General features: G+C 39.3%; 1 protein-coding gene across 3 annotated transcripts; it reads left to right on the plus strand.

The window, feature by feature from the left end:
* The first annotated feature begins 17,757 nt into the window (after positions 1 to 17,757).
* Positions 17,758 to 38,155, plus strand: rnpc3 (RNA-binding region (RNP1, RRM) containing 3). 3 transcript variants are annotated; one of them, XM_084747798.1, is made up of 16 exons: positions 17,758 to 17,888; positions 18,705 to 18,861; positions 18,955 to 19,002; positions 19,143 to 19,252; positions 19,608 to 19,697; positions 22,409 to 22,520; positions 23,213 to 23,281; positions 25,136 to 25,278; positions 25,491 to 25,616; positions 26,027 to 26,169; positions 30,219 to 30,404; positions 32,682 to 32,776; positions 32,967 to 33,025; positions 34,675 to 34,807; positions 37,561 to 37,638; positions 38,096 to 38,155. In XM_084747798.1, exons 1-15 carry the CDS (start codon positions 17,863 to 17,865, stop codon positions 37,627 to 37,629), a joined length of 1,566 nt encoding a protein of 521 aa, XP_084603924.1. In that variant the 5' UTR covers positions 17,758 to 17,862; the 3' UTR covers positions 37,630 to 37,638; positions 38,096 to 38,155. The 3 variants fall into 3 exon arrangements, with proteins under 3 accessions (XP_084603924.1, XP_084603923.1, XP_084603925.1); XM_084747797.1 differs by lacking the exon at positions 38,096 to 38,155 and adding an exon at positions 37,809 to 38,041; XM_084747799.1 differs by lacking the exons at positions 17,758 to 17,888; positions 19,143 to 19,252; positions 38,096 to 38,155 and having other exon boundaries at positions 18,721 to 18,861; positions 37,561 to 38,041.
* Positions 38,156 to 72,089: the final 33,934 nt, after the last annotated feature.

Genomic DNA, 72,089 nt, shown 5'->3' on the forward strand with positions numbered 1-72,089 from the left:
AGGTCAGAGGGCAAAAGGAGGTGGCCAGATGGTGGGCTGTTGACTGCTACAGGGGTGAAGAGAGCAGGGAATCACCCCCTTGAAAGGGAAGATAAAGAGACCACTGTGATGTGAGGGTGGGTGGCCTCAACTATCTCTACCTCTGTGTTTGTGTGTGTGCATATGTGTATTGGCGGTCTAGGACATTTGTCGAGCAACAAACCTCTTGATAGGTCAGTGACGAAGCCCATCTTTCATCATTCCTGCACAGGCAGGTTTATGATTCAACCAGAAACTGGGCTGCAGCTTTCAGCCAGCAGAAGAGAATAGCTGTTGAACTTCATGCACTCATATTTGCAGAAAAACAGCAGTAAACTCTGCAGCCACAAACTGTTAATTGTTTGATTCAGTAATGACTGCAACACAAACACAGAGACTTGGACTGGAAGCCCAGGCACACAGTGAAATCATTAAGCATTGAACTGCTCTGGCAATAAATCATTAATGGACTTATATTGTGTGAAGATTAAAATCATAGACATAATGTGCTGTAAATGTGACAATTAATTAGATAGTATCAGACAATTTCACAAACAAAATGTACCGTATGGCTATTATTTATAACAGTCTTGCAGTAAATCTACCCTTCATGAAGATTATAATGTTCAGTTTTTGTTTAAACTGTTGTAGAGACATGCTGATTCAACTGTATGGTCACCTCGTTTGTGGTGCAGTTGAACTGTATTGCACTAAACTAAAAGGTGTTTCTATTATTTTGTCCTCCACATTTATATAAACTTTATATCAATACAATACAGTTCAACTGCACCACGAACTACATTCTCCTTGGCCTCATTTAAAACCAAGTGGCAACTCTGGTCCTGAAAAATGAAGCTAATCCAGGACTGTTAAAAACTGCAGGTCCTCAAATGGACAACTTAAGTTGCCTCCAAAATTGAGTAAATCCTCAAAAAACCACCTACATTAAAATGCCCAGCCTCATTGCAGAAATAACATATTTACAGCCTGGTACTGTATGGGAGGATGATTTTTACATAACTTACCTGTTTGAATTACATTATGGCTTTAAAGATATGCATAATTAATGCTGTGACTGTTGTGAGTGACAGGTGGGTACCATCACAGATGGCTAGCTGCTTGGTAGTCATGTCATTTGGCCGTTCTAAGCTCCATCTCTGTCCTCATTTTTGGAATAGCCAGGACTTAGCTGAGTTGGGCACTGCGGACACGGCGTCCATCCATTATTCATTATACTGTCTATAGTTACCACTAAACAGTGTAACCTTCATGTAGGGAGGGTGTGTTGAAGGCGTGTCGTATTAGACTGTATTGGTTTGAGCTAAATGTACCTAATAAACTGGCAATTGAGTACATGTAATTATGCATATATCAAATACAAGTGTTTCTCTCACTTAATTAAATCCCCTAAACTTTAAAGGGACAGTTCACCCCAAAAGCAAAAGAACATTTTTTCCTCTTACCTGTGGTGCTATTCATCCATCTAGACTATCTTGGTGTGAGCTGCTGAGTTTGGGAGATATCTGTGGTAGAGATGTCGGCCTTCTCTACAGTATAATGGGACTAAGTGGCACTCAGTTTGTGGTGCTCAAAGTGCCAAAAATATATTTTAAAAAATCAACACAGTGTCTCTTTCTAGAAATCATGACCTGGTTACTCAAGATAATTCACACATCTTGTTGTGGGCAGGTGAGATGAAAATATGCATTTTTGATTTTGGGGTAAACTGTAACTTTAAATGTCAGGCAAGCTGAAAATCTGTACCATATAATGTGTAATATTTTGATACATTGAATCCTGTCATAATGAATTTGTAGGACATTCAAAGTGCCACAGCACACGTTACCAACATAGAGGAAGGGTTTGCTCCTTGTAGCCGGCACTGACTAAAATCTTCTTTCTCCGATTTCCTGGTTTGCTCTGTGGGTAGTGGAAGTCAAGCCTCATTCACAGAGCTCCTTTTCATATGTCTCTGTGTCTCCCTCCCAACCTGTAACTGAGTTGTTGAGAACTGCCCTCTTAACAGCATGCAGTGTGCACCCACAGGGGTGGCACTGAAATACTGTGGCCTCTAAATGGAAGCCTATGAGGCCGGGTTCACAGACTGGCTGACTGATGGATTGTAGGAGGAATACTGTGTGTCACTATTCATATTACAAAATGACAGGGTGTGTGTGCTACTGTAGGTATTTGATGTGGTGATATTTGGACTCATGTTTGATGCGAGTCTATCTGTGACTGTCATATAGCTTTTAATTGTACAGGAGCAAATGATGACTACCAAGCTATTTTTGTTATATCATTACGGTCCTTGTTGCTGTACCCTCAAATGACCCCTCCAGTCAAATTTGCTGTGTCAGCCTATATAATGGTCCCTACATCCATGGTAATGAGTTATTTTCATCACACGGGTCCTTATGGCTCTAAAGCTGCTCCAAATACTTTTTTTTAAAAGATTCCATCCAAACTAAATTGAGCGCAAAAGCACTAGTTTATATGACTGTATTTATACAGTGGCCAAATGTATAATATAATGCTGGCTTGGCTTGCATATAATACTGAGCTGCTTCCATTTTTAAATGTCTATACATGCAACACAGAGCATGCTTGCCCAGCATACACTTCTATGTCGCAAAATGCAAGACATATGATGTTACAAAAACTGAGGAGAATGTATTAAATTAAATGTATTTGATAGGTAGTGGCATTAACTTTAAACTCTGATGACCCTATCCTTTGTTTAGCACTAAGATGGGCTGCAAAATGTGGTCAAAGATACAACCTAAAATAAGTAAATTACTTACAACACTTACAGTGTAAAATGATTATGTGAATTTGGCAAACTCTTCGATTATAAATGTTTTTGTCTAGCAGCTGACTCTAGAATCTGTGATGTTGTAATTCCCAGAGGCACTTGAACACACCAAACATTTCCATGTGATAATGATAATCACGATATTAAACAGAGATGGATTACCTACTGCATGACAGGCAGGTTACATGCTGCTGCAAGTTAGTGTTCATACCATGAAGTCATGACTTGTAATCAGTGGCTGCCAAGAAAGTAGAAGAAAATGATCAAGAATGTTTGCTTTTTAGATTGAACCCTTAAACACACTTTGGAAAAAGAAGTGGTGTAAAGTACACTTAATTTGAAAAAAAGGGTTAGGGTTAGGGTTACAAAAACAGTAAGCTGCAGAACAGCTTTGACTAACAATCAATATCATTTACTGTATGACTGCTTGAATACATGCTTATTTCTCCTACTTTTACTTTTTAAACCTGAGAACCAAACCAGTTTACTCACCTAAACATTTCTTACTACTGAGACTTTACTTTAACACAGTGCTGCTTTGAACTAAATGCTAACATCATGTCACCATCACCATCTTAGTTTTGTGTGTTACGGTTATAACAAGCAAAACTGAGGCTGATAGGGATGTCATTGTCTTCCAGGTACTTGTAAAAAAAAAGCAAAAACAAATGAAAATGCTGATCTGCTGATGGCACCAGATGAGATGTCAAACGATCACCAAGTTATTACAATTCATGAGGGGGGCATGAATGTGTGTACCTAATTACATGATAATCCATACAATAGTTGCTGATATTTCTCTCAAAATCCCAAAATTTCAATCTCACGGTGGCACAGCAGGAAAGGTCAGGAGATGACCAGCATCATTAGGATTAATCCTCTGCTTACCATGAATATTTGCACCAAATTCCATGGCAATCCATTCAACGCAGCCATCAGTTAATAAAGGCTTACATTTTTATCTTCCTGTGTGCGGTTAATGTGGTTAAAAATGTAAGTACCAATTAAACTTCATTTGTCAATGACATATTTAGAAAAGAAAAGATTTGAATCCATTTTTCTTTGAACTTCATCAAGTATTTACTGACTGTGCACAATTACATAAAAACTCACAAGGTAAATGGTTCATTCTTGATTGTGTAATCAGTTGTGGTTTTGGCCAGAAACATCATTAATCCACTGTCAGGGGACTGATTGAAAAAGGATATCATGCTGCTGTTGTGTGCAGCTGCCCCGTTTGACCTTTGCCCACTAAGGGAGTTTTGCGAAGAGGTCGCAACACAGCTCAAGACGAGTCATGTAGCACTCACCTCCAGCCAGAGCTGCCTGTGCCGCTTGTGCCTTCTTTCCCCCTGTCAGGCTCTAGCAAGTTATCCAACACAGCCCCCCAAGGCGAGCTTCCAGTACAGACCCTTGGTGTTCAGGTATGCTGCGGAAAGGCCTGTCAGAAGAATGGAGAGGGAGGGGGTGTTCAGTGCAAACCTTTTGGTGATTAGACAAAATGTGTCAGCTGTGTTTTGACTTCACCCATTACTAACAGATGTTCTAATGAAGCAGATTATTACAAAATTATTAAAGGAATAGATCAGATTTGTATTTAATTTGGGGTTGTATGAGGTACTTGTCGATAGTCAGTGTATTAGCTACAGTAGATGCTGGTCAGCATGCCCCCAGTTTGGAGAAGCAGACAGGGGCACCAGCACAGAGGCTAAGACGTACTGCTATGGACAGGGTCAGCAGCAAAATGTATTTTAGCCACCTAAAAAGAAAAACAAACAAAATATCCTGCTACATTTACAATATTTTCAGCCTTTTCTGACAAGAATCCATCACTATAGAAGCCAGATATCACTCTCTCCAAACCAAACAAATGTCATGGGATGAAATCAGTCATTTAAATTTTTTAACCTCAATGAATCCTAACTATCCTTTTAGACACTGAAGTCACACAAAGACATGGACAAACTAATTGTTTGAGGCAGCAGTAGACTCCCGTGTCCCGTTTTCCCATTGGAAAATGCTGTCTGACAGCAACTTAAAGTTTTAAAAAAAATTCTAAATATAGTGCTAACTTAAACTGATGTTGATTGTTTTTAGGTGGACCTTTTTGAGGTTTTTAAGTGGCTAAAGTACCTTTTGTTGCCGACCCTGTCCACAGCAGCACATTGCTTAGTTTCCATTCCTCTCTGCTTCTCCAAATTGAAGAAGTGCAGACCCCTATTTACTGTAGGTAATGCAATGAATATAAATAAGTACCTCATACAAGCCCACTTCAATTAATCTAAATTATCCCTTTAATCAATGAACTGATAATATTTTACTGCCTCCTCATAAAAGCTCCATTAAAAAAAGAGTTGGTAGTACATGCCAGCCAAAACAGACTATGATAAAATACCAAGGAACTAAATACCATTTTAAAATATTAAATATTCTAACTGTAATAATGACTGCATGCTGTTTAGGCATGCCTGGTTGACGACTCTGGTATAGACAGTTTTCAGCGAGACATTTTAACTCCTCATTTTAATCATAGCTATATTCGTTCAGATATGCCAGTAACTTATGTCTGAGCCATCTTGTCCGGTACCAAAGCCTTGGCCCTGGAACACATACATGGAATACAGCCATCCTTAAAGTAACTGCTCACATCTGCATTTAACAAGTCGAAAACGTCCCGTTGGAAAAGACCTTCTGTGCAAGCTAGCCTGCTGGTAGAGCTAACCAGCTCACCTAAATGTAATGGAGCTATCGTTAATTTTATTAGTTACACCTGTGCTCCTCCTACTGTGACAAGTCAAACTGTCAGATAGAGTCCCACCACTGTGTCAAACACCTCCCTGAAACATGATGCTCATACTTGCAAAGCAGAACTAGAAAACGCCACCCAACCAGACGGTTGTTTTTAAATTTTAACAACTCTCAACTTCAAATTGTAGCCAGTGCAGGTATTTTTTTTTGTATGTACTGACATTTTTTTGTAACTAGAGCAACCTGGTGTCATGAATGTGTGAACAACATATAAGCAAGATTATCATTACAGCACATAAACAAACAATGGCTATGGTAATTAGCTCACTATGGTAGCTAGTAGTAGGCTAGTTTAGCCAAACAGAAAAAATTACATGGTATTAAGTTGCTGGAAAAGGATGAAGTGCAAATGGAGTTAGTTTAAAAAGGAACTTAGCCAGTATTTATCTTTTCTCTTGTACCGAGTTACACACACACACTGCTGCACTTCACTGATGCTTGATTAGGTCTTGACTCTGGCAGGTGATTGGTCCGCTGCTCCAACTGCTGCAGGGTGAAATACGAAATGAAAGTACCTAATAACCAGTCATGTTTGTTCACCTTTCTTACAGATTTTTTTGAGTACAAAGGCAGATCGGGTAGTAAATGTTAAGATGTAAAATCTTCATGGGATTGGTCATCTGTGACTGGATCATAAAGTAAATGAAATTCGTTTAAAAAATGACTTTGGCCCAGAATGTTTCCTATGAACTGTGACACCCAAAGCATTCTGTCAACAATAAAGGGGGTGCGTCTAGCTCTTGTGTAATACTGACCAGATTTGACCAGAAACATATGCCATTTGCTATGACCATGTGGTAATGAAATAAACCAAGGATAGCTGCTCTGTTATGAGGATGTTTGTTAAATTGACTGACTGTTAGATTCCACTCAGAGCAGCCGTTGTTAGTTGTTCAACTCTAACTATAAGACCTCTTTTTTAAGATTTCGTGGAGATGGTTCAAACCACTTTATATACTGATGGTTAGTTTAATCTATAACAATTCATTATCTTTTATTGCCTTCTGAAAGTCAAGTGGGCATAGAAAGAAGCAGACAACAAATATAGGGGAGACAGGGGATGGTTCTAACAAAGGGATGGTTGCAATGGCACCACTTTCACCAAGAAGTGAGTAGACCTACCTAAGAGTCAAATGATCAATTAAAAGCATGCTGACTTCCTTCCTGATTCCGCATGGGATATTTTATAGCTTTGTGAAGAAGTATTCAGATTTTACAGCTAACATATCAGTCATCAGATTAGGGAGTAGTTGGTTAGGTAAAATAAATATGAAACATTTAATCTATGCTGATTTCAAACCACCATGCCGCTAGTAAAACAAAAATTGACAGGGGTGGGGATTGTTGTAGCACCTAACAAAGTGTTAAAAAGTGTTACAGCTATCCACTTAATGTAAAAATGCTCTTCTAAATTTTAAGGATCAGCACTACTGTCAGGGCAAAGACAAACACAATGACACAGTTCTTTGTTTATCTGAGAGCATCTGTCCTAGAGAAAAGTTTTGTCAGAGTTTTAAAAGTGTCAGCAACAGCTCATTAATGCAGAATACTGTCATTCTTGAAGTGACTTAAAAGTCAGTGGTGGGTTCTTAATGTTCTTGGCAAACCGCAGGAAGATGTTTCCAATGTTGTCACATGTGCAAAAGTCCTGCAGATGTATTTTGTGGTTCGGTGTCAGTTTTTAATTTTTCACTCTTATTTTTACAACTTACCCTGGTAGTAGGGCAGGTTGAAACAGGTTCTCTTTGTACTATATCACATTTAATTCTGTGACATAGTTGAAGAAGATGGAGACATTATTACTTGTAGTTGACAAATAAGGGTACTTTATATCAACATTTACTTCTAACACAAAAATTCAGTTATAGGTGCTGAGACAAAAGGAGTTACAACCATCCCCAGTCTCCCTTACTTTGTTTTTTGTATGCCTTGTACTTAAGCACAGCAACTGAGTGGATGTACTTAGTTATATTCTACCACTGGCTATTTTACAGTATCATCAAGAACTAACAAACTTACAAATGTTGTTGAATTAATAACAAATATTAGTGGCTGGATGGTTTGCCTGCTCCGATTTTGAAGATACCATGCCTCCCCTTTGGAGTCAGGTCTTCTGTAATTAAGGAATTGCAGCCAGCCAATAGAGGTGGTGGAGACTAGCAGTCGAGACATGGGAAGTAGTGGGAATTGTAATGTCAGATTGTTAAATCCTACCCACATTAGAATGATAGGATGGAGCTTAAATGGCACTTTGATTTTAACCTTGGTGCACTGTGCACCTCTCGTTATTACTTTAACACTTTGTGGATTGTGGATGTCACCAAAGACCACAGATGACTGTAGTGAAAATATATATATAACAGGAGCAAATAAGGAGGTAAATCAGTTCTTGCTTTAGGGTTTTAGCCTCAACTAGTCTGAGAAAAGATGATCACTGAAGGACCACTGATAGTGGATCTGTGCATGCATGGTGTATATCTGCAGCGGTTTTGAGCAGGGCTGCGACTGGAATCACTTAGAGATGTGAATGGTCTCCATATGTGCAGTCTTTTGTTACCAATGCCATTGTGCTCTCGGCTGGCATATTATGTGTCTTGCTCAGATGATGTCAGAGCAATGTGGATTTTCTTTAACTTTATTACAGAGATCTTTCTTCTTTGATACACTATTAACATGAAATCAGTCTGTGTCCTCTGGACATTCAGTTGGAGAATTGATTTGAAGGGATGGGAATGTGAGGCTATAACTTTGGGTGGTTCTAGGTGTTTACAACTCTGAAGCATGTTTAGGGGAGGCATTTTATGGTTATGTCAAAATGCACTGGAGATTAAACAAAATTATACTTAATTGTTGTCTTACATGGAAAGTTCTCACCCAATAGTTTTGGCTTCATCACCAAAAACCAAAACTGTTACTTGCATACAACGACCGCTCTTAAAACATCTCTTAGTAAAACTAACTTCAAAGGATCTATGATTTCTCCAGAAAACATGATTTCTCCCAAAGAAAACGTGGGAGACGCCGGCTGTTGTCCAGCTGTGCGCCTCCATTCAGCATGTGGTCCAGTCAGGCTCAGGGAGGTGCCCGTGCATTAGAGAGATAATTAACCGTTTGGAGAGGGTAATCTGGCTGAACCGGTGGATTGGGGTGACGTGCAGAGACGAAACATCAAAAAGGATGGCAAAGCAGAACACAGGGTGCAAGACTCTTGAGTAAAATTGTGATGTGCTGAAATAGAACTGCTGTGTCCCAGCATACATTTTGGTTTCTGTGAAGAAAGTAGAGCCCTCTCTTGCTAACTTGATATGTTCAGGGCTGTCGCAGCTTCAAGGATGGGTATGTTTAGTAAAGAAAAAATATACACTGGATGTCAGCTGACAGTATATCCAGACAGCATTCAGTCATTTATGATGTGGGCCTACTTCTCACTTATACACTTTAAGCCTCTCTAGCAGCACAGCTCTTGGGATAACACTGTTGGTCAACCAGTGTGTTCACCACTTTCCTCCAGACTGAAATATCTCAACAACAGTTGGATCGATGGATAGCCTTGATATCTGGTACAAACTGGTCCTTAGGGCCTAATAATAATAATAAATCCTAATGACTCATGTGATTATCTGTCTTTTTATGAAGTTTCATCAGCAGATCAGTCAGTACTTATTCTGTAAAATATCAAAATTTGGACAATTTTGTACAGGCATTCATGGTTCCCATTTGAATCCTAATGGGCCACCCTGACAATGACATTTGTAATTTTGAGTTGTCTCTCATTAACTATTGGATGGACCACCATAAAAATAATTTGTATTTTTGGTGACCTGGCAATTTTAAATCCAATATTCACTCTTAGATCTGTTTTGATTTCGACCGGCCCCGAAGGAAATCTGACTCATTAGCTGCTATATTCCACTGTGTTTTCATTAACTCTGTCTGTCTGCCATGTGGTGCTGAGCAGATAGTGTTCAGCGGGATTTCACTGAAAACAGCTGCCTGCTGCAACTGAAAACAACGTAATAAGAGCAGCGAGAGTGACCCAAACAAAAGTTGCTGGCTGGAAAGCAAAATAATGAGCTGGAAATCTTCGTAAAGCTCTGTGAAGCCGAGGGCTGTTGCAGATTGGGGTGATAATTTTGTGTATGTTCATCACCACTGGTGACTCCTTCACTGTTTTCACATTTACATTTGACACTTTGTTTTTCAAAATATAAAAGTGCAAAACTAACGACAATCCCTTCAGCCTCAGCTATACTTTATGTTTGGTGCTAATTAATGAGGTTGGTAAACTACATTGTACTCCTGCTACATATGTGAGAGGGAAAAGGGGGAATTCATTGCTCATGTCATGATAGTTTCATTTACTATGAGAGACAGAGAGAGAGAGAGAGAGAGAGAGAGAGAGAGAGAGAGAGAGAGAGAGAGAGAGATTAGCCCGCTGTACAGGTGCACCAGCTGCTCTGCCCGACACGCTTTGCCAAGGCATTTCGAGGCGCCCATGCCTGTAGCGATGCGTCTCTGTCTGATTGGCCCCTCAGACATGTTAAAACAACGGACCCTACAAAATCTAAGTTTCATATCAAGGATGATATATGAGTTCCTTCTTGGTCTACTTTTTGTGTGAATGTATATCTATTTTTGTTTACAATTTGCTCTGTTTTGTCATGTGCATTTAAAAAGATATGAAAGTTAGAAAGTTATTATGATTATTTTAACTATACAATGACTTGTTCACTTTGGTTTTGTACAATTTGCATTTCTGTTTTTCTGGTCATGGACAAAATTCATTTTTTTTTGAATATTATAAAGCTATTGTGTGGTTGAAGAAAATGACAATAAAATCAAAAAAAGAAAAACTCTGTTCTCCAATGTGGCTGCATCACTTGATTTCTCTTCACATTAAATTGGTTATGAGAAACATGATATGGCACTGTATGAGTGAGTGAATCACAATGACAGTTATTAGTTAGCGCTGGTTTAAGACCACACACCATAACGTTCATGCCAGAGCCCAATGTGGTCTCTTCAAACCTCAGAACATACTGAAATCATGTCAAAGCAAGCTAGTATTAAGAGCATATTCTACTGCACATGTGATTTGACTTGCATGTACATGATGTGGAATAATAATTTGCTGAGGGGTAGTGTGTGTTGTCTCGGATAAAGAAAATCATCTCTCATGCTCAAGAGTTTGATTTTATTTCATTTGACTGCAAACGGATTAATTGCAGAGCGTCATCACTGCTTGCTGAGTGGCACTCCTTCAAACAGCTTCATGCATTTGGCGTAAATTTACTTTTGGAACAGGACTCTCACTAATATCACTCGTCCTGTAACTCTGACCCTGAGCCATTACTCTGCAAATCCTCAGATGGTATCTCTATGTGGTCACTGGTTTCCAGTGTTCAGGTCTGCAGGCAACATTCCTCGCATTCTGCCATAACCCTGGATCCCTGACCTCCCTTCACCCTCGACAGTCTCCTTCCAGAGCGGGTGACACCTCGTTTGATCCCCTTGACACTGTTTTACCTTTCCCCACTGAACCTTTTTCTTCTTGACCAGGAAGAGAGCAGGTAAGTAAACATGTGAACTGGTTTAAGCCTGTCCAATGAGAGCACAGGTTGCAGTAACAGAGAGCCCTCATTATCATTAATCATAGAGAGACGTTAAGGGCAGCTGGAGGCTTGTTTACATAGATCCAAAATGAAGGAATTTGGGGTTCAGTTCCACCTGCAAAAAACTGCTATATTCACACTCAATTTCAGACAGTGATTGAAAACAGAACACAAGCCTGATTTTAGTGCTGCAATTCAATATGACAGTGACCATGGTAGAACTTGGACTTGTTTCCTCAAGCTACAAAATGAAGCTGGAGGCGATGTCTGGTGTGAGTTTAGCTGCTGGAAATGTCTGATGTCAGGTTCAGACAATTCCAAAAGCTGTTTTAATATAAGTTTCAAATCCATCAAATGCTCACTGGGAAGTGATGATTAAACAGAGTCTATTATTTCTGTCTTTGCGTGGACTCAGGCAAAAACAGAAATAAAGACTGATCAGCTGTAAGCGACTCCTGAGAATTAGAGGTTCAGCACCTGAGATCCACTATGTGCCATCATTATCCAACTGTGCTATCCAGAGCGTAAGTATCCACACCCCACCTCCCTCTTGTAAGCACTGTTTTAGGTTTAAGGGCAAAACAAAAATTATTTTATCAAACAAAGAATGACAATGCAAATGTAAAATAGGACATGTTTTCCTTAGAAAAAGACAGTAAGAACTGTTGCATAAATTATAACAACAGTGAAATTATCTTAATGCCCATGACATGACGCATCTGTAGGCCACATGTCTTCTATACTCGAGTACATCTGTCAGCATGATGGCTTTGTCATCTATTCTGACATGAATCAAACACAATTCATTTATGTAAACAGCATGTCGCGTCTGTTTGTGGCTGGTTGAAATAAATACAGTCAGAATTGTGATTCAGAATGCATGTGGGACATTTTTGCCTTGTCTTTGAAGACAAATTTGCTTTGTTGTAATGAGACCTGAGCACTGTAATGAAGTAGAAGCACACGCTGGCACCAGTAGTGGGTCACATATTATTTGCTTTTTAATGGTACCATTAGCAGTGGGCATGTTTCTGTTCGACAGCTTGCTAATAGTTTGTCCATCTTAATGGTCCAGTGTGTTTTTGTTTTAGATTGATGGGCATTTATTGGCAGAGTATGACTAAAATGGAGTATTTTTCATTACCTTAGAATGAATACTCTTCCACGGGGTTGGCCATGTTGCACTGCCATGTTTCTTCTATTGCCCAGAATGGACAGACTGAACAGTGGTATGAGCTGTTTGCAATCTGCAAACTCACTGCTACAGGCTACTAAATCTTACATACTGGTCCTTTTGTGAAAATACCAGGACTATGACAAGACAAAATTAGCTGAAGAAATATCTCCCACTGCTTCTTCATATTACTAACTGTAACTTCGGCTTTAAAAAATGTAAACATAGGCTCCTCTGGTCTGCATGCCGCAAATCTAGAATCCGACGTGGAGGCAGGCTTTTATAATAACCATATAGAAAAAGCCAGTCTTCTCACTGGTGGTCTCATTTGCTAATGTAGGTCACATAGAGGCGTCAGTATTAAATTGAGATCGTTTCATAACCAGTTAAATCTCTAGTACGTTTAAGGTCCCAGATCAATTCTAATGACTCTAATGTTCCCCTGAGTTTCACCAGATCACAATTTCCATTCCAGTTCCCCATCAGTCTAAGCTGTTCTTTGTCTTTAGTGATAGTTGGCTAATGTTACTATGCTAACACAGTTAACAAAATTATGAACATAAAAAATATATCCAGCATATCAGCATTGTCACATGTTAGAATTTAACTCAAAGCACCGCTGTGCCTCAGTCCTGCCTTAGAGAGCTTGTTCATCCACGAGTACAACCAAATCTTTAATGTGCCTCCGGACACATGATGAGGCTCTGCTGAGTGTACTTTCTGGAATGTAGTTTTTCAATTTTGGATTGTGACCAGTAAAGGCAAAAATAAGAGTAATAGTAAGCTAGAAATTGGTAATAGTAACTAGAGACTTTGTGTGATACTGTGTTGTTCTAGAGTAAAAAGTCAAACTGCTGAGAATTTATTTAACATTAAAAATGAAATGAAATTATAAAGAAATACTACTCTTCAATTATATCATAGGAGAGTAAAAAAATAACTCAGCTTGGCTCAGCTTTCAGGAGAGTCTCTAAATTTGTGGCAGCCACTATTAACTTACCAACAGCTGACTTTGTACAAATTTAAATAACCTATTCAAACAATTAGTCTGGCCTGTACGCTTCTGTAATCAAGTGTGCCCAGACTGAAGGATCACTGGCTCTGAAAGTGCAGACTTGAAACCAGTCACTACATTCTGGCATTCCACACCAATCCGAGAGATGGACTTTGTCAAACACACACATATGCGCAGTGTTAAAGAGGCAGACAGGAAGAGGAAGGGATGTGGCTGCCTCTTCCTGATGCTATTGACAATATTAATATTAATGTTAAAGGAACAGTTTTTCTTGCCAAGAGCTTGATGAAAAGATTGATACCCCTCTTGAATCTGTCACATCTGTCAATATGAAGCTGGAGAAACAGCTGGTTAGCTTAGCTTAGCATAAAGACCGTACTAAAACCATGATGTAAAAAAGACATGGTTTATGAGAGGGTTTATGTGTGGGGCTATTTCTTGGTTGTGTTTAAGATGCAGCTGTTAAGAAAATAAAGGATATTTGAGATAATAAAAAAAAATGCTAAAACTAAAAGAGGTTAGCCCCACTAAGCGCAGACCTGTTTTCCACTGAAATAAACTGGGTCCTGTCTGTGATATATTTGTAGAGGCACAATGGAGGCATGATATGCTCAGGACCTACGTTTCTCAATGCAGTTTCCATGCAGGCTGCTGGAAATACACACTATCCCACCACAGAGGCCCCTGCGGCCCCCAGCCATGAAAGAGTCCATTTAAAGCCTCAGAGGCTGGACATGACCTGAGTTTACTGTCTAGGGTGAATTAGCCTTCCCTCTGTGCCCAGTCAGGGAATACACAGGCCATGAGGACTGTAGGACCCTGTTGAGGGTTCAGATCCTCACCAGATTCTTCAAAACGCTGAAAGACTACATATTTTGTTCCTTTAAGGGTCAGTATTATTCAGTGCATGTTATTTTGTTTCCAAAAAAAAGTATAAGGTCGAGAACAATAATGATCTTCATGAAGTACTGTATTTGAATTTATTCATTTTGTGTCAGCTCAAATGTTCCAAACCTAGGCAGGAATTTTTTTTTTAGGTAGTTTTTTTTATTAGTAAATCCCACAAACTCACAAACAGGACTGGATGTGTCTAGTGGCCAAATCTTTTCATCTGAGGCTAGAACCTAACTGGAAACTATTTCTGTGGAGAGCCTCAGAGAGGAGATCAAATACTGGAGAGACATGAGGAGAATTTGTTGTGTTGACCTTATTTCCAAGGCAGCCATTTTGAACAACCAGGTGGGAAACTGCCTGCCTCGACCTACCAGTTGGAGAGAAAAAAGCAGCCAGCAATGTGGAGCAATCCACACCCGCGAGGCTGCGAGGAATAAAGCCACAGTACTTTTATTAGGACTTCAGATTACTAATCGCTTAAAGTTGTGAGTTTTTTTTAAATGAACCTGATTTGTTTCAGCAGCACCACAAAAGCTCTACAAATTCATTACCTGCCCAGGATCAAATGGGATGTTAGCAACTAGATCACAGCAGAGCATTTAACAGCTAAAGACAGATATTTCTATCAGGAGTTGGTGGAGACCAAAAAGACGAGTGATTTGCCAGGAGGACAGAAGCATGACTAAAGATAAATGCTAATGTTGCTCATTGTCTGCTGTCTGTAAATAACCAACTGTATCAAATGTATAAGGTGATAATATGTCATTGTTGTGATTACAACTTACTGCACTGCACCCAAGTGGCCAGAAAATGTATTAAATCAGGTTTGAGCATTAAAGGACCTGTTTCCTGAAGTCAAACTGAGTTTGTTTGGGGTTCTCTTTGGACAAGGATACATGTGGATGAAGGCTTGATGCTGAAATGTGTCAGAGTACGTTTCATGGTTCACACTAGACCAAGCCATGGCAATAAAGGCATATGAATTGTTTTAAAAGAGAGTGGAGTTTTCTTGTATTTTTGCAATACTCTGACATTTTGGGAAATGCGTTGTCTCAGTGAGAGTTACATAAGAAAATCAATATTTTTTTTTATTCCAAGCAGAATCCCCGGACTGTGCCTTTGTGATGCAGTACTGCTGACTGCCAATAGATGCAGGCTCCAAAACCTTTCTGGCATCACTGAGCTGAATAGTAGTGATATGACAGCTTCTCTCTCAAAAGACAAAATCAGTAATATTTATTATAGACGCCTGCACTATTCACAGTGTTGGTTTGATTGACAAGACTCTCATATTATTACACCTTGTTTGTTGCTGTTTCTTTGTTCTTCCTCAGACCCATCCAGGCTAAACCCTTACCTGCCAAAATCTGGACTTTCTGGGTTTTGTAACTGCCATGATAATATTGAGTAAAAGTTCTAAAATCCCACAGGAGAAGGTGAGACAGAATTAAAAGAAACAGATCTCATTTTGTCATAGACTGCCACCTGAGTGGAGCATGTTGTTTTACATTGTGCTTTCTCCTCTTGTATCCAATGAACTTAAATGAGTTTGTTTTTCTAATTAAATTACAAGAGGCTGCTGAGCATGAGTAAAAACCCACTGACGGGAATAAGACACCAACTGTTGCCCCTCGATGATTCTCTGGATGAGAGCATCAACTAAATGATTATAATGCAAACATCAATATTAATCTTGGTGACTGCTTTGTACTGTGTAATGTCTTGCTGACAGTCTCAGAGACATTTTTTTTGACTCTACTATTACCTTAGCTTGCCTGCAGAGGCAGTAATAACCCTTCATTTGTCTTTTTACCACCTGAAAAATCTACACTTTTCAGTTTTCACTCTCCTCCTGTCCTCCATAGTCCAACCCCTTCTCCTTCAACTCTTTAATTAGACTGATATGTAGGCTGAAAACTGGCATTTTTTAGATCTAGTGCAGTCGTTGCCAGCTTCCTCTGATCTGGCAGACACCGTGTTTGTCATGAAGGTTGTCAAATTTGAGGCTTTTTTTTTTATATCCCCAACATGTTGCTGTCAGTCCGATCAACAGAAACTGAGTCACTCCTCCATCAGACTCAGCTCATTCTCCCCTCTCCTCCTCCAACCGCCACATTCCCGATTAGCATCTCTCCCTCTCTTTCTCTCCCTCGGTCTGATGCGTTACGTCGGCGGGAGGAAGGAGGATCGAGTGTCTACCGTTCCTCCCATCACCTGTGAAATTTCAGAGCCAAGCCACGGTGAAAGGGGGTATTGTGTCCCCCTGATGAGGAATGCCCTTGCGTCGCTTGTCAAAGAAAAGGCTTCATTTGGCCAGGAATTTGGAGGCATCTCGAGAAGTGTAGGGGAGATTTTCTCGGGGGTGGGGATGGGAAGCAGAAGGCCTTCATAAGTCAGGTCAAGAGAGGCATAGGCCTTTTCCAAACTGATACTCAATCTCTGATGGATTAGCATTTAACCAACAGAAAATCACCTCAGGGCTAGAAGGGGGTACATTTTTCATTTTGTGATAACTTTCAGTCTCGACCTATGACTAATAAACTTTTCATTTCTAAGAAAGTTCAATTACAGGGAGCATTTTTAAATTATTCTTATAACATAACACTGTTACCCACTGTGGGTAGTTTTGGTTATTTTATGACTAATTTTGAAATACTATATTGTTGTAGAAGAGGGAAGGTACAGGAATATTTTTAACCTACACACAATAGTTTTGAAATGTCACATCCTTTACTGCTGCAGCAGCTGTTGTTTCATGTGGCGAGGCTGACACCTGCTGGTGAAAACAAGAACTTCATGTGCAGGGCTGCTTACTGGAGTTAAATGTTGCAGAGATTTGCATTGCTTGTTATAACATGACATTAATCTTTGGTTGAAAGTAACTAAGTACATTTACTCAAGTACTGTTTTTAATGCACTTGTAATGTTATAATAACTGGAGAATATAGCATATGATATGAAAAAAAAATGACAAGGGCCATTCTACCTCATAACAGTACTTCTGATACTTTAAGTATTTTAAGTAGAATTTCAGATGAAGTGCTTTTACTTTTACAGTACCTTTTACAGTATGATATTACTATTTTTACTTTAGTAAAACATCTGAATCTTCATCACTGCTATTAATATATTGACACCTGCAAAGAACATGATGTATATTGCATTAATATATAAGTATCAATGTCTCCATGTCTGCCACTAAATTAAAAGTTAATATGCTGTAATCTCTGAATTGTACAGTATAATATAGTGTGTCCTTTATTTCATCAAGGCTGACAGCATTAAGTGTCTTTATATACAGTGTGAAGATTCAGTCAACATGAAATGTCATCATTATAAGCACCTAAACTGTGTGTAGTGCTTTGGAGAAGCTTCGTCAGTTTCCCACACCCATCTCTAGTGGTGAATCAACCATTGTTAGTGGACAGAAGACCGACTATTACTCCGGTCCAGCATGTGGCGGTAATGTGCAATACTATTTTCATCTACCCGAAAACGTAGAAGAAGAAGAAGCGGGCGGAAGTGGATGTGTTTACCGGCTGCTGCTGGAAGGTCTGTTATCAAAGATTGCATTTGAATTTAATTGAATTGTTTTCACAAACTTTTACTTATTTGTATCAGTAGTTTAATTTTATATCTCGGGTTCATAAGACAATTTAGAGTAGGCCACAGGAAAATTATAACTTAAAGACAACTTGGGAGTTTCGTGCACGTTAGCTGTAGCACTGAGGTTGGAGCTAGCCCAGCTATACGGTTCGTTATGTGAAACAATGGCAATTTAACTCTGATTTTGTGATTGAAAAACATGCACACCTGATAGAGAATGACTCTGAATATTTAAGAAACCTGTAGTATTGGGTCTTTCATTCGGCACTATTTGATTTACAAATGACGCGCGTTTTACAATAAATTAACGTAGACGGTATGTTTCACACAGCCCTTTCACACACTTGCATTGAAATGTTTTCTGTTTTTTATTTTTCTGTTTTTCTGGTCACTCTTTAGTATTATGCCAGTAGTAAATAAAACTGATGAGAAGGAAAAAAACAAGGTTGTCTGCAGTAGGGCTGAACTGTTAATTAAAATATTAGTATGATTGCAAATGGCCAAGAGCAATATACAAATTGCTAGAGCTGCAAGTTTTTGATGAAGGTAAACTGTGCTTATTTGATAGAGATCCAAGCAAAAATTAAATGTAAAAATTAGCATTCCCACTAAAATCATAGCTCATATTGCAATCACAATATCTGTCAAATTAATCGCAATATGACTTTCTTCTTTTTTTTTTTTACTTTTTTTTGGCATATCATTAAGCTGTACTCTCCGGTCTTTGCTTATGTGTTGTGTAACTATGCTCTCTCTCTGCAGGGAAATGGACAAGAATGAGGACCCGGTCCAAACAAACAGCTGTAAAACACTGCTTGTCCGCCACCTACCAGCTGAGCTCAGCCAGGATGAGAAAGAGGACCTCTTAAAGTATTTTGGAGCTGAGTCAGTCAGGGTCTTCTCGAACAGGGGTCGTTTGGTAGGTCGCGCCTCACTGACACTTAATGAGTCTGTACCTTTTAAAATTAATTAGAGCACTTTCCATTCTGACTTAGCTTTTTCATCTCCACAGAAACATGCGGCGTTTGCAACTTTTAGAAGCGAGAAGTCAGCAGCAAAAGTGAGTTTTTTTATGTAGTTAATTCATTTAGTGAAATTTTAGAAAGCCTTATGTGTGTAAATTTAGCTAATGTAGACTGAATCTAATTTTATTTTAATGTGTCCCATATGACAATTCAATCTTCACGACATCTGTTTTAGGCTCTCAGCAGACTCCATCAGTTAGAAATCCTTGATCATACACTTGTTGTGGAGTTTGCAAGAGATCAAGACAATGTGACAGTATTAAAGGATCCACCAGTGTCACACAGGTATGTTGAATGAATTAATAAACACTGCTGATCTGCAGAGTCCATAGTTATCAGAAAAGTTTCTCACTGTGAGATAGAGCCACATGCTGGTGCCTGTTGTGTGGTCTAAAGATTATGTTGTAAGCCCACAGATGAGAAATGATTCTCCACACACACACACACACACACACACACACACACACACACCAGACTCACAACTGAGAAAACAGAATTTTCAACATGCTGTGAATTGAGATCTACACGTAGTGCTAGAATGAGAATGACTCAGTTAAACTGAATGACTAGCATGAAAACATCAATCCAAGATCAAGTGTAAAAGCTGCATTTCAGTCCTTTTTGCTTCCTCTGTCTGCAGTGGGAAACATGTTGGGGAAGAGCCGGTGAAACAGGAGATCAAACAGTCAAATATCCCCCTCATAGAGACCAGCGTTGCACCAAGCCTTGGGTGAGTGTTATGTGTTTCAGCAGCCTTTGGTAGCCTTTGTGTGATATGGGAACATTTTGTTATAATGTATGTTGATTTCTGAATTTCTGACAAATGGGACGAGGCATGCTGTTTTTAGAATTTGTTTCTTGCCAGATGAATCTGTAAGGTCACTTGCTAAAGTGACTGGAGAGTTTCTGAAGTTATGACATTTAAATGCCTCACTTATACACAGCAGATGGGTTAGTATGTCATTCTCTTGTGCATTTTACTGAAGACATCATGTTGAATTCTAGCATTTGTTCTTTCCTGGCCTTGTGAATTAATAGAAAAAAGGTAATTGGCCTTATCTCCCATTTATTTGAGTTTGTAAGTCTACACCCAAATGATATCGTATGTATGTATACACACGCTCTCCAGACCTGGTCAAAGTGTGTCAATTTAGGTGTGTCGAAGCTGCCTGAAGGCTCGCTGACAGCAAACCTGGATGAGAATCTGAGAGCAGTAGTCAGGAGCTGTCAGCAGCCTTGTGTCCAATTAGATGGTTTAGGATGGTCAGGCTGCCATTGAGCGCCTGACAGGCCGTCTGTCCTGCCAGTTGGTGGGACCAGGTGGTTTTGATACCTCTTGCTCCAGTACTGACACTCTATCTGCTCTGTGCTAAAATCTGGATCAGCCTTGAGTATTCATCACCTCCTGATATGATGCAGTTTGCTTTATTATGTATTTGTAGTGCAAATCAATGCACTGATTGTTAATCGGAAGCGCTGCTAAGATTCATTCTGTCAAGAATATATCCTGGGTTAAAACAAAGAGGCAAAGCTGGTGTCAGAAAGTAATATTGTCGTTAATGGACTCCAAAAATTCTATTTTATGTAGTGATGTAGTGATTCAGTGCAGTGATGCATTTATGCATTAGTTATAAATCATGCAGGCTTAACTTTATTGATCTGCTAAAAGAAATCAAATCAATCTGAAATGCTTTGGATCCAACTCATGGCGATGTTCAGAGGGGGGTTTGTCTTTCTAGGGGTCACCCTAGATTTCAGATTCATCAATTTTCTGCACTCTCCAGCCTTAGAATCTAAAGTATGGTGCATTTTAGGTTTCCAAAAGATATGAGTCTTCTTAATAAAAGTCTGGTTATTGTGTAAACTTTATAAAACTACACTGAAGGAATGTAGGAATACTGCTGATGTACCAGCCACCTGTAGAGGCAACCCAGCATTTCTAGCAGTAAGCAGACAACAACAATGGATAATGCTACTATTTGGGGGTGGGTCATATATAAAGTCTAGGGAATTTTATATTACAAAATTGATCTTGCACATACATAATGTTTGTGGAAAAATAATGGAGTATTTGTTAATAAGTACAATAGCCAGACAGGACTGTAAATACACTGACTCAAAATACCTGACAATTCAAAGTACATCATCCAATATTATCACAAAAAAACACATTTTAGCTCACAACTAATCACGGATGACATACATTATGTGCATGAATGTGATTATGAAGCTGGCTGATATTAAAACAAGTATAGACAAAACTTATTTTAAATTAAACTTCAACAATCTCAAAAGTATTTTCATTTGATGTTTTGTAGTGTTTAAAATATATATTTTAAAATTAATTAATTTCATTTGCAATATTTTAGGAGATTCCTCAGTGTACCACTAGAGGAAGCTTGAATACTGCGAGTGGTACCATAGTTTGAGAACGCCGGGCCTAATACCAGTACTGTCACTCAGTATCAAGCTGTTTCTAAAAAATCTACATTTTTTGCCACTAGATCGTCAATGACAAGCTAATTCTCAAAATTTATGAAGACACTGAAAATTAGGTAAGTGAAATGGATGAGCTGCTGAGCAACCCTTGACCATACAAAATTTAACTAACTTTTACTACTGCTGAGACTGAAAAGTAAGGCTAAAATTAAGTTACAGTCAGAATGGCTGTTTTTCACTTAATAGAAATATAAGCATATTCTTCCAGGTATTATGAAATGGTTATTAAAATGTAAAATTTAATTGTAAATTAGAATGTATTACGTTTAAAGGGACTGTTTGCTTCAAAATCAAAATTACATATTTTTCCTCTAACCTGTAGAGCTACTTATCCGTCTAGTTGTTATGGTGTTATGTGTCAGCAGTTTCATGTAGATACTACTTTCCTCCTGCAGTAGAATCTGACAGAACTTCTTCATTTCTACTAGAAAGAAAATAGTTCCTTTGTATATTATATGTATTGTTGATGTTTGGATGAACTGTCCCTTTAACTAACTGACCTCTGAATAATAGTTGTGAATATTCTTCTCTGCCCCAGCAGGACTGACGACTATTAAATTTCTTTGTCATCTAGCCAAGTGGCAGATTAAATGATATATTCTGTACTGCATCCTGTTTAAGTCTTTGTTTATCAGACCTGAGTAGATTTGGATTTGTCTTGGCTTAAAAAAAGTTGTTATTACACAAGGACAAGCCTTGGTGCTGACGTGCACGCTGGTCCCAACGTCCCTTAATGGCTGAATTTCACATTTTGTTGGTTGAATGCTTCTCATGTAAAGAATAAGCTACCCAGCTAAAGCTCACTGGCTGCGTGTCTCCATTATTTTGACATATGTCGTGAGTTGTTGTGTGAGGGGGGGTTATTGTATTTAAGTCTGCGAGTTGCAGCTACAGTTTCCTTGTAAATAATTTTGTCTTTTCCTGTCACTCTGTCTCCTACAGGTTGAAATTTCAATCGAATCCCACTTTGAAATATTTATATCCACCACCCTCCAACAGCATCCTGACAAATATAACACATGCCCTCATCAGTGTGCCAAAGTTTTATGTTCAGGTGAGCAAATACTGCTTCTCTTTTATCATTTATTTTCCATCCAGTGCCTACATGTCTTTGATGTCATCTGTTTGGGTGTATTTATATTTTCGTATCTCTTTCAGACTGTCCCTGTGTTCATATGTTCCTTTTTTTGGAAAGTGTGAATTTGTACAAAAAAATGCAAATGTGACAGCGTTTCTAGCCTTCAGATTTATATTGTAAAATGGAAATACGGTTCTGGAATAAGTGTCCCAGAGGTTTTTGAACTGCATCCAACCTCTTAAAGATCAAACAGCAAACATTTGCCTTTTAAATTTCAATTTGGGGAGCTAGTATTAATAATAAACCATAAGTGGGAGGCATGAGTTATGGGTTTAACATTTCCCTGGGAGCCGCGCTGCCTGGATTTTCTTTTCACTGCTGTTACTTCCGGCGGCGGCGTCTTGGTGGTGCTAGTGTGTTGCGGAGGAGCTGCCTTCATGCTCAGCTTCACCGCCGGTATCTCACTTCAGCCTCAATCTCACCTTGATCCCTGTTTTTTAAATGAAAATGCAAAAGCCTTGCAATCTGTTTTACATATGGAGCTGGAGTTACAGGCTGCCTGTTTGAGAGCAGCAGTATATTTATATTACCAGCTCCCACCCAGCTCGTGGTTTGAATCTTTAGATACAACTATCACTGCTCTAATACTCGTCTCTCCAATTATACAGGTGCTACATCTGATGAACAAGATGAATTTACCATGTCCCTTTGGCCCCGTCACTGCCAGACCCCCTATGGTAAGACTGTATACGTTATTGCTGGATGGAGAATAGTTTGTAGATAGAAGTTATTTGGTGTTAAACCAAAAGCAGTGTCATTATAAGGACACCAGTTTCCAAATGTGTCTGAGAAAATATGTTATGTACAAGGAAAGAACTAAGTTTTAAAGATTGTTTTTGGCTTACTGGTTTAGTAACTGATTCCAGCAGCAGTTCATTACCTCAAAAATCACTTCTGTGCTACTGAGAAACCATAGCTGCTACCTTTTTCTTTCAAATCCTTTACTTTAATCATTTAAAGTGAAGATATTTTGCTAAAGGTTAAGATTAAGACTGTGTGAAAGTACGTAGGAAACCTTGAGTAATGAAGGCAGACAGTGGACAAGCTTGTTTTCTTGCATAATGTATAAATGTGAAATTGTGAGCAGATAGACACAGCTCAGTTTGAAGGGAGGTTGAATATGCCACTTAAAGTAAAACACGTTATAAAGTGTTAGAAATGGTTTTGTTAGCGATTAATTATTTAAAGTTTACATGCAAAAAGGCCAAATATTAGTTAGATTCAGCTCTTTACAAATGAATATTTTACCAGAAATTTAGTAGTCTGTAACAATATCAGTGAAATTTAGTCATTCTTGATGCCTAATTTGATACCACAGCAATTATTTTTATTTCACCTGAAATAAAAACGCTTCTGAGCTTCTAGAACAAAAGACTGAGGGTGATATTTAATAAGTCTGACGCAAATCACTGTCAGGGGAGCAAGCTGCCCATGTCTGGAAAGAAACTGATTTCTACTGCTGAACTTTAAATATGAGGTGATTTCAGAGTGGACGTTGTAGTTTAACATGGAGACTGACCATTGGTCTAGAAATCTACATTTATTATGCAAACCTTTTATTCTGATGACTGATGACACACACTGAATGGTAAGGAGTCAGCCTGCTACCTAGCCTGCATAGCTATGGTTACATTACTTTAGCCCTAAACACGGTGTCCTTCAGCATTTAGCCACTTACTGTTTTGTTTTTTTTTTGTTTTGTTTTTTTTCAATGAGTCGAGGCTGCACTTGTTGCCATCTTCAATCTTCAGTGTGTTGTTGTACTGTAGTAAAATTAGCACGTCATGTTTCCAGAATTTTGGCATTGACATGTGACCAAGATGTTGGTTCTTGTGACATCCTTACATGAGAGTAACATGCCAGTCTTTAGCCCTTTCACTGCTTTTCTGACTAAATAAGCGACGTCAGCTTGGACTCTTGTGGGGGACATTTATTACTACCTTCCCGTATTTTGTTAACCAAATGCTTCATTAAGAAAATAAACACCAGACTAATGGGTAATGAAAAGAATTGTCAGTTCCAGCCCTATTAACTAGGACACTTAGCACACATAAGTAATATCTGAACACTTTGCATAAATCTCAAAATGTTGTGATTTAATTTAAACTTATTGTAAATCAGTCCTACTGTGATAGTAAACAAGTAGCCGGCCATGCTTTAATGCTTGATGGTTACATCTTATTTACAGCTGCATAATTGATTAATTGTTTATATGTCATTTTTTAAATGTGAGGATTTGCTGCTTTTTTTGTCATTTATGAAAGTAAATGAAGACTCTTTGAGTTTTTGACTGTTGATTGAACAAAAAGAACAATGTGACAATGTCATTTTGGGCTCTGGAAAATTCTGATGAGCATTTTTTGCAAATTCTTGACATTTTATAGACTGAATGATTAATTGATGAATTATGGAAATAATTGGCAGATTAACTGATAATGAAAATGCGTACCTCAGCAAGGTCACCAAACATGAAATCTCAGTTGAATCTGGAGACATTTGTGAGCGAAGCCATGTTGTTTTGTTTCCTGCAGTTTGAGTACCTGCCTCCCGCGCCACCCATCCCCATGCCTCCCCCCTTCCCTCCCGACTACCCTCCTTTACCGGAGGAGGAGATGGAGCTGTCCAGTGAAGAAGAATCAGAGTATGAGAGCGGGGACGAGGAAGACAAGGAGAGGTGAGGAGCAGATAGCCACTCATCTCTGCATAAACAACTCTCATTTTGTTTTTCATCATCTTGCTGCTGCCAGTTGAGCCGTTGTGTTAATGTATCATTCAGAAGTAATAATGGTTCCAGAAACACAAGTGGCTGGAAGGGAAATGTCTTTAAATTCCAACGGGTAGACATTCCCCCCCCCCCCCTTATTCCCTGTGCTTGCTTTATTTCAGGATTGTTCGTCTGATGGGCCTGGTCAGCCAAGCATGCAAGAGACCCCTGAGACCAAAAACAGCTTCAAAGAGAAAGAAGCCCAAGATCAAGGATCTACTCTATGCTCCCAAACCAGACTCTCAGAGGTACACCAAAGGCACTCATGCATGTCACAGTCCTTACGCACAGCTCATCTCGAGACAGTATTCATAGGCAGCTAAAAAGGAGGACAAAAACCTCCAGACAATAAGTCTTCCTCATAAAGACAGCCTTGCGTGGCTCAGAGACTTATTGTTTCAGCCCCCCACACACACACACACACACACACACTCACACTCCCTTAATGACAGACCACAAACTCTGTTTCTAAACTATAAATACACACACACACACACCTCAGTGTCTCCTGACTGCCTGTTTGCGGACTGGGAAATATCCGTGGTTGACCACAACAAAATATCCCACCCCCCTAAGCCGCTCAGGAGCCAGGTTTATTGTGGCTACTTTTTAGAGGCTGCTGTTGAGGGCAGTCCTGATTGTCTCTCGCTGTCCTCAGTGCTCCAGCGCTGCAGCCTTCCGATGTGTTCGAGCAGCCCCTCCCCGCCGGGCAGAAGAAAATTGAATTCCACATTTCGGTTCCAGACGTGGCCGCCATGGTGGAGGGAAGTGGGACAGGTCAGCCTGATGATGAAGGCAGAGGTAAGCAGGGCGCTGCTCTGTGTTCACTTCCCGCAACCTGTGATTATTTTCATTACTAAAGTGGTCCGTTGATCTTTTTTTTTTGTTTTTCATTATTTTGTGACAGAGAAAAATGTCTGTCACAATTTTCCGGAGCTGAGGGTCATGTCTTTGAACTTCTTTGTCGGACCAACAGCTACAAACCACCAAGTACTCAGTTTACAGTAATATAAAACAGAGAAAAAGTAAAGCAACTCCTCATATTTGTCTTAGTGACTAGTTGGGATTTGTGCTTGAAATGAGAAAAATGATCAATCAGTTATCATCATTATCATTATTTTTTTTCTGGTTATAGACAATTGATTGACTGAACAGTTATCACAAGTAACTCATTTTACACATGAGTAAAATTAAATTCCTCAAGCTTGTGTGACCTGACTTTCCTTAAACCATAGGTAGTCTTTGTAATGATTTTATAAGATTAAGAAGAATTAAGGACTTTAACAAACCATTATTTTCAATACAGGATTCAACTTACTTTGGGGTTATTATCACAATTTATCACTGAATCTTTTAGTCTATTAAGAAGGTCCAAGGTAACACCTTCAAATGTCTTACTTTGTCTAACCAGACCTCCATAATCCAAAAATACTAATTGATAAATTAATTGATATAAAACACTAAAAAGCAATAAATCCACTAAGGTTTCCCCCGACTAAAGGCACAGAGCGAGCAGCCTTGCTAACGGCAAAAAGGGTGGTGACTCTGAATGTGTCAGAACAACCTGCTGATCATTTTGTTGATTTATTTCAACAGTGTAACCTCACACAACTCTCGTTGTTTAAAACATGGGAATAAAAACTTCCAGCTTCACAAAAACAAATGCGCACAGACTTAGCAACCCCGAGGCATCGTGTGCACTTATAGATTAAGTGGCTACGGTGCCATTTCACGCCTCCCATCCCGATGTGAACCCACTGTGTCTTTGTCGTCCACAGACCTGAGTTCTGTACATCACAGTGCTATGTTCCCGGTCGCCAAACTGACCTTTGTCGGTCACAGAAGCCTTGTCCCAGTCTAAGACACCTGCTAAATGAGCTTACTAGCTAGTACAAACTACAGCGCAGTTAGCAGCAGTGCACTGCTGGCTACAGTGTTATGAGGGTTAGAGTTAGACAAAAACTCTGTTGGAACAATCCCCCAGGCCAAATGATGAAGTGCAAGTCCTGACTGGAGTTTAAGGGATTTTTTTTTACGACTAACGAATAAAAGAAAATGTGCTCAACTAAGATTCTTCTCACTGTCTAATAGGGGGCAGCTGTAAAATTCACACATTAATGAAAAAATTGTTAAAAATTATTAAATAATAAAACAAAGCACATTTATTTGTGTTTATTTATTTTTTTTAACTTGAAGTACTTCTGCTTTCCTTCTTTAATAAAATAAAAGTAGCCAGCCATAACCTATGCATGTGCCAAAAATGGGCAACTTTGGCAGTGAATGTTTGAATTATCCAAGACAAAAAATCAGTGGTGTTGAGACGTTTTTTACTGCAATATTGCGACGTTTGAGATGGTGTTGCATCTCTGTTCGATTATCAAAATAGCTGCTTAATTTTCTTAATCCACTAATCATTTCAACTTTAATTTAGATGAATATCCACAGCTTCTGTACACTTATGTTATTGAATTTATGCATCCTGGGAAGGAACTTAGTGCAATGCAAATTTGGCTCAGGCAAACTAAGCAAATTTGTATAAAGTAACACAAAAATGCCGCTTTTACGATTGTCTAGTAGAAACAGATAAAACTAATACTATAGTCGGCACGTACATATGGAGGAATTGTATAAAATGTGCATCGCCTGCTCTGTTTTGAGTAAGAAAGGCATTGTAAGGATTTGATTATGTCTATACATCATGTTTATTATCACATTGTAGCAGGAGGTGGTTTGATACTCCTATTGACATAAGTTAAAGCCCCAACCATGGGTGAAGTCATAGCCGAGTGTTACACAGCAGTATATCACAGCAGAAACTCGCACCAAAAAGGTTTTACCATTATCTGTATGAGGAAATGTCATTGGGGGCACAGTCTGTGTTACTTGTCAGCTGTGCAGTTCCCTGTTTGCCTTATCTCCCTTCTCTCTAGCTACAACTTCACTCCCTGGCAAGCCCCTGAGAAGTAAAATAGATCTCAAAGTCAAACACAAAAGATTTCCTAAAGGCAGGGGAAAGATAAACTATGACAGGTGGCTTTTTGGATTAGTCTTGTTTTGGGGAAGGTGTTGGGGGGTGGGGGGTTGTAGGATCCGATAAACAAGCTATTTAAATGAAAAGGGGAGGTGGGGGACAGATAAGGAGGAGGATAATTTTGAAAGCAGTGATCTAGTTCTCTGCTGAGTGTATCAGAAAAGCTCCCCTACACTTCTTGCTCCGGTGCACACACACATACACCTTATGTGGATGACAAGCTTTTTTTTTTTCTCCCCCTCCTCGGATTTGTACAGGCTCACTGCTCTTAGTAATTCCATCTACAGCGTGTGTGCGCATGCATGCGCTCCTCAAAAGTCTGCCAGAGTTATCCTGCGCACCGCCTTTCAAACTCATGTTTGTAAAACAGGAATGGATTTGATTTGATTACACTTCTTTATTCGACGCAGACTGTATGTGCTTCCACTCTTGAGACCGTCGTCTGTCAATTATCAGTTCAAGCAGTTTGCACTTACACGTTATCTGTGCTGAAGGGTAGCATTTATCATATTAAACCTAGAAGAAGAAATCTAAAATTCTAAACATCAGTATGTTAAACTAATTGTGACCAAGAGGATTTGCCTCCGCTCTCCATCTTGAGCTTGTTAAGTTTGTTGAAAAGGACAAACATCATGGAAGTGATTATTTCGCCATCTGCTGTTGTTCGACACTTTGAAAACTTCTTCCATCTGTATTTGTGCTTGAGGGGGGGTGTCCTCTTCCTGTTTTTGTTCCCTTGGTGGCACATAATGTGAAATGCAGTTTAGCTGCTGCCAGTGATATCACCCAGATTAACACTATAACAACTTGAAAAGTCAATTTTAACGCCCTAAAATGCTTTAAATGCACATTTACTAATAAAAGGCCCTAAAAAGTATTAAATAGTAGTAGTAGCTTAGTTTGTAGAGTGTTTGTCCCATGTACTGAGACTGTGAGCATTCCCATCATTGTCTCTATGCTGCATGTCAGTCCTTCACTCTCTCTTCCCTTTTCCCAGTTATATCTTCAGCTGTCCTATCAATTAAAGTATACATATACAGATCTGGTCTAAAATTGGTCTAAAATTTGTCTAAAATTCACAAATGCAAAATGCCTTGATCTTTGGTGATCTTTATTGTTTTTCCACATGGTACAAAGAAATTTCTTTACATTGCACACATGCACACACACACCAATCAGAGAAATACTACTACTACTACTAATAATAATAATAAATATATAAAAGAAGTAATAAAAACCTTAAGCGTATAATATAGGTGCAGGTGGTATAAAAATAGGTGCAGCGTTGAGGCTATTATTAACTATTTTTAATCTTTTCTCTTGCGCCACAGTTTAACCTTTAATCTCTAGTATTGTGCAGTACCTCGCACATTCCCTGTAAACCAGAATATAAATACAAAGTATGATATTGGTTAAATAATAATGTAAATTATTTTCCAAATACAACAATATTTGGGTAAAAGACAAACTGTAAAAAGCGAAACAATCAGCAGTCCAGTCTTCATGAGGAAGTTGACTAGATTCATTATGACAACAGACTGTCTTTAAGTTAAATGACCTGTTTATTTCAAATCCATGTATAAACTATAGGACTGGGACATCACCAGTTACTAAAATACTGATAAATGTTTTCAGACTCAACCAGTTATGGTTAGTTTGCTCATTTATATTTTGGCCAAATAATATATGTATTGACTCAGAACATATTTGATGTTTACATTTATTGCAAAACCGGCCGTAAACTTTGTTTAAATGATGGCAGTCTTCCATTTATCTTGCTGATACATGCAGACACCCTGATATATTTTCCTTCTCTCAGACGTGGATGAGAAGGAGCTCCCCCCCAGCAGCGGTCAGGAGGTGGCGGAGGCTGAGGGTTTTGGGAAGCTTTACCCCAGCGCCCCGTCATCTCAACAGCAAGAGGAGCACAGTGATGATGAGCACGATCTCACGTCAGACATCATCTCCAGGAAGGAGCTGGAGAAAGGACGGCTGTCAAGAGATGGTAAGCGGGAGCTTTTTAAGCAGCACAGTGGTTCAGTTGTAAGCACCATCCCCTCACAGCTAGGAAGATCCAACCAACCAGTTCTATTTATGTGTGTAGTTTGCATGTTTTTCTCATTTTTGTGTGGGTTTACTCTGCTTCATTTACTCTCTCCCTAAAGACATGAATGTTGGTATCAGGAAAATGATGAGGAGAAATAAAAAAAACTTAGACTTTAGTTTTCAAAACTGAGAAAAACATTGAAAAGGCAGGAATGAGTAAAACTTTCAGGTTAGGCAACTGCTTTCAATAATCACCCAAACATTTCTTGTAAACAGATGCTTTGTATTACAGGTTGAAAGTGTACAACAGTGACCATATAAAGTTCAAAAAACCTTTTGTATTTTCCATTTGAAACAGCTACAACAGCCTCCTTCCCTCTCACAAATCCTACTTTGTGTCGCAAGAAAAATGGAAGCAGCAAGAGTGGTTTGTTTGAAATGCATATTAGAAAAATTTGGCAGCTAGTGTGAGCAGTGAGCGCCATCGTGGCTGAACAAAAAAGAGAAGTGCCAACTGCAGAAAATCAAACTTGACAAAAGAAACTGATAGATCCCTCAGAGGAAGAGGAGGCTGTGCCAAAAAGTTTAGCACCAAGCATTACCTTTCTAAGATTGAAATCTCTACAGGATTATCAGGGCTGATGAGAGATGCAGAATAGTTGTTTTTCTTCTGGATTAGTAAATTCTTGTGTTGGTAATTAGATGCAGCCTGTCGAAGTATGTTAGGAGTTGAGTGCAGAACATCAATGCTGTGACCAAACTCACACAATTGTGGATTGTTATTTCAGGCCATTTCCTTCTTATTTTTCTCTTTTGGTTGACACTTGAATTCAGTCGACCACAACTGGATAAAACCACACGGTGCTTTCAATCATGAGTTTAAGCTGCTTTAATCAACATCCTCAATGAATCAAATGACTGTGTTTGATATGTAAGAGCTCACTTGTAGTGACAACCATGAGAAATATTGCCTGATCCTGAAGTTCCCCTCAGCCTTAATGGGTATTTTAGCATCTTTCAGCTCATTGTTTTGGTTTTACTGGCCCGTTTTTGCTTAGCAGAGCCATTATCAGACAGAGACAGCTGTCAGCAAAAAGCCTTGAATACTGCACTTAACCCGCCCAGCAACAATTCACATACAAAGTGAGCAACCAGCTGGTGAACACAGTGTAGCATGTAACTGCTAAATAGCAAGATTAATGATGATTTCTTAATGATGACCAAAGTAAGGCTGAAAATGAGATTCTACATGAATGTGATATTGTACCATATCTGTTAGATGTCTGAGTAGTCAACTGTTGAAAGCTACATAAGAAACATTATGATGACAATAAGGATATACTATGTTAGAAAAGTATAAATGGGTAATTGCAGTTACAGTTGCCCTTTCCTGAATCCCATCGCTTCTGGAACACTGATCAACTAAATTTAGATATGCTATGTTTAAGGCTCATCCGTGTTGAAACGAAAAACAAATTTTCACAGACATACAGTGTAAATAGTCACATTTTAACTTAGCTAATGTTGGCAAAACACTAATTAATCAACATTGATTGTTAGTTAGCTTGTGTTTTTCTCTCTGGAAAACTCTAGCTAACCTTTTATTATTTGTTGCTAGCGAGTTAGCAATTTTATAACATTTAGTTCTATTTTCAATACAGACGAGCTGAGATCGTAGCATATTCAAGTACAGAAAACAGGAAATGAGAAAGTTGACACAGGTTCCTCCAGGTACCAAGCTTGCTCAACTGTTATTGGAGCAAAGAGCAAAAAAGGTGGTGGGGCTTGACCTACCTGAACCCACGTTTGAGGAAGCTGTATGTCTGATTTATGTCTTAAATACAAATCTAAAAACAAAGTAGATAAAGAGAAGCTTGGAGATAAAGGTGTATATTTAGAAAAACAATGTTGTTTTTGTTCAGACATGTTTTCCATTCAAAAGTAGTCCACACCAGCTAAGGTATAATAAATCATAGCTAAAATGAACTGGCTGCTGGGTGCTGGGATCAAACATATAATCATGGCTTTAATGTCTCAGCACATCTTTTCGTCTCGTTCTTCAGTCCACTCTGCCTTAAATTAAACATGGAGTGGGTGGTATTGAGTTGCGATGACTTTGAATTTACCTTTATGTAGGTATAGGTAGCTCTCTGATGCTTTGTACCTGTTTTTGAAATCTGAAATGCACCTTGCATCAAGTTTTTTTCCCCCTCTCTGCTTCTCTCTTTTAAAACAGAGATAAAAAGGATGTCTGTGTTTAAAAATTATGAACCAGGCGAGCCGACCTGCAGACTGTACGTGAAGAATATCGCAAAGCAAGTGGAGGAGAAAGTAGGTGCATTTATAGCACTTGACCCACTTAAGGGTGTTTATTTGGGTGTGATGCTTATTCAGGAGTTCTCATTTATTGCTCAAGACTGTTACATGTCATCAGAATTTTGTGTTATTAAATGAGACGTGAATTCCCAAATCCAAAATCTTTGTTGACAATATTTCCGGATGTTCCTCATTTGTCCTCTAGGACCTGAAGTACATCTATGGAAGATACATAAACCCTACGTCAGAAGCCGAGAGAAACATGTAAGTCGACCGAAATCCTAACAATCTTGATTTCATTTCTTATCGACATGCACTCGCGTGTCACTTCACCCCCCATCCTATCTCCAGGAGCTATTTTTGACTCTGGCAATTTGTCGCTTTCCCTTGAGAGTTTTTAGTAATTCATGCTGACTGTGTGTTGTGTTATTAATAAGTATCTAACCTGACATAGAGATCATGAGGGACATTTTATGTTTGTGCATCAGCAGTACTTCAAATGAATGTTCCACCTGAGTCATCAAACCGAGCTTATGTTGAGTGGAGGGCCAGACTCTGAACACAGATGTAGGTGATAAACAGGAAGATGCGACTCTGCCAGAGAAACAGTTTGTCCTCTGATAACCAGTTTCTAATGTGTGTATTCTCTCCCTGTTTGATGGAGAAATCTCACATTTATTTACTGTACTAAATCATAAAATGACCATGATATGTCATCAGAGATTAAGGAAACATGTGGAGTTGAAGTACCAGCTTTTCTGACGATGCCACAGCTATGTTCTCCTTTTAAATCTCCATTCAAAGGAGAACATGAACCCTTTTTGTTTGCCTGTTTCAGGTTCATTGGAGTTCAAATAAATGCTGAATTTTCGCAGAATGAGTAAATGTCTGTTTATAAAAAGCAGTAGATGTTTACCGTATTTTTCGGACTATAAGGTGCACCGGATTATAAAGCGCACTGTCGATTTTTGAGAAAATTAAAGGATTTTAAGTGCGCCTTATAGTCCGAAAAATACTGTATAATGTTTAAATTGAGCGTCTGGCGGGTAGTTAGGCAGGCAGTCACAGAAATCCAGCTCCAGGATGTGTATTTTCAGAGCAATGGGCTTTTATTTTCAGGATAATAGGCTTAGCCTTACATCGACAGACAATTTCCAATAATAAACAGCTGGTCGATGGGTGGCTTGTTATTATACAGTACAATGCTGTGCTCATCTTTCACTATAAAATCCTGGCAGCTGATGGGGCTTGATGTTAGTAGCATATATACACAATATATTGTTTTTATTTCTGATGCCTCAAGGAAAAAAAACAGCATATTGTATGTATTATTGTTCTAATCCGCTGTCTGCCTGCAATTAGATCATTTTTACCTGTTTCCACACACATGAATTTATTTAAATGTATAAATTAATATATGCACATCACAGAGATTTGAAGCAGAGCACACAGAGGACATCAGAGAGAAAATCAGAAAACATTTTCTCCATAAAATATGACCCAGTTTCAACAAAAATCAGTGACATAATTGACGGTGTGTGACTTACTACCATAAAGAATTACGTTACGATCGTTCTTAGCAAACCAAGTTATATAGTGGGAATCACTGACGCAACATTCTCTTTATTACAAGTCAGTGAAGCATCAAAATGATTTTGAAGCTGTTTAAGGTAAAATAGTTGCATAATGTTACTTTAAGTCGCAAATCAGTAAAATTGGTTGGAATAAAAATCAGATTCTCAGGGCTCAGTGACACATGATTGACAGCCACTGTTTTATTAGTTAAAGATGCACATAACATTTCTCTTGTAACTCTTAATAGCCTCAGTCTAACGTTGATTTGGCTCAGCTCAGTCACAGGACTCGAGCGATAATGATGTGTCCCTGCTTTGCTTTTTTTTTCCCCCCCTCAGGTTTGACATTGTGTTAATGAAGGAGGGGCGGATGAAAGGGCAGGCCTTCGTAGGACTCCCCAGTGAGCAGAGTGCAGAGAAAGCCCTGCGGGAAACCAACGGCTACGTTCTCTATGACAAACCCCTCGTCGTTGTATCCTTTGATCCCCGTTGGCAAGATGAAACAAGGGCAAGGATTTTAAAAGGAGTGGAAATCCAGGTTATAGGTTTATTTGGTTATTCGGTGTTTAGAGTTGGGCACATAACTGTGTGTAGATATCATTTATGTTCACTGGTACAATATCTTTTAATCACAAGTCACTCAGTAAAAGCTATTTAAATGAGAGACATTCATTTGCAAACTTAAGCAGGTAGTGGGGACACTCCTTTGGGAATAAAGTTGTTGGTTCTACCTGAAGTGAACAGTTGGCCTAAAACACAAAACAAACAAGATAAAATTAGATAACCCTTTATTGAGCCTCTAGAGGGTACGTACAGGTGTTGTAACAGCACAAGAACAGAAATAAGTGCAGATAAATAGAAAACTTTAAAATAAATTTAGGTTTACAAACACTTCGCCCACCGAATTTGGGGTAAAATATGAAAGTGTATGGAAAATTTATCCCACAACAGGCCAATTAAGAAAAGAAACATCCGTGTATGTCACTGGACATACATAAAGGGGCAGTTGAGAAGTGGGGTGATTATTAAGGTGACACCTCTCATCACAGATGTGTTGTTGGCTTTGGTCCTCAGTGCCTTCAGGAGGATGAGGACTAATTTCTGGCAGCCTTGAACCACCACCTGCTCTTCCTCAGCTCAACGCTGATAATTGCACATCCACTTTTGAACTTATCTAATGGAAGAAGGCTATTGATTTTAATGGTGTTTTAATGTGCACCCCATAACCAATTAGCCTGCGGACAGCAAATTAGTCTTTGAGTTCAAAGAATCAACAGTGAAGTCTGCAATGTAATTTACTTGAAGATGCTTTCCTTCATGTAGGAGCACAGCATGTAGCTGTGTTCCAGGTGAGGTGGCTAAGACCGCAGCTCCTGTGTATCATCAGAGTTGTCGTTAAGTCACTGCTCAGCCCTTTAAGATGGTCTGGAAGCTTGAAATTTGACTTTTTTTTTTTTTTTTTTGCTAAACTAGAGTTGGGAGGTTTTCAGATTTTCAGGCTTTGAATGCTGAGCCTTGTATTTAGACAATCTTATTCAAGTGCATGAATGGTGGACTCCACCACTACCAATAAAATCAGCTACATAGAGGCAACCGTACGTAGTATCAAAACTGGGGTTGGATTTCATCAATATTGTAAAGGGATAGTCCAGAATTTTTGAAGAGTGGTTGTATGAGGTTCTTATCCATAGTCAGTTTGTAGCAGTAAACCAGCAACTCCCACGTTCTGTGGGGTAAAATGACTAAGGTTGTCAAAAATATCAGTACTTTTTCAGTACCACATATTTAAAAACAATAAAGTACTAGCATTCAATAGTATCCAAAGTATCAAAGTTAAAAAAAAAAAAAAGGCTGTACCTTTTTTTAAAGAAGAAAAAAAAGAAAACCTATTTTGTGTGCCGAGGACTACTTGTCTCTTATAATGGCATCACCCCATCATAAAAGGTTGTCTGACAGTAAAGCGGTGAAAATATTCAACATATTTAGGGCTACAACTATTTACACTGTTGATTAATCTGTTGATTATTTTCTCAAATATACGATTAGTTAAGTGTAAAGGACTTTTAGACACCAGAAAATTTTCACATTAAGAAGCTGAAATCAGAGAATTTTGACTTTTTCTTCCTAGAAAATGACTCAAACATTTAATATATATGTATATACTTAAAATGATCCAAATGATCACTTTAAGGATTATGATTTATGACTTTTTTTTATTTTATCAGTGTATATGTGATTATTCTCATTTATATATTTTTGCTGGTTTTGTACAGTTAGAAAAACAGCTTTGACAACTTTAAGAGTGTTAAGTTTTTTTTTTACAGTAATATTCACCTGGCATAGTTACCTGAAAATATACCCCTGCAAGTGTTCTGAAAATGCTGCAGATTCACTCAACATGTGTTATAAGTTGGACTCAGATTGGCTTCTAGGGTTTTATTCTATTTGGAGCTTTAAAAAGTCGAGTAAGGTTCATTCTGGTACAGATGTCTTTTTAAGCAGTCATAGGCAGAGGACAGCCGGTCCCAGTTTAGATTCCCTATAATGATTTTTTCAGTGCTAGCCTGAGACTGCAGTATGTCACTTGCCAGGGAATCCTCAAACAGCCTGATACTAAAATTAGTGACCTGGAAGAAAAACCTGCACGAAATGCCAGCAGTTAAAAGTGTAGGGTTTATTAACAGACAGCACTACAGCGACAGCCTCACACGCATGTGGCTCCTCCTCGTTTATTTAACCCGTCGCGTCAACGAATCATTCATCAATCTGTGTGAATGACACTGAGTAACTGAGCCAACTTTAGGAAAGCGAGCCTCCCCAGCTTTTATAAGGCCCATTTTTGGTTTGTAGTCATCTGGCATTTATGAGCAAACAGCTGCGACCTTTTCTTAAATTAAATTCATATGAGGCGGCAAGTGTCACGAGGAAGAGGGCCCCTGTGGCTTAAGCCTGCTGCATACAATTTTGGTAGTAAAACATGACAATATATGAGTGTGATATAACTATTAATATATTATACTAGTTTTTAGTTTAGATTTAGTTTCATTATAACAACACTGATTTGTAGAAAGAAAGGTATAAATTTATTGATGAAGCTTTGCATCATCTTCATTTACCTAAAAGTAGCTAAAAGCTCTTTGCTCGATACTTTATCGAGTTAGAGTCAACCTTTACCTGTTAAATGACACTGTTGTTTGCCCATAGACCTTAACTATAAATTCACAGCAATTTGCCAGATCTGCAAGACCAAAACAAGATAACACAGATACCAAGAGAGGATCGAAACAACGGTGAACTGAACAGGTGAGTGACACACTACAGCATGTGGTGATCTGCAGAAGGAGAATATTAAAATGAATACTCGTGTCTCATTATTTCATATCTGTGCTGCACATGTATGTATGGAACGAGCCTTATTTTCTTTGTAATGGTGTTTTCTTTTTACGTTTGTGTTTACACTTTATTTATTCAAGATGCCAAGGCTTGATATTGTGGCCCAGCAGAACCATTTGTATCCTTATTCTGGCATATCCTTTGGGGAATAAAAGAAAATGGGGGCAGTTTATCTGTAGTTATTGTGGCACAATTGGACCTTAAAACTGTTCATTCAAGTCAATTCAGAAAGACTTAGTAGCATGATTTTTTTTCTGCAGCTTATTCTTTTTTTATATTCTCTGAAATACTTTGTTTAGTATAGACACTGTAAACCTGTACTGTTTTGGACTCTCTTAAACTTCTACCTTGTTTGACTGAATTTCAGGTGATGGTCGTTGGATGTCATCTTCTTTTAATACTAAATAAAAATATTTTATTAAAATAACTTTTGTCATGTTTTCCTCCAATCGCAGCCTCAAACATATGTCACAATTTGTGGGTACACTTCAGTCAAACTATCGTAACTGATCATCTTTAGTCCCAAACTTAAAGTCCTGACAGCAGAGTAAATACAGACTGGGGAAGGTATATGAGATCTAGATTGGCTCGGCAGCAGATGGTAGGCTGTCAACACAGCGGAAAAACCACAGTCCTGAAGAGACAGCAAACAAACCAAACAGACTGCAGTCTGTGGGAAATTGCTGGGACTGGGTTAGCTTACCTTTACAATCCCTGGCTGGCCCCATCTGTGTGATTATAGAGAGTAAACCTTGGAGAGTGAACTTCTCCCCTCAGCAGCCATCATAACTGAAGATTTGGAAATCAAATTGGTTTTTGTCCTCTTTTGGCGTAAGCAATACTGAGAAGGGGGACTGAGTGCATGTCAATCACAGCTAAGTTAAAGTTTATGATGTCTGATCCCTAAGACATCCAAAGAGGGAACACAAACTGCTGTGGTGAACGGCTGGCTAAGTGTGGTCTGGTTTGATTCAGTTTTACACCATGTGGTGGTTGGATGACAGCAACCTACATTGTATCTTATGATGAAAAGTCCTGTTCTTCTCAGGCCCCAGATTGTCCACAAAAAGTAACATAAATGTGAACCTCAGACAAATGATATGCTGGTATGAGGTTTAATAAAGCAATGAAGCTCACTAGTACACCCAGAGTAGATACTTATAGAGATGTTTATGTTCCTCTGTGCTGCAACACAAACATGAGAGTTACGCACACTGCAGCAAGTGCAAGAACATCCTTAATCTTGAGGACGTGCTCAAATTTTTAAATAAGAGTCATCAGGCTAAAAATGATATAAAAGTACAGCATTGATATATATCACTCCCCTGTTGCAAAGGGGAAAGGACCCGCCTACTTTAATGACTTAGTGTCCAGCTGTTACATAAAACATCTGTAATTGGTAGGCTGATTCAGTCATCTATTAAAATGTGCAAAAAAAACTACAATTGAATTGGTGTTAGAATATACAGGTACTGAAACTGATTTTTTAAAATTAATTTTCATGCAGTAAAATCTATATATCCTCACATACATTATAACGTGACAGCGCTAAATGGAATATTGTTGCATTTAAAGTGCAAGCATCCTGGGCTACATCAGTATAATGGTTGTCCTCAAAGACTTTGTTAAAGCTGTGTAGATGTTTCTCTTTATTATCATATCACATAATTGCCTCTGCATTCAGTTATTATTGATTTAAGTAATAGCTTCATAATCAATAATCCTTTGAAAGCAGAAGTCTAGAAAAAAATGACAAGCAGACATTCAAGGGTACAATTTCTTATACAAAGTACTACTAAATGTACAAAGTAGTGTGGTAAGGTCTAAATAGCAATCTAATATTTTAGCCTACAAGTACTGTTTCGAATCTAAAATGTATATTTGTATAAAAATGAAATGATGTTATTTTGCGTGGCTGCTACTATTAACATCAGCAGCTATGACCACTTGGCCACAGCTAGAAACAGCTACATGATATATGAGATGAGATGTGATCTGGTATATCCTGGCATCTGGCAGCTAACCTGCATGGGTAACAAAAATCGAGATTCATTCTGGGACATGTAGTTTATGCACACTGTACCTCTGCAACACATATCGCACAAATTACAATCTTTGCGAGCTCTTGCGGAACACAAAATGTGAGCTTTGAGTTTGACACATACGGCTTAGAGTCTTTGTGGTACTGTAAGATTTCAATCTTCGATTTCAATACATCAGTGTGGAAGAAAGTTTCTTCTCCTGATCAAACAGTTGTCAGCTTCTTTGAATCACACTCTGAATTTTTTTTTTTCATATATATAAATTTGACCAAATTCCTTTCACATTTCAGTCATGTTTCAAAATGGAGCTGCTCCATTTTGGATCCCTCTCAGAATATATGAATGATCCTAGTGCCCTGATGATAAAATTATTCAGAAAGCGTACTGCAGTCCATTTAATGAACTGATGAGCCAGAAGGCACACAATGCTCTGTGGCTAACTAGAAATAGTGTTTGTTCCACATCACATGTTCATGTTTAGATTTGACAGCGAGTTTCATTTTAAGGAAGCCATATTGTACTGTAAAAACCTTTTCTTAATTAATTTAATGTAACCACCAGCTGTGTCTTTACTGTAGATTGTCCTGAATGTTGCCCCTCTGTAATGCAGATCATGCAGTGCACAGCTAACAGTTGATTTAACAGGACTATAATCGGCAGATGCAACAATGCCGGGTTAATGTGGTGTGATTGTGATATCCTCCAGAGGGAAAATCACCATAATTACACAATTATCTGTGCCTCCTTTGATTGCTAAAGAATATCATTTGTCTCTTACAATATAATACAAAACAAACTTTTTTTTAAAGCTAACTTTAATCCTTTGATTTGCTGTAATAGTTGTGATTTAGGTTTAAAAGAAAATTAAGATTGTGGTGAAATGGCAAACACACTCTCGTTTTCACTTTTGTGCAACTTTCCTGTCAAATCTGTTGTAGTTCATTAAGTCCCAGCTCCGCTCATGAGTTCAGCCTCTCCCTGGTTAAGATCCAGGCACGCAGGGTTATCAATCACACGTGCTCATCTGGTTCGACCTGCAGCTCATACGTCAACGCCAGCGTGAGGGAGGAGTTCCCATCTGTGCCCTACTCTGCCCGCCATCTCAACGATGACAAATGTGCCACCCGCAGTGGAAATATTGAGAGTTACTAGGACATTTATCAGGTAACATTTGAGCAATATGAAAGATAACCTTTTGTAAGTGGACGCAGATAAAGATGTATGTTGTTCCTTTCCCCCTGCACAGGCTCCATCTGCGGTTAATACTGCAGCTACCCAGAAGTATTATCATCATAATATGTTTCTTATTCTGGGTTCAACCAGGTGTGCAGTCTGTTTGCTGGATGGAGTCTGTGGATTCCTGGGAAATATACAGTGTTGGATATTATTCAGGACACAGGTCGGATGCCCATTTTTTGGTCAGTCTATGCTGCATTTTACTTGCACAAATTGAGTGCAATGTTTACTCCTAATCTTGTTTTAAACTGCTGAAGAAAAGCCAAGAACACTCAAGGCAACATCAACTTGCCCCAGGCTGTAAGGTATCTCCAGACACCTGCTTCTGTGCGGTACTGTCAAGGTTTTGTTGGGCCTGGTGCAATGCGAGCTCCTGTTTTTACTGAAACTGAATTTTAATGTTCCCACAAGTTCATATAAATCACTCTTGTCAGTCAGTCAGTCCATTCCCCATGCCACTGCAGACACAGTGACTATGAGCCCGTCTGCTGTGTTGTTTTTTGGTTTAGATGCGTTGGCGAAGCGCCGGTTTGTCACGACAGGGACCCAAGGTTCAATCAGAGACTCTTCACATCAGGGAATTGATTTATAATACAGTTAGATTTGGTGGAAAAGGTTCTGCTCTGAGGGAGCTCTCAAAGAATCTGAGCAGCAGCAAGGATTCTACTGGGAGAATTAATCCTCCCCCCTTAACAAACACAAGAACTCTCACCAGTACAAAAGATTAAAGGGATTGTTCAGGTTTTATTTAAGTGAGGTTGTGAGGTTGATCAGAAACAGGCATCAGCAGGATTTTGAGCCCACTATGTCAAAATGGTATCATTTGGAAGTGGAAATAATTAAAAATAGTATATATTATTATGTAATATATATGTAATAGAATATACAGCTATAGAACTGTTAAATTTTTCCCACATTAAGTAAGTTAAAGGATTGAGGAATTTTTAAAACGGGAATGAAGAATTGGCAAAAATATTTATAGAACAAGGGGCTCCTCCCACTGTGCAACTCAATAGTGAGGTACTAATGGCTGAGCTGTGCACCTGCATGAATATAATTGGAGGTTACTTGTCAACTGATTGAATGGGAACGAGACAGTGATTGTAAAGCATGAATGAAACAGCTGGTGCCGATCACATGATGCTCAACTCCAGTGCTCCGCTTGAACTTTCACGAAGCTTCAATTTAATGACCTGAGAGTCTCAATTTAGTGTTGAAATTTAACAAAAAAAAAAAAGTCTGGTGGAGGAATTATTGGCCAATCATTCTGTTTTTTAGCAGAATATTTCATGTAATGTAGCAGGCTGGCAGGCTGTAGCAGGCAAGCTGTTGAATTAATCTGTTTCTTGCCATGATATTACAATCCTGCTCGCTGAAATTAGTGTGATTTTTTATATGTATATTTATATTTTACTGCATTTATGAACATTTATGAAGATGTGAAAAATAACTGACCAGGACTCCCCAGAAGAAGTATCTAGTATCTCAATGGGACCTTCCTGGCTAAATAAAGGATAAGTAAATTCATAAATCAGCATTTTTGCTTGTATTCATTTTCAGTGGATGATATGTGAACCCAGTGTTTTTAAAGACTTTTTAATTATTGATACTGTTTATCAAATATGCTTTCTGTAAAAAATGATAGTAATTTGGCTCATAAATTTGGCTCAGTCAGAGGATTTTAAGCAGGAGTGATTTCTGTTACTTGATGTTTCTGCCAACAACACACATAAGCAACTAATGGATGTGATTTTTTTAATCCCTGCTTTGACATGCAGCTTAATGGGTTTCATTTGTCAGATATGAATCAGTCTGAATTTGAAAAAGGACATTAAAACTGGCTTCACAGGCTTTCGATTGTAGAAAGGTTGGGTACTTTCATTCTTCATCATTTCATTGTAGCACAAAGCAGATAATGATCACCGTATCACGGTATTTTTTCGCCACTGAGTTCAACTCTGAGAGATTACATGTTACGATCAAGCTAAGTGAGATAGCCACCAGTGGGACTGAGGCAATATGAATGAAAAATCTGTTCTCTTTTCCCACCTAGTACACTACCTGCAGTCGATACGTAAAGGAGGTACAGTATACCCCTGTTTTGGCCTAAAATAACAAATGAAAAAGAGAACGTTCAATCAGTCTCAGTAATAAGCAGTAAAAAAAAGGCAAAACCAAAGGCTCCTTACTTCTGATCCTGAATTAAAGACGGAAAACTGCAACACCAGAGTTGCATAATCTGTGCTGACACTTTAATGGAAATATCTTTGAAAGCATTTGGTGCAAAAAAAAAAAATACACACATTCTTTCTGAATGTCAGCATATACCGTTAGTGGAAACCTGGCTGCTGGATGACATTGAGCCTGACACTGAACCTACGTAAGCAGGGGTTGCCTGCCCTGAGTGAATTAACGTTAGTGATTAATGCAGCGAGTCGAGTTCACTTGCAGGCTGGTGCTGTTGGGGAGCACAGGCCTCTTGTGGGTCACAGCTTTATTTGCATACATATCTATGCAAATGCGGGAGATTGGGGGGCATTGCTCGGTTTTGTTTTAGAGCAAACAGTTGTTTTCTATGAAGCAGATGTTGAGCAGTGCAGGTTAATGGAAATGTAGTATATCCACAGAATGTATAAAAGTAGTGGACTCAGCCTCTGGGTCATAAAAGTAAAGCCGCTGTGGAAGTGCTGTTCTTAAAGATATATTATTTCTAATGAACAGCAGGTTGCAATAATATGTCAGACTGTATAGAAGTCTATGGGAAAATGACCCCACTTCTCACTTGATTTATTACCTCAGTAAACAGTTTTCTAATGAGTTTATGGTCTTCTTCAATACAGCATGATGTTCATTTTGTGATTTATGATCCTATTTAGAGGAAAACAGATGACGAAGCAGGGTATGATTTTGTAACATTCGGGTTTTCATCATGTCATTTCCTGTTTTATTTTGTAACTCTACCTCTTGTGTCTTTTCAGTTTCCTGTGTTTTCCCTCCTCTCATCAACCACACCTGAGGCCACTTACTCACCTGCCCCTGATTACCCTCCTTGCCTTCCCTGTGTATTTATACCCCCACCAGCTCCACATGTCTTTGCCAGATTGTCTTTGTTGTCAGTGGTGCCGCTTCTTGTTTTGCTGTGTTAGGCTCCATGACTTTGTTTGGACTTTGCCTTTTTATGGGATTCTAGTTTTGTGCCTTTTTTCCTGTCTGTTTTTGTTTGCCTTTTGAACTCTAGTAAAGACAGTGATTTTTATTTGAACCTCACTTTGCCTCCTGAGTCTCAACCTTCCAGAGTTGTTACAGATTTAGGACATGTCTACCATGTGATTGACAAGTCGCTACCACTCCAACCTATCATCAGGATAGAGGTACGGCAATGCACCTCTATACATATCTGTAAATTACTTTTTATGTGTTGTCTGTGTTTTTGTCTTAGACCTTTGACACTTTCACAGTGTTTATTTCAGTCCAGAAAGTTAATGGTAAAATTACTATCCTCGGTCATACTAAAAGACACTCGAAGGAGTTGGGGATTCATATTATAGCCTTAGCATGAATTACAGGGGCACCTTGCTGACCGAGCTAGCTAGTGCTAGTTGATAACTTAGCTCGTAACCTTTTGCTCTCCCTCAGCCCCACCCTCTCATCCAAATATGGTCATGTCTCCAAAACACACAGATGGCAATGGCCAAAAATTCAAGGCTTCAGAACAGAAGCCTACATACCAAAGGGTGATGATGGCCACAGTCTACGCATATATCTTGTTCAAATTTAGCACCGTTTTCCTTGACACAGTTCACCCCAAGTAGTGTTTTCTCTGTCTCGGTAACACTTCTTTCTCTTCCTCACATCTGCTCCCAAATCCATGTTCATCTGACCTTGAATCTTATTCAGCTCGCACTTTTTAAAGCCACTTTTCATTTTAGGATAATTCTAGGCCTTCTTTCAATAACAAATGTATACTAAAAAAGTGACTTTACAAAGAGTTTCCACCTTACACTATATTTAGGTAGGGCAGATTTTAGAACAAGGTATCTCCCGGCTACCTTGTTCTAAAATCTGCAACAATAAAAAAAAAAAAACAAGGTAAAAGAACAGCAGGGATTCACATGATGAGCAGTTGTTTAAAGCATTTCTTGGAGCTGGTGGCAAGGCAGAGAGAAAACTAACACCTACAGCATGTAGTTACAAATTCAAGTTTCCTATAGCTTTGAGCTTTCCATCTCGTCTCCCTGTTTGGTGGCGCATATGTCGTCTTTTCTTTGCATCTTCCTTTTTTAAGCACAGGATGTAATAACCCTCAATTTGCCATCTGCTTCTCCCCCCGCAGCCATCGCTGCTCCCTTCATGTACCCCCACTGGTGTGTACAGTAAATAAAAGAACACTACCAACCTGCAGCAAGGATCCACAGTTTGGTGTTTAAGTATTTCAGGCCATTTTTATTTAGATGTTTGCTTCTTTGCTTCCTTTAGTCACTTATCTTTCTCTTCTGATGCTGCCCATTTGGACAGTGACCCTCTAAAACACCGTTTGGTATTTTTTAATCTTATCTTTAAATGTAACTGCATGACTAAAACCTGAATTATGTTCAGTATTTTTTATAATATATAGTAAAATTTGCATTGGTATGCAGCGTAATATGTAAGTCTCAATACATATTGATGGAGGTCATTGTTAATGTATAGTCTACTCTTATGAAAATCTGTAGTTACAGTGCTTATGAATCCTGCATTTCAGAATCATAGAATTTTAAAGAAATTGTTAAACATTGATCAAAATACTTTTTTTTTTTTTTTTTTTTTTTTTTTGCTTTACTACGACCAGCATTGCTTAGCTTGGCACAAAGACAGGAAAGGGAACAATATTCTCCTCTAAAGCTCACTAATTAACATGATATATCTCATACAAAAATGTTTGGTCGATGCCTGACAGTATTTACTGTGTGTTTTTCAATTAATGTTTTTACATATCGGTGTATGAGACACATTCTTATTTTGTTCTATATTTTTGTTACTACTTTTATGTTATTTTCTTATATATTGTACTATAATACACACACCACACACACATATATTTTTAATATATATAATCTTATTGGGTCACCTGTAACGTGACCCAATTTCCCCCCAAAGATCAATGAAGTGTTTCTGATTCTGATTCTGAAAGTGAACGCACATATTTCCTGAAATAGCAAACTATTCCTTTAAAATTGTTTTTGTTTTGTTTTTTTCCATCCTAATAAGTTCAAGACTAACTCATGGATGATTTGATCTGAAATTGTTACTGAAAATCCAACTTGATCACTGAGTTTTCACCAGTTTAATGACTGGACTACAGTCCGCACAGTCAAATGACACTGAAACACAAATTCAGGCCCGGGCTGATCGATTATGTCACATTCTGAACACTGTAGGCTGAGAAGTAATCAAAGAGTATTTTCTTGAAATGCTTTAAATCCCTTTGACCCTGTGGGCCTTCCAGCCATAAGCAGACACCAGTGAACAGAGCCACTGTAAATGTTCACCTGTAAATGACCCTGAAAGAGGTGATTTCCTATAGATTGATTATGGCCACTGAGGTCATTCACAGGGTATGATTGTGTTCAATAAATGCCATCAGCGTGTCAGTCACCAGAATTGAGCTCAAATATACATTTGTGACTGAAAAGAGACTCACTAATACAGTTCATGTGAGGTGACTGACACAGAATCAATAATGGACCTCAACAACTCCCAAGAAATGCTTTCATATGCCTCAATTGTAATATTAGAGCATAAATCCACCATGGTGCTTTGCAGCTTTGCGTTGGTGGCCCTACTGAGACATTTATTGGTGTTTTCTTTATGTGGTTATTTATGCAATTCATCATGTTTTCATCTCAAAGAGACTAAATTAAATCAAGGCAGTATAAACAATTGATGTCTCTCATTGAATTTCCTTCCGGCCAGGACCGACTTAGCTGTGAGCTTTCGCTGACTTTGAAGGAGCAAATAGTGGGAAGACACGCAGTGCTTAGTCAACTCCAGAGCGGTCGTCAGTCTAACAAGTCTTTTCTGAGAGCAAATGTGTCAATTCTAAGGTATGCTTATTCATTATGAAGAGAGTGATGGCTTGCCCATGCATATTTTATGCTTTTAAAGCTTGCAAGTTTCATGAAGTTGTCCGAATGAGTAGCATTTAAAACTGAAGTGAAGTAATGTGCTTGAATAATTAATCTATAATGTCTTTGATAAGAATTACCACCAAGGTCATCAGTTTTATTGAAGCCAGGAGGTTTATTTATTCATCTTAATTGCATATTTAGCTTGTTTGTGTGGGGAATGTTATGGATGGGGTGCATTTGGTACATATAGAGTGACAGAAAAACTAATCTAGTCGTCCCACTTGAGCACTTAATGGTTCGGCTTTTTCAGAGGATGAGACAACTCTCGTCACAAGTTATGCAGTGGAAACAGTGAAAGCACAAGATCGTTGTTGGTTACTGCATAAGCTTGTAAAGCCTGTATTGGTATGTAAAAGTGCACCCTGCTTTGCTATAAAGTGCTCATCCCCGACGCGAGCTGCTTCCTCCCTTTTCTGACATTACACCTCCTTTCTCATTGCCCTGCCCTGTGCTGTCCGAGTTGCCAACTAAATCTCAGCCTCATCTTGTCTGCCGTAACCTTGTTTATTCCCAACAGTGGCATTAGCAAAGCTGTAAAAGTATTTATGGGGGTACAAATGCGGGACAGCCAATCTAAGGTAAATCTATAAATCCTGGCTGTTGATTTCTCAGGGCCAGGAGGTGCAGGCCGGTGATCAGTAGAGGTAGAAAGTATTCCCCGGGTGACTCTATGTGACTAACGCACAGAGGCCGAGCAGCATGCCAAACAGTGCTATGGCGACACTGTTGTGCTTGTAATATGGCCAAGCTGGCCTTCGCCTCTGAAGTGAGACACCGCCTGGCTATCCATCTCCCATGAGCTGGTATCATTAGCTAACACCCAACAGGGACCTGACTCAGCAACTGGGCGTGTGTGGGTGTGTATTGCATTTTGCATCCTGTCCTTGGCTTGTTTTGGAGATTATAGTTACAGTACAAACTAGGGCTTACAATTATGAGAAAGTGTAAAGAGCACAAACATATCCTATATGCAGAAGTGCTTTTACTTACTCTATAGTAAGTGGGACCTTCTGCTCCAGCGTGAATCAACTTTCAGCCACTAGGGGGCGGGAAAACATCAAAACAAGCTGACATACACAGCTACCATCAGCAGCTTGTTGAGTTTTTATTACTGATGTAATAACACTTGCATGAGCAGGCACTGCAGCATTAGCATCCATTTGGTGGTGTGTTTCTGGTCACTAGAAAAAGAATAGTCCAGTATTCAATTTTAAGCTCTTCTTCTGTTCTTCAGAAAAATATTTGGCTCTTTTGGATGTTTCACTATGGAACTGGGCGAAAATCATACGGTATATATTTTGCAGGAGACAGATGCTTTTGGGCGTTGAGTTGAGTAGCTCAAACTCGATAATTAATATGAGCCTTACAAACAAACAAACAAAAGTAGGCCTACATTACATCCTTATTTTAGCCACTTAAACTCCTCTTTACATTTACACTTAAATTTCTGCTGCCATTTTGCTTTTCATGTTCTGCCTTTTGTGTTTCTGTTTTTCCAGTAAGTATATGTTCACAGTTTGAGAAGGCTTAGTACATACTTTAGTAGTACTGTTCGCTTTTTTCATAGGATGCTGAACTAAAAGATGCAAAGGAAATTAGATGTTTATTGGAACTCTAAAACTCGGTGGCCACAGAGTAGATTTTTGTGGCCATGGGCCATCAGGGCATTGTTATAGTCAAACCCTGATGCCTCACAGCAAGAAGGTCCATTTGTGGCTGGAACTTTTTGAGCTTTTCTCTGAGTTGTTTCACATTACAAAGCAGGTCATTCTAAATTTCCAGTAGCTTTGTCAGTATCTGTCTGTGTACGAGCTCTGTGATACACTGGGAGTTTGTCCATTTTGTTTACCCACCCTCCACCAGGTGCATCCTGATAGGCTCCTGCGCCCCTGTGACCCAGAGTGGATGAAAATATGAATATTATGCTGTAAACATAAGTAGCCTAGCAATGGGGTACAGGGGAAGGAAAGCTGGAAAGAAGTAAACAGAGAACTGCCAAGGTAACAAACAGCACTCTGGAATACAAACCACTGAAATCAGCATCATGCAGTCTGTAACCAGTGTTGTCTGAAAGTAATACTTTACAGTTAAAATAACATTTTCATTATCTTCTTTACTGCTGTAGTCAGATAGTTGAAATTCTCTGTTTAATCACCTGACAAAGATCATCATACTTGATTACTGTCAGCATGTACAGGCGTTAGTCCCTCTTATATCAGTGAAGTTAAAGACCTCACCTTTTCAACCTCGGTCAAACTTGTCTCTTCTTTTAACCTTGTGCTCTTCTCAGTATCGTGCAGGGAAAGAGCTCCCATCAGCTTCCATCTCTAATAAGATTTACAGAGAGTATAGCAGAGAGAGTGGGGTCGTATGTCTTGGGAGCTCTCCCCTCAATATTGGCAAGGAAATCAATGCGGTGAGTAAACCTACCAGCACAGTTTGCAATCAGCTGCTAGGCCAAAAGTAATCACCGAATTGAAATAATCCTGAAAGGTTTCCCCACTGTAGCAAAGTTAATAACAAAAGAGTCATCCGGCCCTACGCCTTGAATTAGATATTAATCCTTGTATCAAGAATAATTACCAGAAAGGTTCAGGAGCAGTGACCTTGCAGGAGCGAGCCTCTGCGGTTGTCTGGACTCATTTCAACATTCAACAGGCGCCTTGGCTCCTGGATGTGTACTCAGTGACACAATTTGCAGTGGGACAATGTAGTTTCTCACTGTTTAATTCTTTGCACTGCACTGTCAGGGAATAGTCCCTGAGCAGCCAGGAACCTCATCATCAACAATTTCTCACTTGTTTACATTAATCCTATCTAGATATCCACTCATTCCCATGGCAGCTCTTTGTAATTCTGCTCTATTGTCACGGTTTTGATAGACAGTCAGCCAACACTCACTAATTAGCAGTGAATATTAGCTGTGTGCGGCTCTGGAAATTCTCTTCTAATGCTCCTTAATGGGTGTCAGGTCATTTGTTAATACTAGCGGGGCAGATTGAAAGGCCTTACGTGTATGCACTCCCATTGAGCTTTCACATAAATCCTGCTTCTGTGCTGTTTTATTAATTAGGAGCTATAGCCGGCATAGCAACTCCCTCTGCAGGGAGGACCGGTTGCACATTCAGGGATACAGTGCCGTTGTTCTTGAGCTTGTCTCGGTTTGGAGTGATGAGACATGCTCTCCAGCAAAGTCTGTCTGCCAGTTAACTGTCAGACAGCTAGGTCAGGTCTTTGTCAAAGCTCCAATCATTTTACTTCATGAGAGGCCAAGTGGAGTCGGCTGAATTGCGAGCCCTCTTTGTCTGCCTCTCTAAGTGTAATTGCGATTTATTTTGCAATGCTGAAAAGCAATCTTGGCCATTTCTCAGAGGCACCATTTCATGAAAACTTCAAGCTCCTGCGTGTTTAAGTTTCTGTGTCTGATATCGTTTACCACACAGGCGCAGTTTGAACTTTAAGGCTGAGGGTTCACAAACCAAAAAAAAATAGAGGTAAACATGATAGCGGCAGAAGCATTTTCATATTGAGGTAATACAGGATATCAGCAGGTACATTTTCATATTCCAACTATTATGCCAGATGATTGATAGAATATTGTGTGAATTACCAGACACACAAATCACAAAACTTGACAGTAAACCAGATAAAGAACCCTGCTATTAGCGGTTCTCCATAGATGAGCCTGCAGGCTCATTGATAGCAGCCAAACAAGTAACCCTCCATTTCTCTCTCTCACTCACTCACATGCACACACAAATGATTCTTCCCTCACATCTTACCAATGAGTTTTGGGAGTCCACAGTTCCAAGACTTAACCTGTTTAGATGTGCTCTATAAGCACTGAGTAGCTGAGCTGAGAGTGCAGTGGATGCACTGTTTCCTCTGTGCACCACTGCAGCAGCAGCATGTGTGTTTTATGGGAAGGAGAGAAGGTGGGAGACAGACTGTTGCATGCAATGTTATGTTTTTAATGTTTCATTGAGTTATTAATAACTTACTCAGACCGTTCACTTGATCTTCCCGTGCCAACCCATAGTATTTTCTAGTAAGACCCACAACCTGCAGGTCTGTCAATCTGTGCATCACTACATACCACAAAGTAAGACTAGAATCAATGTTTCACTTAGGGGGTCCAGTGATTTCCATGAACCAATGCAAACTGATTAATAGCTAATAATATTAGACCTTATGATCAGACATCATTTGATGAGGTACTATTACCTCAGAAGAACTTGATTTATTTATCTGATGTATTTTAGAAAATACTTCTAACTACATTTTTTAAACATTTTTTCTTGAACTTCAATCTCTGTTGTCACAATTAATTAAGGGATAATCCATAACAAGGTTGTACACCATTTAGGCTGTTATTGTATTAATACTGCACTCCTCATACATGATAATAAACTAACCAGAAGGGTCTGGAAAGACAAGCAAGGAAATGGTCTGATCAGGTCAGTTTGTACTGGCTGAACTTAAGTTGTACTTAGTGTAGTAGCATGCATAATAAATCTGTTCAAGTACATTTAATTTTATTTTTATAGCACCCAATAATAACAAAGTAATTCCGGACACTTTGCAAATAGAGCCAGTCTAGACTGTACTCTTTGTAAACCCGGTTTTTCCTACCAAAAGTGCTCACTGAGGCGACTGTGGTGAAGTAAAGCTTCTTCTGAAGAGGCAGAAACCTCGAGTGCATCCTGGCCCTTTATTAAGGGTAAGGGGCATCCGGCAGAACCAGAACCCTAATTTAAATTTTGTTAAGGCAAAACAGCTGAAATCGCCAACAGCTGATGACCAAGGCAGTGTGGGCTTGATGAAGAAGGTGAAAAAAGTCTTATATCAGTGTTCATGGGCTATAGCATAGACTTCAGAGAGTATGATATTCTGCAGTCGGTAGCGCACCACAGAAGTTGACAGCACGTCTCCTTGCAGTGCCTGCTTTAAATGTCAGTTGCCTGCTGCGAAGGGAAACGCCCAACCAGAGGGCTGAGGCTTAGAAGCCCTTTCACAAATATGTCAAAAAATGGTGTTATGGAAAAGTCTGCCTCAGTATTACTCTTTTTTTTTTTTTGTGTGATCAGTAGTTTTTTTATTGTTTTTCTTTTGAACAAGACAGATCATTACCTAATATGGCAGTGTAAGAGCTGTGAGACAGGACAAATGTAGTGGAATCAAAATTACAAAATTATATGGCTAAGAAGCAGACAACACTAAGACTAAAAAAATAAAAAGAACAGTACAAACAAACAGAAAATAAACAACTGACATGGTACACAGCATATGAGAAATTTCACTGGCAGATACTTAAATTATTGAGTGTTTATTAATAGAAGGTCTAAATGATTCTCTGGGATTTGAGCCAAAATGTTAACATATATATTGTCAAGGTCCATTAATTGAAGATTATTTTGCCCACTTAGCATGAAATTTCTCCGCCTGGTTGGTGAGCCTAAAGGTAAGGCCCTCGTCTGCTGCCACATTACCCACAATACCTAAGGGCTGTCTGGACCCAGTCTGCCTGAGGTGCAAGGAGAGCTTTCAGTAGCACCCAGAGCGAACAAGGCTTGGGCAGAACGGGACATCAGGTTTAAGAATCAATTTGATATTTTCATTTATGGCTGACCAAATCTTTTTTTTTTTTACATACAGGCAGGATCACAACATGTTGAGAAGTGTACCAGTTCCTGGCTGCCCCTTAATTTCCCTCTGTGTCGCGGGGGACCAGTGTACTCTGTTCATTATTTTAAACTACACTAGTCTTGTTCAAAGTTCCCTTGATGTTTTCTAATAGTATCACTGCAGTTTTTAAAATCCAGTTTGACTTAAAACATCCAATGTAACAGTTCTACTTAGATTTCTACACTTTTATCTGAGTTTAATATACAGTCAGCTCATATTATAGCTTTAAAGCTGTAAGGCAACATATACACTGTGTTGCTCCACAGCACTGACCATACTTGCCAACCTGAGACCTCAGAAATAGGGAGGATTCGAAACAAAAAAGAAATGAGCCTTGAGAAACAGTAGACCTTTGGAGTCGTAGGTCTTACGCATGCTGTGCAGTGCCAGAAACTGCGGTAATGAAGAGGGGAAAAAATGTGAGATTTTGCCATAAATCCAGCGAAATACAGGAGAACTGTGATCCTTGGGAGAGAAAAGTACTGCTTATCTTTCACCTATTGACTTTACGTTAGTGTGTGTATGTTTGTGTGTGTGAAAGACAGAGATGTCAACCTCCGCCTCTGCCTCACGCCTCCTTTGATATTGACACAGGGTCCCTATTAGTTAAATGCTTGCCTCAGGTCCGTCCATCAAGCATTCTGCTCATCGCTCGCAGCTTGAACATGTGAGTGTGAGTCCTCTCCTCGGCCCCGGGTCTGTAAAGCAGCAGTAATGATCATGGAGAGCCGGGGCGGGAGATCTATCAGGTCCACCACTGAACTACCGGCACATCAGACAAACGGGCACGGTTTGGCATGTTTGATAGTGTGCGTGTGTACATAGACACTGCTGCGCGGGGCTGTGGATGCATGGTGGGCCTCGCTACGTGGTGCTCTCTGCAGTAGGTCCCAGTGTGGCGTACAATAATGACCTGTCAGAAATGCAGGCCTCTGAAAACAGGGATAATCCACAGAGGCTATCTGACTAAATGAATTCTAACAGGAGCCAAGCCAACCCCATGAGACCCCTGAAAAGCATAATCTATTCCACTGGTCTCTTATCAAAACTGACAAGAAAAAAAGGAGCTCACAAAAATAGCACATGCTTGGCTCAGGGAGAATGATTTCTGGTGTAGGTGCTACTGTAATTTGGTACAAGATAATTATTCTTTTATATATATCATAATTTTATCTGCTTTAGTTGTTGTGCCACAGCCTTTTTTTAAATTTTGAAAGAATATTCTTTTCTGTCGCAATTCAGCCTTTGTTTCTAGAGATGAACAAACCTGTTCTAACCTGATGAAACTGCGTGTGTGTGCGTGGCGTCATCTTGCTTGCATTTCCTAAAGATGACATAGAAGGTTATGCAATGTCACTGTGCTGTTAGGTCTCACTCTGTATAGTTAGTGTGTTGGTAGTAAATTGAAATTGCTGATGCCGTGACAGGCCAATTTTATGGTTCAAAAGCGGTTGTGTACCTGTGCCGTGAGGCTTGTTTGAGAGCAAGTCTGAACATTTTATACGTAGCCCCAAAAAGCCAGCGCTCTTGTTGCTGTTCGGGGAGCAGCTTTTAAGAGGCTGTTAGTGAATGAATACTTGATTAAAATTAAAGGGACTGTTCACCCAAAAATAAAAATTCAGTAGTTGCGCTGATTGAAGATAAAGCTTCGTTTTTTAGTCCATAAACCACGGCTGGAATTCACAGGAAAACCAACAAGTGACCAATTTTCAAACATAAAAAAACAACAGAAAGCCAAGTCTCCTAAAGCCCCAACATTCCAATTTAACTCGAAACACATCATTTACACCATGTTTTTAGCCTAAATCTTCACCGTAAATCCTTAGTTTAAAGTCACGTTCACGTGCGCATGTGTACCATCTGTGTGGTGTGATGGTTGTTTTGTGGACTAAAAAATTAAACCCAACTTACAACTGGCATGAGGATGAGTAGATCCCTTTAAAGCTGTGAAAGGAATAAATCTGACATCAAAACACACTGCCATAAATCACAGTGGGATTGCAGACAGGAAGCACATCACACCCTGAAAGTGAGACACAGATGCTTCGTACTTGACCTAAATTAATCTCAGGTGTCGATATGTTCCTGGAGGTCTTATTTTACTTACTTGCTGTTGCTGATTGTTAATTGTGTTCTGAATTTAATCATTTACTTCACTGTAGGGCTTCTCTCACCTTCAGTTAGAGCTGTAATAGACACAGTCATGGATCGGTGCAGGTTTTTCATACTGCACTTAGCCCAGCGCTAAAAGCATTTTCTGATCCTTCTCAGGCCCGAGCTAAGGGAGCACCGAGCCCCAGGCTAACAAACTTTCACACGGGCACAATCTTAGCACAATCAAACGTGGGCTGACCCCAACTTTCCATATGAAGTCATGATTGAGGCTTAAGTGTTTTTTCCCCATATGGATTTTGCCATACACCACCTATACTCCAGTCTATGTCCCAATAATGAAAAAAAAACTGTCGACTGACATTCTCTGGTATTTTTACCCTGGTATTTTTAAAGGTATTTCAGAGTTTATCTTTTTCTGGAAAACAATTAAAAACTGTTAATGACTCCCCCCACACTCTTGGGCGTACACTAAATTTGCATCCAATAAATGCTTTCTTGCTTATGACGCAGTGGAGCATGAAAGGGGAATACATCTGTTCTGGCAGGAGTATTTCTAGTGGAACAGGCTGAAGGTGGATCACATTTTATGGAGAAAATATCTTTCGGTTTTCTCTCTGGTGTCCTCTGGCTGCTCAGTTTCAACTCTTGGTTATTTCATCACAGAGTTTCCTGATAAACAGATAGCTTTAGCTATCCAGAAAATAGCGATCCATAAGTTTGAGCTGCTGTCAGTGGGCAACAGAACTGGGTTTACCAAGGTTGTTTACAGAGTTTCCTGATGGGACGTTATCTTTACTTGTTGTGAAAGTAAGCTAGCTAACCACTAACTGCTGTAAGCTCTGTTCGCCAAGACTCGGCCTTGGGTTGTTGGGAGCCAAACCACCTCGTTACTGTAGCATATTCTCTGTCATCAAACTGGCCTCCGTTGGTCTCTTAAGCTGGGAGTTCTCAGGCCAGGAAGAATAAGCTAATAGGACGGCTCTCCCTTGTGGGGAACATAATGCACAATGTTATTGGGTACTTTAAATGCCAATCAATGACTGCGAGAAGTCCATCCTTGGCTGTTTTACAAGAAAAAAACACAAACAATAAGCTCTCTGCTTGCTGTTTCATGGGAATTTTAACGGTGCCAGTGTGAAATTGGGCTAAAGCTGTTAAAGAACATTCACGCGTGATCCCAGAATGCAAACATCAGTTGAGTGCTCCAGCGGACATTTAAGCCAGGACTAGTGCAGAGTGAATCATATAACGCTTAGTTTATACCTGGGTTAAGAATGTGTGAAAAGGGGCTAAGTTAGAGATAAGATAAGAATATGCAGCACGAGAAGGTCTCATGTTCAAACAGTTGAACTCAACGCGATCTTTCATCACATTGATGTCAAACTGCAGTGCAACCCGCATCCAAACTCTGAGTCTACACTGCCTAAAACTGTTTGACTGCCGGGGCCTATGAAGCTGCATTCAGTCATATTGTTATATTGTTCTGTAAACATCAGACTGCCAAATGGGAAAACCTGTTGACATTCGGCTTCTAGTTGTAATTACAAGTTGGATATATGGGATTTTGCTGGTGGGAGAAAGTGCACAAACTCAAGCAGTAAACACAGCAGTGCCTCCGACGACGCTGGCAAACAAAGTCAGCTCTGAAGTCAGAATTATCAGCTACACCAACACAAACATATAAATTTTGGATGTGGGTGGTCTAATAAAAAGAAAACTGTTTTTAATTGCTTTTAAATTCAACTTGTGTAGTTTGCTTTGGCCCTTTGACAACAGCAGTGCTGGCAAACAGTAGGTCTTTTTTGGCAAAGATTTGAAGATATCCAGTTATCTTTTAAGATTTGTATCCGCAGTCGTCGTCAAGCTGCTGGAAGAATATGTCAGATCCACTCCAAAAGACGCTCACGTTCATGGTGTGTTCAAAAACCAGAAATTGTCATCAGTCACTGCCACCGTGGGCTGCCAAAAAAAATGTGAATCTACCTAACTCAGCTTAAAAAAATGGAGGAGGAGACCATGCTAAATCTCCTGTGAGGTGGATATTGCCTTTAAGACATCGCTGTCAGCTGTGTCAAAGGTACTTTCCTGTCAGATATAAGTGACGCTGAATCTGAACCCTCAGTCTGCCAAAATTACTTTTTGATGGAATCTTCACCCCATAATAATCCCATTCAGGCAAATAATCAGTCTCCATATAGCTTAGAGCGCAAGTGAACCTAAACTGTCAGCATTCAATTAGGCAAAGATTTTGATCTCCCCTTGGCACGGCTTGTCAAGCTGAATAATATAGCCGTCACCCCTGAAGGTGAAAACCGTCCTCGGGGTGGATGGAGACCTATTGTCTGGAGGATTGACACGGGTTGATGCAACAGGCTGAAGTGAGTTAAGGCCTTCACACACATGCATACACACACACACATACGTCGACACGCTCCCTCTCTCCTCACCGCTCGTCCTCCCTCCGTCCCCTGGGAGGGTATTTTTCATGCTTTCAAACCACCCGGCAGTGACAAGGCTCTGACAACCCCTGCTTACTGTGACACCTTTGTGGGTCCAGAGGAGGTTTCCACCACAATGCCTCCTTTGACGGGCATTCTTGAGAGAAAACACACATTATTCTGCCATAAAGCCCCATTTGATTGATTGGCACAGTCAGACTTTTTGGAATGAGAGATGGCTCGCAAGACTTTGACACAGATTTATTTATTTTTTAGGGAGTCCCAGTGAAAATACGTTGGATGTGTAAAGTCTTGATGTTAAGTACAACTACTTACTCACAAAACTTTTATTTTGCTATTACCAAATCCACTTACGGATATTATTTATTCATTCAATAATACACACACAATAACATTAACAGTAACAACTTACGCATGAAGACGAAAACGTGACATATATGAAATATCATCCCTGACTATGGTTAGGCATCCACAGTGTTTGATTAAGGTAAGAGAAAGATCATGGTCTTGGTTATTGTGTTGACCCAAATGTACACTGACCATGATTACTACTAACACATGATTACTATTAAGAAAAAGACTTTTTGAAGATCAGAAACACGTTCCCACTGGTCCTGTTGGAAAAGTTTCATCAAGATGATATTAGTCTAAGAATATAGTCAACATCCTTACAGCTTGTCACACTCACCAGTCTTTCTCTTGAAAGTGGCTGGAACGATTGTCTCTGTAATTCTTGGCTGATTGACAGATGATTCTGTCTCAGGTCTGCAGTAGAAACACTTGGAGACACATTTGTTAGAAAAGTCCCATAGGATACAGGAAACTAGTCTGACTCACAGGATGAAGACTGTGGGTGTAAGATTGCTATTGGTTGGTGGGAAACAATAACAGCCGCTGAGCTAATAACCTGGACTACATGCTTATATTTCTTTTGGAATCCCTCAGGACATGGGATTTCTGTGGGAATCCTGCATGATGGGAGTCAATTTCACTATTGATCAAGGGACTGGGATGGGACAGGGAAAAAACTCAGTGGGAGTGGGCATGAGTGGGAATCATAATGACAGTAGGTCAGTGTTTTGCAGGAACTTGACTGTGGATTGACATGGGATGGGATGGGAAACTTTCCTCCAGGACTGGGACGGTACAGGATTTTTTAAATACTTTGACCCATCCTACATCTGTGACTAAACACGGCGCCTGTGCTCCTGCAGCTGTCGATGTGTTTCAAATGAGCCTAGCTTGTGGTTATCAAGAGCAAATACTTTTTGGCAGTTTTTACAAGCAGGAAAACCACTAACAAGATTATTCTCACAGTCTGTGATCACACCCAGTTTCTCCCAAACGTCCGACTTGGCCTTCAATGATGCACTGACCATAATTTGGCATTCTTCACTGGCTATTTTTGCCTTTAAGTCATCAGTTTTAGCTACTAGTCTACTTCACTGTCAGAGCAGATAGTGGCTACCCATTATTTTGAGGATGTGGGGTCTAAGGTGGTGTCATAGTCTTTCACAATAAAATCCTGGTGGTTGATTAGAGTTTGACTGCCCATCCGCAATTAGTTTCATTTCTAATCTTGCCCGTAACCATGAATTTATATATGTATATATGTATACTTTTTTACCCATTACTCAACTTTTTTGTGGGTTACCCAGTGACAAGTATCTGACCCGGGGTAGGACAATAGCTGTTGCCCTTTTTTTTTATGGTTATTTAGCCATTTTAATGCCAGGGCTTGCCTCCTGATATGTTAATGTTCATGTAAATGATCAAAACGAGTACCCTCCCACCACTATTTTGCGGGGTCACCCTTGGTAAATCCTGGGTTTAGATTATACTGCAAAAAGTCTTAAAGACACTCACTGCCTCATAATATTAAGGCTGCAAACTACCCATAGTGCAACTCTTTTCGTAGGAGCCCGTATTTTCTCCATGAACAGTCAAGGCAACAATTATGTTTACATCAGAACATATCTGAGAAAACACTTTAGTAACATAGTGTAATTTTGCAGAGACAGAGTGGAAATTGATAGGGTAACTTGTCAAAATGCTTTACTACAAAGCTAGAAAATCTAATAGAATAACAGGATCATGTTCATAAACCTTGAAACTTAGATAATTTAATAATAAAATTCATTAACTAGCTAATTTTGAGCAACATTTTCATCTTTTCATCTCAGCTAAAGTAGATTCCTTCAGTGTCGCTCATTTGGAAATAAATGACAGAGATGAAACTCACCAGCACTGAATGCATTTTCTCTTTGTTTTTCATTATATTCTGTGCAGTGTGCTGCTGTTCTTTAGAAACTTTCTCATTATTTTCTGGATCTTGCCTTTGGTTGATTCTTTTTTCAAGTTTTTTTTTTCCTTGAGCCCTTCATCTTTGAGTCTTTTAACTAATGTCCTGTCCACAGAGATACCTGTAGCTGTACACTGGAGTGTTGTTTGTGTCAGAGGGCAGCGCCTCGCCTTCACAGAGAGGCCACGTCGGTTTCAGCTGACTGCAGCTGTGGCACTCGCCATGTGTGGCTGGGAGACTGGATACCTGCTACACAGCATCTCACTTACTGAATCCATCCCTCTCTCTCCCTAAACCCTGTGCAGGGACAGTCTCCCAAGGTCAGTCCACCCGACACACACACACACACACACACCTGTTCTCACACTCACTTCCCACCGCTGACAACCTCTCCCGTGAAATCAGGAATTGGTATGGCCGCGAAGTCGTCGTCGTTCACAAGAGGTAAGACGAGGGTGAAATGCCAGCATGACATCCTAATTTGTTGTCATGGCAACCTGCAGACTTGATGACAAACCTGGAAGCAAAAATACAAATGCAAGAGAGCAGGAAAAAACAAAAGCATTGTGTAATAAATCATCTGTTTTTCCAAAATGTGGCATGAAGGGACTGTGTGCTGGAGAATCTGAGAAATGAAAGAAAAATAAAAAATAAAAGAGCAGCTGCTGACAGCTGGTGCCTTTGGGGGAATCTAGTGGAAGGAAGCATGTTTCTGGACCACAAAATGTGAGGCAAGTACTTTGACATTTTCCACAAACCAACATTCGATGACTTTTACCCCAAGCAGAGGACACTGCAGACATTTTGGGTGAGTCTTCCTCCACCTTCCCCCCTGCTCCTCACCCACTGGCGAACCCCGCCCCCCCACCCTGCCTCAACATATTGCACCTGTTCAATTATTTAGCTGCTACTCTGTGGTTCGGTCCTGAGCCGCAGTGAAAGCTGTACCTGCCGATTAGAGCGGGGCTTGTCACCGGAGCTGGCCAGATATCTCCGTCTTGTCGTTGTCTGAGAGAGAGAGATGCCTTTGGCCACATTACGCAGGAGGAAATGTCATTACCTCATTGCAGGCTTGTCATTTCCAGCCTTTGGTCTCCTAGGGGCAGCGAGGATTTGTATGCGTGTGAAGGTGTGTGTACAACCCAGTCACCCAACACAAATGCATAAGGCTCGCACAGTAGTAGGGAGATTCACTCTTGGGGTTTTTGATGGTCAAACTATGACGTTTGAATCTCAAAAGTTGTCTGACAAATCTACGAAAATACAGTTACTGAGTTCTTGTTGAGGTGGAGAATCCACCTAGATTTTGGGGAAACTAAAGCTCTCTATTAAAACCATCACTATTATAATAATAAGTGTAATTATTTTGCTTGCATTAAATGTAGTATTATATTAAAATCGGTTGAAGTTTTAACATGATAACAGAGTAGATGGAAGTTGGCACACTCCCAATTTGGAGAAGCAGAGAGGGGCACCAACATGCTGTGGACAGGGTCAACAGCAGACAGTGTTTTATCCACCTATTTAAGATATTTTCACCTCTTTATTTTGCCATTAGACAGCCTTTTCTGATGGGAAAACGCTGCTATATAAGCCAAATATCACTCTAAAAAACCAACCGAACTCCATGGATGAAATCACTCATTTTAACTCGTAGAACACAGGACTTACTGATCCACTGCTTCCTCAATCGGTCAGTTTGTTTGTTGTTGTGTGACTTTGATGAATCAGAACTATCCCTTTAAAACTCCTGAAAACACAGTATAACAGAGGTGTCCTGTCAGAAAAGGCTAAAGTGGTGAAAAATTCTAAATACAGTGAACACTTAAACTGATTCTGATTTTTCCTTTATTGAGTGGCTCCTGTTTGTTGCTGACCCCGCCCACAGCAGTGCATTGCTAAGCTTCTGTGCTGGTTCTCCTCTCTGCATCTTCAAACTGGGGGCATGTTGGTTCCCATCTACTGGTAGGTAAATACACTGTCTATTGATAAACACTCCTATAACCCTTAATTAAATCCTTTAAAACCAGTTGAAGGTTGAAGAAGTCTTAAAAATATCAGAAATATCTCCGCGTTGTTCACCTTTTTTTGCAATATACCTTTTTAGCCTTTTTTTAGTGAATAGAAATGCTCAGACACAGAAAAGTATCTGCAAAATATCTGGTTAAAAACTTGTGTATCCTAGTCTGAGCTGCATTCTCCACAGCTATTTGTATACAGCTGATATTGTGCTCTTAATGGATGTTTAACTTGTTGATATTATCTGCACAGTGCAATGATTTCATGGTAAATCTAACAAAAATCATGCACAGCCCATGTTTCCTCCCACTGGGGGGCACTGTTGAAGCAAATACAAGCCTCTAACACCTAATCTGCCTTCACTGTCCAAGGAACGGTTTAACCAGAGCTCTGCCTCGGTCATTTTTTTGGGGGGTTGTATCTTCTTAAACTACTGTTTGTAGCAGGAACAGCTGGAGTAGTAAGGTCTCCATTTTCCCAGCCCTTCTGTGTTTGGCTGGGGCCAAGGGCTTAAGAAAAGGATTGAAGATGGAGAGTTAGAAAGTGCCCTATGAGCGTGTGTGTGTGTGTGTGTGTGTGTGTGTGTGTGTGTGTGTGTGTGTGTACGTGGTCGCTGGTGTGTGAGAATATTCCACGTTCATCTCCCTCTCCCTGGAGATCCCTCGTCCCACCAATACCACATTCGACAGTTTGTTTCTCGCTGGACTATATTTACTGTGTGAATGTCTGTCCTCAATTTCAGGCATAGATATGCAAATCACACTGGAGTTATTAATCGGAGTGTCACAGGGATTATGCAAATGAATAAGAAAGAGCGGCGAGAGACAGAGAGGAAAGAGAAGAGTCTGGATGTCAGCAAACTTGTGTTGGCATTCACCAGAGGGAGATAGTTTTGTCTGAGAGGGTTGGATCGCGGCTGTGATCATCGTCCCCTTGTTCTGACCCGATTCAGACAGTCCTGGTGAAAAGGTCGTCTTTATGTCGGGAGACATTCGGCGCAGGAGGAGTCGAGGCCTGTCAGAGTAATGATGAGCCTGTTGTTTCACGGTGGAGGGGGGGCGGGAGAGCCAGACTACACGTTATTATTGATTTCCCTTTTGAATAGCTCAGCCAACAGTTTTGATGTGCAGCAGATGTCGATAAGACAGCTTGCACCAACATTTTGGAACTTGTGTAAACATAAATACACAAAGAGACAAACAAATATACACAGAAAAAAGATGAAATCTTGAGGAAAATAGTTAACTTTTACAGTGATCTGAGAAAAATATTTGCACTTGTCTCAGTTTGATCACCTCCTGTGTGTTAGCTTGCTGGGAGAAAGATTTGTCTTAGGGAACAAAGTTTTGCAAATCTCTTCTTGATAACATTTTCATAAAATGTCCCACAGTTTTCCAGCATGACATTGGATGGATGGTGACATGCAGGTAGTCAATCCAAGCAAACTTTTCAGAGTATGACAAAGTGGCATTGAAAGAATTATTAAACAGCTCTGGGAACTTGTAAAGTACTGTCAGTGTATATTTGCTCCTGCGGCACTTTGCTTTCACAGGTTTTCAATTCAGGTGTAGACTGTCTTATTAACACCTAAATACCCATATGTTTATTCAGTGTCCATTAATGAATATGCTTGAACTAACATAATGCTGAAATCTCCTTCCGTATCATAATGTAGTTAACATAATCAATATTTTACCCTAACAATGAACCACTTGACTACTACTCTACTACTGCATTTTAGCATCTTTCATCTCATTGTTTTGGGTTCACTCTTATAGCTCTCATCTTAATAAAAAATCCACTATACACTATCTGCCCAGCACCAAACAGCAGACAGAGAAAGTTACTGACTAGCTGGTGAACATAGTGATGCATTTAGTAGCTAAAGAGCCAGATATTTCCCTCAGGAGTTAAAGGTCCAGTGTGATTTACAAGGGTTTACTGGCAGAATGTGACAAAAATAGAATATAGTATTCATAAGTATGTTTTTATTCGTGTATATTCACCTGAAAATAAGAATTGTTGTGTTTTCATGATCTTAGAATGAGCCCTTTATTTCTACAGAGGGTGCTTTGTTTCTACAGTTGTCCAGAACAGACAAACCAAACACTGGCCCTAGATATGGCCTTTCACGTTTTGGTCAAGTTTTGCAGCCACCATAGGTTCTCCTGCACACTAAGAAGGGGAGAGTGACATGAGGTGTTTGTGATCTGAGAGCTCACCACTAGATGCCACTAAACCCTACACACTAGTCCTTTAAATATGTGTGATTTTCAGCTCCAGCAGTTGTGGAGTTCTCCCTCCAAGTGGCCATATATATTTCTGACCAGTGACCACAATGGAATGTGGTCACAGATGACACAGGAAGTAGACATTTAGCAACTAGACAGAAATGACTCCAAATAAATGTTAATGTTGCAACATATCTGCTAAATGTTTTCCAACAGGTTTGCTATATCAGCTTAAAGGGTGATAATAATGTCACAGTTTGTGTTCACAGCTGTTGTGTTGTTGATGTTTTGGACCAGAAATCTCTTTAAAGCTGCACTATGGGGAAACATGTCACTCTCGCTGCACCATGTTAGAGTTTCTCATTCTCTATATTTTAAAATATTTTCCTTCATGTTAAAAGGATAGTTTGGATTATTTGAAGGGGGGTTGTATGAGGTAATTAAAGCAGCAGTAGGTAAAAAGATGCGAAATGGTTGATTGTTGAGTCTCATCTAAGTTAAGTTTAATTTTTTTCCATTCTGAGCCCCTCCTAGAAGAGCAGCATGCACTTCATGTGCGCGCACAACAGTTTACCACAGCAATTGTGAGCGAGCAATGACCAACAGACATCAACTGTGTGCAATAAAGCAGATACCTGACAGTACAAACAGCGACAGAGGACAAAAAACTACATTCAAAATGTAAAAATTCAGTGTGAAGCTACAGTATTATTGAGAGCTGAACATAAAAAAACTTTTAAAAACATCTCTCTCTCTCTGCTCTCCTACTCATGAGCTCAGTATCACAACACACACTTGTTCGAGGGGGAAAAATGCAGGCTCGTCATGGTTTGGCTGCGGTTGGCGAGATGTGACTCTGCTGCTTAGAGCAGAGTCTGGCTCACTTTGTCCCCACTCCAGAGCGGGTCCATCACGGGCATGACTCAGCGTGATATAAGTGGTAATGGACATGTAAATCAACGGGACACGGTTTGACTTGGCGCTGCCAGAAATGCCAATGTCAAAGCCCCATGTGTGTATTTGTGCCTCAGTACTCACCAAAAACAGTCAGTTCTTTCCTCTACATCTCTCCTGTCTTTACTCTCATGACATGACTTTCAATTTCTCCTCCTGTCAGCAGTCAACATGGACAGAGAGACTAATTATCTTACTGTAAACAGTGCAAGTGGCTGCTGCACACAGGGATAGAAGCAAACGTGAAGATAAGTTGACTTTTTAATTCAAAAAGTTTAAAAAACAAATGCTGAGCTCCCTTCTGGCTGGTCGGCAGATCTGCGATTGCTTCGTGGGTCACTGTTGCAGAGTTTTGAAACACAGGAGTGAAAATAAGTCCTCTTTTTAATCCCAAAAGTTTGAAAGATACACTCTGAACTCCCCTCCTGAAAATAAAGGATTCTGCAGCAGAGTGACTCCGGTGTTTGTCTGTCTGTTGGTTCTTTGTCTCAGTTCTGCCCGGTCCTGTTGGCCCTCAGCAAAAGCCCCATGATAGATGTGAATGAACACTACTGAAGGTGAAGTCAAAAATAACGGGGTGAGCTGACAAATTCCTGGGCTGAGCATGTTGCTTATTAGACTCTTTTAAATATTCTCTGTGTGATAATTCAGTTTTATAGTGACTTTTCCTGCAGGAGATTCTGACACTGATTCAGGGTCTCACCGAAGGAACATGCACACGCAGCTGCACTAGTAGAACAGCCAATAGGAGCACATGGTCTGAGATGATTTGTGATAAGTTTAAGTCTACCATCAGATTCTCTAAAGCCTGAAAACAGAGCCAAAAGGAGGTTTCTGAAGTCTGTTCTGTCTCAGAACACTTGATTTACAATATCCTCAAAGGTTAGTATTAAATTATTTCTCAGTGATACCAAAACAATGTTGCCAATGTCGCTGGTGGATGGTACATCCCCAGGTTAGAGAGGAAGTGAGGGCTACCAGTACAGGAGTTAAGTATTGTAATACTGTGGACAGGGTCAGTAACAAAAGGTATTTCAGCCCCTTAGAAAAAGTCCAACCAAAAAAAAATCACTATCAATCTATATTTCGAATATTATAACTGTTTTACTGTCTGACACCCTTTTCTGACAGGACACCACCATTATAAAAACCAAATATCACTCTCTCCCCAAACCAACCAAACTCTATGGGTAAAATTTCACTTTGCAGAGAACAGAAGTTGTCAATCTACTGCTAGATTCAATCGGTTACTTAGTTTATGTTATGTGTGTGACTTTGGTGATTCTGATCTATCCTTTTAAAACACCAAAGTCACACAATAATACAAACAAAACTAACAGATCAAGGCAGTGATAGACCAGCAACTCCCGTGTCCTGCAAGGTAAAATGATTGATTTTATCCATGGTTGGTTTGGAGAGAGCAATATTTGGCTTCTATAACAGTAGTTTCCCTTCAGAAAAGGGTGTCTCATAGCGAAGTAAAGAAGTGAAAATATTCTAGATATAGTGTACACTTAAACTGATATTGATTTTTTTAGATGTAGTTTTTTAAGTGGCTAAAATACCTTTTGTTGTGACCCTGTCCACAGCAGTTCATTGCCTAGCTTCCTTGCTGGTGCACTAAGTGGGAGTATGCTGCATCTACTGTACCTAATACACTGACTATTGATAAGCACCTCATACAACCACATTTAAAATAATCCAAGCTATCCCTTTAAGTGGTAAAATAAGAAATTGCTTTTAACTGTTTCCCTCAAAGGCTCTAGTCTCCTGAATCTTATACGAAGTTTGTGTTTTCCACAAGTGCCACAGGATCCCTGCAGTTGAAGACCACCGCCACTCCTTAAAGCCTGTTTCCACTTGTCCCTAATCTACCTGTGGGACTTTACAGATTGGAAATAGATCACATGAGGAAAGCTTGGTACCTGCAGTGATTCTTTCCCGCCCTGGTGGACGATTATTGGCAGGTTTTGGGGCCCTGCCGTGAAGGGTGAACGAATGCATTTCTGCAGATGACTGTGAGGCAAGGAAAGATTGAATTCTCACTCCCTTCCATCTGTGTGTGTGGTGCAGGAAACGGGTGAGTCTCCTAGAAATAGGCAGTGATAGATGAGGTACATGGAAGAAGACAGCTACCCCTGCTCTCCAGCCTGGCTGAATCAGGAAACTGTCTGCCAACTAAATGCCTCTACCTCCCCCCCCTCTCTCTCTCTCACGCTCTCATTATAATTTTCTCCCTTTTCCTCTTGGCCTCGTCTCTTCCTCTGCTTACGAATCAATCGTTTTGTTAGTGCTTACCAGACAACAGATCTTTAGTCATTATGAGATTGTGCTTTATATCACTGCTTAATGAGCACTACACCCTCTGCAAGCATTCCAGGCAGCAGCTAATGGTCAAAAAAAGCCATTTCTGTCTTTCTCTTGCTTTTTTTTTTTTTTTACCTCTTCCATGTGTGTATGAGTATACATCTGAGATAATTAAAATGTTTACATACTGTAAGTGATGCAACTTGATGTAATTGTCTCCTGTCAAAACAATGCCACCAGGTAGAAACAAGCGCTCCGGTGGCATTCAGAACTGTTTTTCAATCTATCTCTCCAGAGTTTCTCTAATGATTGAATAGGTGTCACAGCACCTTAAGGAGCTGCTGACCCTAAAAGAATTTAATTAGTGTGAATTTCAGTGGCGCTTTAGAGAGCCGTGATGGTCTGAATGCTGTTGGAAAGTTGTTGGGGTTTTTTTTTGCACTGTAAAACAAATCATGCAGGACTTTGGTGGAATCAACTAATCTTTTTGTAAATATCTAAATTTCATTTTTCAAATTAATTTAACTTAAAACGTGTAGTTGTTATTGTCAGCACATCTAAACTGTAAACATGGGTCTGTCTATCTTGGTTTTTCACTTGAAATGATGATTTAAATAAGTGTACTGTACAAGTTTATAATGACACATGATTTGCATCTTAGCAGACCTTCCAGCATGCATTGCGTGAGAATTAAAACTCTCATGGGACCATTATTTCTGACACTGGAAAGGAAAACATAACTCAAACTCTTAAGTTTTGAAATAAACTAAGTAAAATTTTGCCGACCCATAATCCTTGTTGAGATAATTTACTTCCTTTATCCTTTGGATAAACCTGAATCTTTGAATAGAAAAGGAATTTGTTTTGAATCTGTAAAACAGAACCTCAGCTTGTCTTTTAAAATTCAGTCAACTTAAAATTTCATGTCAACTTGGACACTAACTTTTTTAAAGGAGAAATCTAATTTAGCTTATTTACTGTAATAAATCATAAAATGACCATGATTCGTCATCAGGGACTATGGAACCATGCTAAGCTGAAATGCTCTTCTTCGACAGCAACACTAGCTGCAGTGTCATCCGTTGAAATTTATATTCTGGTCTGTATTTTGTGTTATTATTTGCCTGTTTCACATTAATTAGAGTTCAAATTAATGCCTTATGCCTTACTGAATCAAACTTTACATTAACAGACAACTGACGGAGTTATGAACAGCTGATCAACTGACTTGTCATCACTTGTTATTGTCAAATTACAATGATGTGCTTGCCTTGCACTCCTGCGCTGTTTCTGTAGCCTGCCTGAGTTTCCTCGGGGGACACAAATCACTTCAACTGTAGACTGTATATGAAAAAGGATTTCAGCCTATTTAATATATGGCTCCAAGTGGCTATTTGGACTTCAGTTCTGATTTTTGGACACGCAATTGTTACATATGATCCTTTAAGTCAAAACAAATGGTTTATATTTACAATGTGCAGAACATATTCCTGCTCACACATCCAGAGTGGATTTTATAATATATGTTACTGAAAGCACTCCAACAGATTTTCTCTCACTGAAAAATCTCTGTGAGTAACTGGTCATGGTCTCTTGGGTGGATGGCCAAGAGTTCAAGGTCCACTGAGCCAGGCCAAAAGTCAGCTAATGACAGGTGGCGGCCATCATTGACCCCTGACCTTTCAAAAAAGGTTCCTTGTTGAAAGCCACTTCTCCAAAGTAAATGTTGTTTTTCGTCCTTTCAGCCGTGGCCCTGCTCAGGCCTCTTAGTCCAGCCTTTGGGTGCTTCTTTATTCATTGCTTGGATAAATGTACATGACCCCTTAAAATAACAGGAGCTGCCCCAGAGGGCACACTTGAGCGATGTGACATTCCAGCTAACCCGAGATGACTTTTAAAGCATGGATAAGTGAAGGACAGCAGGAGGATGGGAGGAAAAGATGGAGGATGAGGGGGCGGCAGAATGGACGAAATCAAATCAGTGTAAGCAGATAGGTTAAGCAGAAAAGGTTAGAGACTAAAAAATTATACAACGCATAAAAAACCCTTTCCTTTTTTTGCACTGTGAGACGGAGGATTTCAATTTTTGACTCGACGGCTTATTTCTTTGTCTGGAAGGAGCGCTCGCTATTACCTGTATGCACACACTCATTAGTCCCCCGAAATAGGAAGATCTTTTCACAGTAATTGAGACATACACACTTGACTGCTCATCATTCTATAAAACACCTAAATACAGTGTTTGAATTTGCATGCAGCTAAGACAAGGTCTTCTGTCAAACACACAGGCGAGCACTCATCAAGGATTCCGCATTTAATCAGTGGAAGTTAATGCTTTACAAACAGTCTCTGTAAAATGTTAAGCAGAGTTCCTAATTAGCCTATCGTGCAGTCATAATCACTTCAGAAATAAATTAAGCTGAAGGTATTTCAGCGGGCTAATGACCTGCATTGGTCCTCACAGCCACCCTCTTCTACTAAGCTGTCATGTTCAAAGAGGAGCAATGAATAGCACTTACTTTGTTCCTAACCTCCTGCTCTGTAGCTCTGTACCGGGTAAATATTATATTACTTTATCTGTGTATGCACCAAAGAAACTGGATGTGTTCATGCGCTTAGCTGGATTTTTGATGCTTGCTAGAAATGCTTGCTGTTCTGCTTTAGAGAACTGTCACATTCAAGTGCAGTAATATTGCTTTTCGTGTGACTTCTTTAGTAGAACGTCTTCTATTTTACTACTTTAGAATTAACTTAGGAGTGACATATTTTTTGGACTGGAATGAATCTTAATTTGGTGTTAATGATCATCTGGTATTTGTTTTTTTTATATAAAATCTAAACAGCATTAGATATCTTTATATATATTAGAATGTAGTCATTGAGAAGCTAATGATACCAGCTATTATGAAAACTTTCTTCCTCAGTAAATCAATATTCATTCATTCAAGTTCTTACAGTAACTTTTAAAACATGTTTTGTTTTCATTAGATTGTCACTTTCTAAATGTAATAAATCACTGGTGCTGTTTTGTTCTACAAGTGTAACCATAATTACTATACACATTACATTTGTAGGTTATTTGTAGTTAGTTACTTTACTGATTTTGTGTTTACTATGTATGTGATATATTTCAGTATAATAATTTCACAACATTATTATGGACTTGCAAAATTAAGTTTACTATTATAAATGGTGTTATATATGATAATTATTTCATTATTATTTACAGCATTTTAAGTAGTATTTTAATTTGACATTTACATGTGTAGTATTTAAGTTTCTTCTTCATGTCCCTCTTGTCTAAGAGCTCATTAGTTCCTACCTGTCGTTGTTTAGGGGGGACAGGTATGAGTGTGGTGCCATGTGTGCATCAGTTTTGTTGACCCCGCTGTGAAACACAGAGTGAAGTTGCGTGTCCTGAGCTGTCAGGACGTTTTGGTGAAGAATAAATAAAGAGAAGTTGTAGCAGCTTATTACGAAGAAAAGAGCATTACAGACTGGAGGCGGTGTTTTTTCTTCGTCTTTGGATTAATTTTGCGGAGGCATCAACTAGTTTACAGCCGCCAGGATTGATTGGACAGCGGCTGGCTGCGGTCTACAGGTGGACTCTGCGTTTATTTCAGTTTTGACTTACATGGGATTTTATGGACAGTTTCCAAAGTCTCTGGGGTCATTCGTGGATGATGTTGAGGATGATGACAACATGTCCAAAGAAAGACGGTAAGCATCAGCAAACTCTGCACTTTTACTTTTACTGAAATTACCAATGTCACAAAGCACAAATAGGCCTACTCTGTTACAATAATTAATAAAATGACACATTTAATTCAATGTAAGTTTGGCTTCTGTGAACGACACAGTTTTGTCTACAAATAGAGTTTAATATAGTCTATAAGGAAAATATGAAAGTGAAAATTTCCAATCAGAAATTTCCCAGAGGCCCAAGTGACAACTTTAGATGACTTGTTTTGTCTGAAAAACTTTGCACACGAGTAGCTGGAACTGAAAATGATTGGCATTTTGCATGCTTAACAAAATATATTGTTTCAGCAGTATTTAAAGGACCAGTGTGTAGGATTCAGTGGCATCCAGCAGTGAGTTTGCAGATTGCAAACACTTCCCCTCACCCATTATACACTAATGTAAACATACTTATGAATATTATTTTCCACTTCTGGCAATAATTTTTGTATTATTTGTATTAAATGAAATGTTAAAAATGTTGCACAACGAACAAAGTAGTTGCTGGCTAACTGACTAGTTGTTTCAGCACCATTTAATTTGTCACGAAATGTTAAAAACATTTGTAAAAAATAATAAATGAAATATTTGTCTTATATTTAATGATGGAAACAAGTAAAAGAAAACAAACTCAATGACCCCTTTTAGAGAGTTACTTAGGCCTAATATATATTATAGTGACGAGTTATTATTGATGGATTTACATTTGAGAAGCATGCAGCTGATCGAGAGTTAAATCCAACTTCTCTTTACACGCTACTGGTTGTTTCATCTGTGATACTATCATATATTTTGTTTGTACAATCTGAAGAAACTTATAAGCCAAACAACAGGAGTGAAATAAATGCAGTGGAATAAAAATTCAGTATTTCTGTGTGAAATGTAGTGGAATATAAATAGCATGAAGCAGTAGATGCCAGTGGAAATACTCAGGTAAAGTACATGCCTCAAAGCTTAAATGCAGATCTCCAGTGAATGTACTTAAGCATTATAATTAATTTCATGACTTCCACCTGTGATTTCAATCAAACTGCCAAACTCCTCTTCAACAGGTGATGACATCATTCAGACACTTTTCTCCTTCTTCACCTTTTCTGTTTGTC

This window comes from Lutjanus erythropterus, chromosome 21 (assembly GCF_056507025.1).
Source record: "Lutjanus erythropterus isolate fLutEry1 chromosome 21, fLutEry1.hap2, whole genome shotgun sequence".
Taxonomy (NCBI): domain Eukaryota; kingdom Metazoa; phylum Chordata; class Actinopteri; order Lutjaniformes; family Lutjanidae; genus Lutjanus; species Lutjanus erythropterus.

Excerpts from the sequence above, each read along its gene's own strand:
- rnpc3 (XM_084747798.1), top strand. The coding sequence starts at position 17,863 with ATGTGTTTACCGGCTGCTGCTGGAAG. Across the intron at positions 25,279-25,490 it reads GACGAGGAAGACAAGGAGAG|GATTGTTCGTCTGATGGGCC; the intron begins GTGAGGAGCAGA and ends GCTTTATTTCAG. Across the intron at positions 30,405-32,681 it reads AGGACGGCTGTCAAGAGATG|AGATAAAAAGGATGTCTGTG; the intron begins GTAAGCGGGAGC and ends CTTTTAAAACAG.